We start from the raw sequence: 71703 nt of genomic DNA, 5'->3' as shown, positions 1-71703 counted from the left end.
AGTTTGAGAGATTAGAAAAGCATATTCAGAAATCTCTTATAGAAAATAACACATGGGAATGAAAAAAAACTGATCTATAACTGTCCCCAGCAAAACTGTCCACTGTATTGATGATACACAACCTGTCCTGTTACTGATCTCTCCTTCTGCACATGGTATACAGTCAAAGTAGCAGACTAGCTTTCCTTTCTGCACAGCCTTCCTGGTGCCTGGAGGACAGCTCTCACTGCACACAGATGCACCCCATCCATACTTAAAGAGGCTGAGTAACTGCAGGCCTCATCATCTTCAGTAAATATGAACTATACATCATGAGTCTCAGTTTTCTGTAATTCAGAATTTGAATATTAGCACATTTTATTGGCTGATATCCAGTGCCACCATATCCACAATGCAGTTTGTGTTTGCCTGATGTAAAGTGATAAAAAGCCATTTGAGGCTAACATATAATATTTGGCATCGGTCAGAGGAAAAGTCAGGTGAGGCTGTAATGTCTGCTCAAACATGCTCTTTGTTAAAGGAGCAAGGCAGAAAAGCCACTTGAAAAGCAAATGAAACAGAAGACGTCAATCCTATCCATATGCTCTCTCCTTTATTGTAAACACTAGCCTACACTAACTAACCCCATGCCACAACACAATAAAGCACATAAAACATATAGATACATCTCAACAACAATAATAAGAAGTTGCATGTATATAGTGCATTTCACAATTTGACATTAACTTTACATAACAAAGTACACAAAAAAGGACACACAACAAAGGAAGCTAAGACAGCAGTAAAGAAGGACGAGAAACGTTCATGAAAAAGAAAAGTCTTTAAATCAGATTTGAAAGTTGAAAAAGAGGAGCAGACGCAGAGAGATTGAGAAAGAGAATTCCAGAGTTTGGGGGCCATGGCACTGATGGCCTTACCGCCCAAGGTGGAAAGTCCGGTGCATGGGACAGCAAGTAAGTTATTACAGGAATATTTGAAAGCAGTTCACTGAAGTAGAGGGGAGCAAGGTTATGCAAGACCTTGAAAGTGAAAAGTAAAATTTTAGACTTTACACAGGACAGGGCCTATAGCCAGTGTGGCTGAGAGAGAATGGGAATGATGCAAGCTGAACACTCAGTATAAGTGAGAAATCTAGCTACAGAGTTCTGAATATACTTTAGCTTTTCTATAGACTTTACAGCCACATGCAACATCTCATGGCAGGTACACATCCTGCTAAAAAGGACTGTTTGTTGTTTTGGATATGTGTTGGTTATGTTTTATTGCATGGGGTGTGAGTTGTTTGTGCATGTGAAGGTCACTGTGAGGGTGAAGTCTGTGGCTGGTGGTGACCTCTCCTGTGGTTTGATTATATGTTACATACCTTTCTGCTCTGTTTAGTAAAAAGCACTTCTCATGGTGGAAATCCTGGCCTCCTCTGGGTCTAACTCTATGCCAATGCCACAATATATTCAGCTAAAAAAGCGTATGTAAACAGCCAACCAGATGGCAGGATTCAGACAGCAAAGGATACTGGCCAGACAGTAGGCAAGATAATACCAATCAGACAGCAGAATTAAGTTAGTCAATCAGAGATTTGGTTTCAGTTTGCCAATCAGAATACTGAATAATGAAAATGAAACAGAGAACAATATTCAGCTAGACAATCAGAAAGCAAAATAATGGCAGGCAATAAGAGAACAGGATTCAGCTAGCTAAATCAGGCAGTAGGATTCAGCTAAATAACCAGTGCTGACACTGGTAGTCAAACAAATAAAGGATACTGGCCCTTAATCAGAGAACAGTATTCAGCGAGCCAGTCAAATAGCCAGATACTGACAGCTAATCAGAAAGCAGTACTAGCAGCCAATCAGAAAACAAGATTTGCCAAGCCAGTGAAAGAACACCGACAGCCAATCAGGGAACAGAATTCAGCTAGCCAATCAGAGATCAGAATACTGAAACCAATCAGAAAACATGATTAAGCCAGCCCACCACAGAGCAGGACATTGGCAACCAATCGGGAAGCAGATGCCGGCTCTTCAGGGTGCTGGAGAGGGGACTACTTCTATATTAATGCCCATGGATTTGGAATAAGATGTTCAACAAGCACATGTGGATGCGATTCTCTCCGGGTAGGTCCAGGCAAATTCCCATGCACTTCATAAGGGGTATTTGAAAATAAAAGATTAAGTATAGATGATTAACAAATTAATAAAGTGTTGAAATTCAGTTGATTCTAAACAATATCAGGGTTAGTATTAGCACCAGCTCTAGGTTTAGGACAAGAAGCAGTGTTGGGTTTTTGTTTGAGGTTAAGGTTAGGGTAAGGGTTAGGTAAAAATTGGTAAACTTAATAGATAATTAGTGGAAAAAAGTCAAACGTAAGATAAGTATATATGAAGCATTTACCGTGGGCGTTTTCCAAATTGGTGTTATGCTAGGTGGTCCCCCCTAACATACTTTTTCTGAGATCCATGAAGCCATGTCTTCTTTAAATCCTTCAGCAGACTTCAATATCCTCGTCTTTGACAGTCTGAATGGATGAGAGAAAGTGTTTACAGTTCACTCACTGTACACTGCTGTATTTCACGAAAGAAATAGAAAAGGCCTTTTCCTTTTTGGTTGTCTGGAATTTGAGTGACCTACACATGACTTTAACTTCAACTTCGTCAAACACCTAAGGAAGCCAGACCAGGCCTTATCACCCAACATGTGGCAAACCTCACGGATACTCGGATACCTCAGAACAGAATTAACAGAAATGATCCTAGGGATTCCATTTTGCTATAGAAGCATTAAAAAGAAAGTTTCATAGATAATTCATTTTAATTTGGCATTATTTAAGTGGTATATGAGAAATGCTTACTTATCATTGCTGTCGGAAAAAATAAAATTGTATCTCTACAAGTGTAACATTACAGCAGAAAGAAAATCAATTACACTCTAAAATTGTAATTTAAGTTATGTAGCAATATGGTTTTCCAAATATTTTGGAGAATTTCTATATAGATTTCATATTAAGTAAAAAGATGACAACAAAAATGGGGGCTTTTGTGTGACAGAGACCTTACACATATTTATAAAAATACAACATAAAATACAGTTTAATTAAAAAGATGTATTTGTGAAGCAATTTAGTGCATATAAACTTAACCAGCAATCAGCACATTTTATATAGAGTGCTGAACTACAGTGCTACATATACAGTTTGTGTGAGAGACTCAAAGAGACTTGGAGGGAACTTTACCCATAAGGTGTTTCTTGGTATTCTGCTCTGGTCTAAACATGATTATGAAACACTTGGGAGCAAAAATACAAGTAATCAAACCAAAGCTTGAGGCCAGAATGGCAAATATCTCTACAGCTACAGTGAACTTTCCAGGAGAGCTGACATAAGCTGGGATAAAGGTAACCCACACTGCACAGAATATGAGCATGCTGAATGTGATGAACTTGGCTTCATTAAAGTTATCAGGCAGTTTCCGTGCTAGAAAAGCCAAAATAAAACACAAAAGAGCCAGAAATCCTATATAACCCAGCACAGCCCAGAAACCTATAGCTGAACCTAATGCACATTCCAGTACTATCCTTTCCTTGTAGTGATTTAGATTTTTGAAGGGGAGAGGAGGAGATGTTGTCAACCAAAGCACACAAATAAGGACCTGTATGAGAGTGAAGGTGAGAACACTGAGTCTCTGCTGTGGAGGCCCAAACCATTTCATGGCATTACTGCCTGGAAGTGTAGCTCTGAAGGCCATTAACACCACTATTGTTTTCCCCAGAACACAGGAGATGCAGAGGACGAAGGTGATCCCAAACGCTGTGTGGCGCAGCATACAGGACCATTTAGAGGGCTGACCAATGAAAGTAAGTGTGCAGAGGAAACACAGAGTCAATGAGAAGAGCAGCAGGAAGCTCAGCTCTGAGTTGTTCGCTCGGACGATGGGAGAAGTTCTGTGTTTGAAGAAGACAGCAGTCACACATACAGCTATGAAGGCCCCAGTGATGGAGAACACTGTCAGTATGATGCTCAGCGTGTCATCCCAGGACAAGAACTCCACAGGCTTGGGGAGGCAGCTGTCTCGCTGGGTGTTGGGCCAGAACTCAGGAGGGCAGCGCACACAGTTCAGAGAGTCTGAGAGATTAGAAGACAGTATTCAAAATCTTATATTGGAAAGAACCACAAAAGAAAGAAAGCAACTAAACTGTGACTGTCCCTAACAAAATTGCCCACTGTATTGTGACATCCAACCTGTCTTATTACTGATCTCTCCTTCTGCACATGGTATACAGTCATAGCAGCAGACTGGCTTTCCTTTCTGCACAGTCTTCCTGGTTCCTGGAGGACAGCTCTCACTGCACACAGATATTGGTACCTGAAAGACATTAAACTGACACAATTCATTTATTGTTTGTGAAAAAAAATCACAATGCTATGTACAGATGAATATTTTCCTTGGTCAACACTTTTTACCCCAATTGAGTGAAGAGAATGTGAAATATTTTCAAAATTTCAAATGTTGAAACTGAAATATTGTATTGTTTTTGAAAATACATTGCCAATTTTGAAATTGGTGCCTGAAATACATTCCTAAAAGTTGGAACAAGGGCAACAAAAGACTGATAAAGTTGTGTAGTACCAAAAAAATACCTGGTGGAACATCTCACAACTTATTAGGTTAATTAGCAACAGGTCAGTAACATGACTGGGTATAAAAAGAGCATCCCAGAGAGGCTGAGTCTTTCTTTTGCCTGCTGGCAGTCCAGACCTCCTCACCTAGTTTAGTTTACACTGTGCACCGAGTCCCTTTTTTGGAAATGGGTTTGTACTGAAGTAAACAAATTGAGTGCGATTCATTTTCTTTTCTTTGTTTATTTACATACATTATGTTTATTGTGTCAAGCTCTTTTATATTTCTGTTGGTAACTTTTTACTTGGTAGAACCTTATTTGGCATTTTATGTATAAAAATCTTAGCACTTGAATAATATTTGAAGGAATTTCATTCCTGATGTAGAATCACGTTAATAAGCTTGCTGGTTTCTGTTAGTCCTTATTTTTCAATTTTTTTTCATTTTATAACAGGTTATTTTCATGCTAAAGTTTAGGTTTTAATGTTTATTACATGTAATTACCATAACCATGATAATGTTTTGCGTTGCAGTTTACCAGTCAAGTCTCTGTTACAACTATAAAGGTCAACAATTAGCTGTCACATCTATTTAGACAGCAAAGAAAAGCACAAGAGCAATGAAACCCTCTGTGAACATTGATTGTTTTGTAGTCAAATGCTTGTTATTTATAGTTTATTTATTGTTTGCTACTCTAGAGTTCTTTATATCTATCTCAGTGTCCTGTAGGCCTGGCATTAGCCAACAATGCACAGGAGTTAAAGTAACAGTTATTTATTTATTGTATGTCCATTCATTACATGTTTTTATTTTGAATAAGTAGTACTCAATTTGTTTTGTTTTCAGTTAGTTTATGAATGCCACAAAATATTTGAGTAATCATTTATGAAAGTTTGAGTTTTTAGTTACTGTAAATTATTAATTTAAATCACTGATTTAATTTATTACTGAAAGCAAAAATATTTTAGTTACCTCAGCTTAATGTATTTGTGTCACTTTTCATTGTCCTTTAAGTGTTATGTAAATCAAATATATATGTGTAATTAACATATAACTTGTCATTTTGAAATTTTTTAATTTCTGATTTTATGACCTGGAATTGCTTTTGTGAAAGAAGCCTTTTAACAGACTTTTTAGGCAATAATTAATGTAACTGATTGCCTTAATAATTTTCACTTTTGTGAACTTTTTTGTTAACAGTAAAAGAGTACGGAAAGTGTTGTACTGTACCTCTTTCTGTCCTCCCACCCAGCTGATAGCTCTGCTCATACTGAACTCCTGTCCTCTTGGTCTGGATGAGTCATAGTGGCCCACAGTCACAAAATCCAGCCCACCATCTTCCTTAAATTGCCAGTTTATGAGATCGTAGACGGCCACAGGATCACCATTGGAATCAAATGAGACCTGAAAACCATTCTTTGTAGTGAAGTTCACTCTCTTGAGCTGGTCGAGTATCTGCAGTGACACAGATGTTTTTAAAAACTGTCATTTTGAACCGTGAACTCCGATCATTTTTTTCAGAGCATTAATAAATATATTAATTTTTTATGGACAAATATTGACACTGTGATTTATTGTGAAGGATTGTATGGTTCATACTATCGTGGTGACAAATGTTGTTCCAAAACTTTGAAAGCATGGAAATAATATAAAAATAAGACAGGACAGTGATGTCTGTTTCATTCTGTGCTCTTTTCTTAAATTAACCAGAGAGTCAAACTTTTAAATTTGCTCATGTCCCAGAAATTTTTTGTCAGTTATGGGAAAAAATATTTCGGAGGATGAAATACTAAACCTACGAAGTCTATGGTTAGGGAAATCTGCTTTTATACTTCTGATCATTTTGGCTAAAACACTGTCATTTTATGTATTGCAACATGACTGTGATATCGGTGTTACTCGTGAAGCAACAAGTGAGTTTTAAATTGAAATAAAATAACAACATAGCCCGGTTGTCAAGTCCCAATTAGCAAATTTAATACAAATTAAAATATAATAAAATCATGCTACTTCCAATTAAAAGGTAAGCTGGGATGCTGTTTATAAATGTAATAGTTTTATACCTGCCATGGTGCGAATTTAGCGCTCTTGTCACACTGCGTGTCATTACAGATAACACCGTGGATGGCATGCGCTATGGCATACGTAGCTTTATACGACATGATAGTGATTCGCAGCTGCGACGTGTCTGTATATGGGTTCAGCAGCGCGCGGATATCTTCACTGCCGTCACATTCCCGCGCGCCCTCTGAGGAGCCTTTTAGGCTACAGCTGAACGAGCTCTCCCAAAATTCCGTTAGCAGAGGCGATTTCAGTGCTTGTTCTGGAGAGAGATCCAGAAGAAACTCACGAAGACCTGGAATCACTGAGCGGGGGACCCCAAATCCTATCGCCCCAGCGCACATGTTAAAGCGCAGAAACTCTGTTTCTATGATCCAGGCGTCGGTGCCGATCCACTGAAGGGGAGGCGGCGGCTCTCTCGCCAGTTCCTCTAACAGAAACCTCATTTCACCTGCAGCAAGAAACGCTACTATTACCCGGGCTGTTGATCTGCGGATGACGTTTGCCACTCTCTCCAGTTTACTGCGCGGCTGTGTTCTGTAGTAGGACTCGGAGTACTCCACACAGATGCCCTCCTCCTGCGCAGCCTTTAGAAACGACGCCATTCCATTATTTCCATAGTCTGTGTCGCTGCGCACTGCCCCAATCCATGTCCAGCCAAAATGCTTGACTATTTTTGCTAGCGCAGCCGCTTGGTGGTGGTCACTAGGCACGGTCCTGAAGAAGGCAGGAAACTGATGCTTATCGCTCAGACATGCGCAGGTTGCGTAGGGACTCACCTGATATCCAGTATAGAAAAGTAAAAAGAATGGTTATAATATGATGGTTCACCACTTATTACAAACACAAATAACAGCAAACCTTTTTTGGCAAGAATCGGTGCAGCCTACATTTACCTGTGGAATTCCAAAAAGACCCAGAGTTCTCGCCACACTAATTGATGAAGTGGAAGCAGAATCTCCCACGAGAGCAGGAACAGCGGCGGCTGCAGATTTTGAACAGGAATCAGTATCATTGTAAAATGGTTCCATGCCGTTTACAAACTGAAATGCAACTTTAACAGCCATCGGCACTGCAGAACACGAGTCGTGTATCTGGTATCCTAACGTGATTCCCGGCAGGAGATCTGTTCTGTTGTTGATCTCGTGAATTGCGAACTCCATGGCACGGACGATGCGGAGCTCCCTGAAATTCAAACTGTTCAGAAACATTCATATATTTGAAACATTTATATAGTAAGAACATTTACAGAAAATAAATAAATACATAATAATAATAATAATAATAATAATAATAATAATAATAATAATAATAAAACAATAGGTTTCTCTGTTTTACCAAATATTTTTAGAGGTCACTAACTCAATAAGTAGCGCAGGACTACAATAATTGTCAGTTCAATTAGTATCTTTTGTTTGTAATTCTCCCTACACTCACAGACAGACCTCCCAGAGCACTGTGGCTGCAGTGGCTGTCTGGTGTAGGTGTTCTGCTCTGAACTCGTCGTGAAATGAATAGAAAAAATCCCTCCCATTATAAAGTCTCCATTCATTGACAGACCAGGCATCTGAGGCTCAGCCCACAGCCTACAGCTGACTGGGTCAGTTGTACAAGGTGCTGGACTGAGCCCAATTATCCCCAGCATTGATACAAATGTCATCAGTCCTGATGTGAGCTGCATGACATGCTTCTTAGTTCCACAGCTCTCTGCAGGCCAGGATGACAGCATTTAAATAGCCACCTTGTTGTGATACACTGTGGGTGTGAGCTCAGACTCAGGAGGCCTGATTATATCTTGAATAGTAATTGCAGTTATGGATTTTTTTTTTATTTGTTTGTCTCTGGTGTAATAGTGATATCATCAGAATAATAACGACACTAAGCTAAATTACTGCAAGCCCAATCATCTCCAGGAAATATGCGCTTGAGGCCGTTTGTGCTTAACAGCAGCCGGTCACAGTTATCCACAACTTAAACTTTGAATTTTTGCACATTTTATTTGGTGATATTCCAACTTTATCTGTCTTATCTAAAAGAATGAAACATCATTCAAGATAAACATTAAATATTGTGGCACTGCTTAGAAGAAAAGTCAGGTACAACCAAAATTTCTGCTCAAAAATGATCTTTGCTAAAATAAGCAGGAAAAGCAGGAAAGCCACTTGAAATGTAATTTAAATAGAAAAAAAGTTCACTCCTAGCCAAACGCTTTCTACTTATGGTCAACACTTGCCCACACTAACTATACCCATGCCACAATACACTAAAGCACATAAAACACATAAACATACCTCAATCCCAATAAATAGCAACATTAAACACAACAAATGTCATTTAAAGGGGGACATTTATATGCTACCTATTAGTCTACAAAGTACATGCTACCTATTATATCTATTCTTATGGCCTTTTTCCATGCACTTATACAAGCTCCAATGGCAAGGTGGCCAGAGGCAGAATGCATATCACCTCATTTAAAGGTCACCAATCCCAGTGACACACATTTTTTAATCAATGTCCTTTAAGTGCACAGAAGGGGTTGCCTCCACCACAGTCTCACTGCAGCAGGGCTCTCAGAATGTTTACTGTCCTGGTTGGAATGAGCACTGGGGGCCTCTTCAGGGTGATGCCCCTAATGCCATGGCTCCACCTGGCCCAGCATGGTCACCCATTCATAAGGCCTGTACAAGGCAAGTCAGTTCCTATGAACTTCAACAGTCTGCTGCCACACCCAAACGTGCTACACCACCTCACCCACGCATTCTTTTACCACACAGGGACCCTCCCAGACTACAGCCTAGGGCAAAGCCACTTCCTATGGCATGGGTTGTACAGCCACGCTGGTGCACTAGGCAATGGCAGTTGTCCTTGACAGCGCGAGCCACATGTCCTTTTCTAGTGGGCCCAGGCCTCACCCTGATGGCTCCGAGTAAGCTGATGCATAGCATGGAGAGAGTCGCGGAGCTCCTTGGCATACACCTCTTGTAACTCTGTCCTCCTCCATCCTCGATGGGCTCCCAAAGACCAACTCTGTATGCTTTCTGAGATCAGTCGAATATAAAGAGAGATGAAGTGAACCCAGTTGACTCCGGAACAGCAAGACAGTGAGCAACCAGGACCAGGGGCAAATGTTTGTCCCAGTGACAAAAATCATTTGATGTTTTAAAATTTGAGTCAAGTGTGTGTAATGAGGAAATAATACTATTTCACTGAGCAGTAGAAGAATCACAGAAGGCCATATTTCTTTTTATGGAATGCTCTTTTTATTGAACAAGGCCAAATATGCCACTGAAGTGCTATGGGAATAATGAGGATGGTCACTTCTAGCAGTGTAATTTCATTTAGACACTTAACCCACTATAACTAAACTCACAGCCCAGCATAATAACACAGAATAAATACATTTACAGCCAGGATTGGGGAGGGGCAACATGCATCACAGCTTTGCATACCACACCACTAAAATCCCCTTTTGCAACACAGAACAAGTGGCAGCCACTACATAGAGCAGAGCTTAGGGCAGGGTGCCCTTCTCTGTCACCTGGCTGTACAGCCACACCTGCACCCCAGAGAAAGGGGCTTTCTCTGGTAGTGTGAGTTGTATGCTCGCTTTTGGCGAGCACTGGCCACATCCTAGCATTCTCTGGTGAGCTGATACATGGCTTGGAGTTGGTGACGGAGCACCTCAGTACACCCCTCCCTAGGTGTGCTGTTTTCCTCTGACTCTGGCAGGTGAAAAAAAAAATGGTTCTGTGAGACACTGGGTGGAGGTAGTTGACTCCTGCGTGGTGGAGTGGCATGCCAGCAGGACCAGTGGTAGATTACACGGGCAGCAGAACAGGGAATCAGCATTACCCAGCATGGTACTCACCCTGAGTAATGACAGTACCAGTGTCTTGCATAGCTGGGTGCAAGGCAAAGACTTGCTCCATGTCCTGTTCCAGGTCCAACACCTGTTCTGGCTTACCGTTAAGAGTGCTGTGTCCCATTGGAATGCGGCACTCTTATCAGTGAGCCAGTGCAATGTGAGCTGGGTGTGGCCATATCTGTGAACCCATGAATGAAGTACTGGTAATACGAAGACAGAATGAGGAAGCTTCACAACTCTCTGACACTCTGTGGCATGGGCCACTGCCACACCTTTACCATAAATTGCCATAGCCCAGTTCCCAGTGTGAATGCCGTCTTTTCTCTGGTGTCCTGAGTGAGTGCCACCTGCCAATATGCACTCTGATGGTCAAACAAGCTGAACCATGCTGAGCTGGTGAACTGCTGATTCGCAGGAGAGGATTAAAAATACATTTTGTTTATTCATAATTTTTATTCCAACAACATTCTAATTGCCAACTTAAAAATTCAACAGTTACTTGTGAACCATATCAGGTTTTATAGCCTGAAGTTTCCACAGATATGGATAACCAAGATTTCATTTGCATGTGAGGTACACAACACAATGTTGCAGAAGGATGTCCAATGTGCAGTGTTTGGTACAAGGAACTGTGAACCTCAAACATGCAAAAAGAAGGTAGTAAAACAGACCAATTCCAAAATCTGGAATTCCAAAATTTATGACCCCAACATTTACACGCAACAACAACACAACAACAGGAAAGAAAATGTGCAGAAATGTAATGTTACTGTTCCAGGGGTGTGTTTCTGTAACTGTATTAGCAACGAATATAAATGAAGTTACCCGTATTACATTTTAACACATCCGTGCAGTGAAAACTCCCACATACATACTAGTTTAAGCACCAGCACTAGGGGTCAGTGAGCACACTTGCCCAGAGCGGTGGGCAGCCCCATCCACGGTGCCCGGTGAGCAGTTGGGGGCTAGGTGTCTTGCTCAAAGGCACTTCAATCACATACTGGTGGCTCAGGGGATTGAACTGGCGACCTTCCGGAAGTTTGAATTGAATGACATAAACGCACTGTGAAGTTTGGGCATTTTGTTCACTATAGAAGTCCAGAAAGGCCATAAGGTAGGTATAGTTTTCTGGGTTGTCTCTTAAGATAACAAGTAAATTGTCTTGTTATCCCAAGATAACAAAAGTTGTTATCCTGAGATAGCGAGTTAATTATCTTGTGAAAGTTGTTATCCTGAAATGATGAGTTAGTTATCTTGTTATTAAGAGATAACAAAAGTTATTGTGAGATAATGAGTTATATATTGCTATGTTGAGATAACAAAGTTGTCTTAAAATAATAAGTTAGTTATCTTGTTATCTTAAGATAACAAAGTTGTTATCTTGCAATAACAAATTAATTATCTTGTGATCTCGAGATTTTGAGATGACAAGATAATTTACCCCTTCCTGGATGGGGGCCTTGTTGTGGCGGAAGGGCTTGTGTGGTCTAGGGATCTTCAGAGCTAAGTCGTCGGGAGCAACATGCTCCTGGTAGGGTCTCCCAGGTCTGGAGTGAAGACCCAGACTAACTCAATCCAAAAACCTCCATGATAAACGGAAACAGAACATCGTGTACACTGCCCGGGAGAGGGTCACCGGGACCTACCCCTGGAGCCAGGCCTGGGGGTAGCGTCCCTCGGCGAGCGCCTGGTGGCCAGGCAGCCCACGTAACCCGGCCGGGCTCAGCCCGAAGAGGCAACGTGGGGGGACCATGTGGGCCCACCACCCACAAGGTCCAGCATGGGGGAGTGGTGCAGTGCCATACAGGCAGTGGGAGATTGCAGGGGGGCCCTTGGTGGCCTAGGCCACTGCGGCAGAAACTGGCTCTTGGTATGTGGAATGTAACCTCACTGGGGGGGAAGGAGCCGGAGCTTGTGCGGGAGGTTGAGACGTACCAACTAGATATAGTTGGGCCCACCTCCACCCACAGTATCGGCTCTGGAACCAAACTCCTGGATAGGGGTTGGTCCCTCTCCTACTCCGGGGTTGCACAAGGTGAGAGGCGCCAGGCGGGTGTGGGGATACTCACGAGTCCTCGGCTGGCGGCAGTGCAGTTGGAGTTTGTCCCGGTGGACGAGAGGGTCGCCTCAATGCGTATTAAAATCGCAGAGAGGAAAACTCTGACTGTTATGTGTGCTTATGCACCAAACAACAGGTCGGAGTATTTGGCCTTCTTGGAGCAAGTGGGCGGGGTTCTGGAAAGGGTCCTGACTACAGACTCCATAGTCTTACTGGGAGACTTCAATGCTCATGTTGGCAATGACTGGGAGACCTGGAGAGGCATGATTGGAAAGAACGGCCTGCCCGATCTAAACCCGAATGGTGAATTGTTATTGGACTTCTGTGCCAGGCATGGATTGTCCATAACGAACACCAAGTTCGAACACAAGGATGTTCATAAGTGTACATGGTACCAGAGCTCCTTGGGTCAAAGGTCAAGGATTGACTTTGTTGTTGTTTCATCTGACTTGGGACCATATGTTCTGGACACTCGGGTGAAGAGAGGTGCTAAACTGTCAACTGATCACCATCTGGTGGTGAGTTGGATCAGATGGCAGGGAAGACTGAGGGTTAGACCCGGTAGGCCCAAGCGAATAGTGAGGGTGTGCTGGGAACGACTGTCGGAGGCCCCTGCTCAGAATGATTTTAACTCCCACCTCCGGGAGAGCTTTTCTCATGTCCCGGAGGAGGTAGGGGACATAGAGTCTGAATGGACCCTGTTCACAACCTCCATTGTGGAAGCTGCCAGGCGTAGCTGTGGCCAAAAGCTTGTTGGTGCCTGTCATGGCGGTAACCCAAGAACCCCCTGGTGGACACCAGTGGTGAGGGAGGCTGTCAAGCTGAAGAAAGAAGCCTTTAGGGACTGGATGGCCCAAAGGACTGCCGATTCAGCAGATAGGTACCGACAGGCAAAAAAGGTGGCAGCTGCAACGGTGGCAGAAGCAAAATCCAGGGCGTGGGAGGAGTTTGGTGAGGCCATGGAAAAAGACTTTCGGTCGGCCTCGAGGAGGTTCTGGACAACTGTCTGGCGACTCAGGAGCGGTCGGGGTGGCTGTGCCCAGGCTGTATTCAGCAGGGGTGGAGAAACTCTGACTTCAAATGAGGATATCGTCGGTCGGTGGAAAGAGCACTTTGAGGAACTCCTTAATCCAGGAGACATGCCTCCCTCACGGGAGTCAGGGCCAGAGGCCTCTGGCATGTCAAGCTCCATTTCCCTGGTGGAGGTCACTGAGGTAGTTGGCAAGCTCTTCAGTGGCAAGGCACCGGGGGTGGATGAGATTCGTCCAGAGATGCTTAAGGCTCTGGATATTGTGGGGCTGTTGTGGCTGACATGCCTCTGCAATAGTGCATGGACCTCGGGAACAGTACCCTTGGACTGGCAGACCGGGGTGGTGGTCCCTATTTTCAAGAAAGGGGACCGGAGGGTGTATGCCAACTATCGGGGTATCACACTGCTCAGCCTCCCTGGGAAAGTCTATGCCAAGGTGCTGGAAAGGAGACTTCGACTGATACTTGAACCTCAGATTGAGGAGGAACAGTGCAGATTCCGTCCTGGCTGTGGAACAATGGACCAGCTTTTCACCCTCTCATGGATTGTTGAGGGGGCATGGGAGTTTGCCAACCCAGTCTACATGTGTTTTGTGGATTTGGAGAAGGCTTACGACCGTGTTTCCCGAGATATCTTGTGGGAGGTCCTCCGGGAGTATGGGGTGCCGGGGTTACTACTCCGGGCCATTCAATCTCTGTACGCCCGGAGTGAGAGCTGTGTTCGTATACTCGGCATGAAGTCGGACTCTTTCAGTGTTAGCGTTGGACGCCGCCAGGGTTGTGCCCTGTCTCCACTCCTGTTTGTGATATTCATGGACAGGGTGTCAAGGCGTAGCCGGGGTCCTAGGACCCGCTGGAGGGATTATATCTCCAAGTTGGCCTGGGAGCGGCTTGGGGTCCCCGGGAATGAGCTGGAAGAAGTTGCGGGGGACAGGGTCATCTGGGATTCTCTGCTCTCCCAACTGCTACCGTGACACTATCTGGACTAAGCGGTTAACGATGATGATGATGATGAAGATAATTTACTCGTAATCTCAAGATAACAATCCAGAAAATTATAGCAACAGCTCATGGCCTCTCTGGATTTCTGTAGTTCCCAATCTTGCTATCAAATTAATAGAGTCTTTATTGCTTCTTTGAGTTTGACGATAGTGTTTTTATAACAAGCTGTTCTGTGTCTATACGTGTTGTATTTATGTATTTATGGAAGTAGTGGCTTTTCATTGGACGAATGTAGTTTTTGTTTGCACGGCTAATTGGGAACAATGGTGAGCTTTATTTACAGACTCCAATAGCTCGCCTGGTAAAGTGAGGTCTGAACAACTCTAGAAAAGTGAATTCAGTTCGTGCGAAGGCCATTGACCAAACTGGTAGTGCAAAGTATATGGTTTTTGTGAAAGGTTTTATACATTATATATATATATATATACATATATATATATTTCCAATGTACATATGTACGTGTATATAATATTATCATATAGAAATTATGAACCCAAGTACACTATATTCCCAAAAGTATTTGCTCGTCTACCTTCACACACATATGAACTTGAGTGACATCCCATTCTTAATCCATAGGGTTTAATATGATGTCGGCCCACCTTTTGCAGCTATAACAGCTTCAACTCTTCAGGGAAGGCTTTCCACAAGGTTTAGGAGAGTGTTTATGGGAATTTTTGACCATTCTTCCAGAAGCGCATTTGTGAGGTCAGACACTGATGTTGGACGACAAGGCCTGGCTCGCAGTCTCTGCTCTAATTTGTCCCAAAGGTGTTCTATCGGGCTGAGGTCAGAACTCAGTGCAGGCCAGCCAGGTTCTTCCACACCAAACTCGCTCATCCATGTCTTTATGGACCTTGCTTTGTGCACTGGTGCGCAGTCAGGTTGGAACAGGAAGGGGACATCCCCAAACTGTTCCCACAAAGTTGGGAGCATGATATTGTCCAAAATCTCTTGGTCTGCTGAAGCATTAAGAGTTCCTTTCACTGGAACTAAGAGGCCGAGCCCAACTCCTGAAAAACAACCCCACACCATAATCCCCCCCCACCAAACTTTACACTTGGCACAACGCAGTCAGACAAGTACCGTTCTCATGGCAACCGCCAAACCCAGACTCGTCCATCCAATTGCCAGACGGAGAAGCGTGATTCGTCACTCCAGAGAACACGTCTCCACTGCTCTAGAGTCCAGTGGCGGCGCTTTACACCACTGCATTCAACGCTTTGCATTGCGTTTGGTGATGTAAGGCTTGGATGCAGCTGCTCAACTATGGAAACCCATTCCAAGAAGCTCTCTATGCACTGTTCTTGAGTTATTCTATTTTGGAGGTCTGTAGCGATTGACTCTGCAGAAAGTTGGCGACATTTGTGCACTATGCGCCTCAGCATCTGCTGACCCCGCTCTGTCATTTTATGTGGCCTATCACTTCGTGGCTGAGTTGCTGTTGTTCCCAATCACTTCCACTTTGTTATAATACCACTGACAGTTGACTGTGGAATATTTAGTAGCGAGAAAATTTCATGACTGGACTTGTTGCACAGGTGGCATCCCATACCGGTATGACAGCTGGAATTCACTGAGCTCCTGAGAGATGTTTGTAGAAGCAGTCTGCATGCCTGGGTGCTTGGTTTGAATACCTGTGGCCATTGAAGTGATTGGAACACCTGAATCCAATGATTTGGATGGGTGATTGAATACTTTTGGCAATATAGTGTATATGTATTTGAGAAATTATGTCTTCCATAGTGGGACGTCACATTCACATATCTGTCCCACTAAATCACTAAGGGTCACCGTTTAAAGCGTCGGGCCGGGTATCAATAACTGTTAATAGTGTTCATAGTATTTTATTTATTTTATTGTCAGTTTTCATATTCTTTCCAAGGAGCCAACTTATCAGCAGGCATCGCTGATGTGTATCTTTAAACAAGTCTAAAGATGGCTTTCTATCTAATTTAGAGTTCTATTCCATCTTAAATGCTACAGCTTGTACAGGCACTATGGCACCATTTAAGGTGGGATGGAAAATTTGCAAAAAAAGCTGGTGAATAGGAAGCCAACTTCAGCTCCCTCATGTTTAACAGGTTTCATCACTTTAATTATTTATTTCATTTTTTTTTGTTTTGTTTTGCACATTTCACTCTGGACAGTTTCTCAAACCATGGACAATATTTTATCCAGTACTAGCAAGCTTCAAATAACAAGCATAGATAAATAAATAGTCTGACAACCTAGCTTATTACTCTAAGGTTCATTGTACGTTCCTGCCTGTGTTTATTTCGGAATGTTGCTTCTTTGTGAGCCATCGTGGCACATAGCACACTGTAAAGCCAATCGGAACAGAGCTTTACAGATTATAATGAGCCCACCAAAAAAATGGCGAACAGCTTGTTTCATTCTAGGGCCAAATCACCACAACTGGTTATTTTCACCTTAATGGGTTTGAGTGAACAGTACTCTGTGGGCTAGCCCAACATTGTACTGTTCACTCAAATCCATTAAGGGCCCACAGTGGTCTAAATGATGTGGGCCCATTGTAGAGAGGCTCATGGTGGGCCTATGTTGGGTTATCTATGGGCTAGCCCGTTGGTGTACTGCCCAAACAGAAACCCTTTAGAGCCTGATGTGGGTTCAGAGATGTGGGCCCACTGTGGGCTGACTTACACTCGCCCAATACAGGGTTATCTGTTGGCAAGCCCTAGTTCTCAGATAGCCCTCAGCTGGCCCACATGAGCATATTTGCAGGGTGGAGTTTATCAAGGAGTCATTATGGAGCCACATTCTGATGTCTACTGAAGTTATGTGCTATTTATGTTTGTAGAATTGCAGGCAGTTCTTGCTGTAATTTCATCTTTACTTGGCTGTACTGATAGCTGCAAACGACATGTTGTCCCAAAATGCCATAGAGACATTTAATGGGACAAAGCAATAACTGGAAAATTATCACACTTTCTTTGACTTACTTAAAAATGGTGACAAAAGACGCTTTGGTTTCCTAACCAGATCTTTCAGCCATGATCTTGAAACGCAGTGGTCACATGAAAAATAAGTTGGATAAACATTGGTTTGAAAAAGTACAATGTAAAATTACTTATATATAAATAATGACATTATGATAGGATACAGGTGTAGAATGCCAACAGGGAAGAAGTAGTGCTGTGTTTACTTGATCATGATAGATGGTCGACAACAAACAGGATATTCCTTTTGTTTCTAATGGATCAGTGAACAGCAACATAGCAGAGATAAGCGGAATGGTTTGTTAAGGGTTTAATCTTGCCAACTTTTGTCATCATTGCTGGTAGTGAAAAAAACAAGATTTTTTATGGAGCCACTCAGTGTTATACAACAAAAGCTGCATTGACTTCCCTAGCTTGAATTAACAATCGACGTAATGCTGTTACTATAGCTGCATGCTGCCACTGGTCGCTATGGGAACAATTTTCCTCAACTTCAACATTTAAAGACAACATAAGGCTGAGATTTTAGAAGATTATATAAAATATAAATATTTAGGTTTCAGAGATTCTACATTGGTGTATATTTAAAGTTTATAAAAGTTTTGTAAATAAAGTTTGCTGAAACTATACATATTCACAAATATTAATTTTGCTACTGATTTGAGGGTCTCAAAGAGCCTTAGAAGGCACTTTACCCATAAGGTGTTTTTTGGTATTCTGCTCTGGCCGAAAAACAATTATAAAACATTTAGGAATAAAAATACAAATAATTAGTCCAAAACTTGAAGCCAGAATAGCAAATATCTCTACAGCTACAGTGAGCTTTCCAGGAGAGCTGACATAAGCTGGGATAAAGGTAACCCACACTGCACAGAATATGAGCATGCTGAATGTGATGAACTTGGCTTCATTGAAGTTATCAGGCAGCTTCCGAGCTAGAAAAGCCAAAATAAAACACAAAAGAGCCAGAAATCCTATGTAACCAAGCACAGCCCAGAAACCTACAACTGAACCTAATTCACATTCCAGTATTATCTTTTCCTTGTAGTGCTTTCAATGGGAGAGGAGGAGATGTTGTCACCCAAAGAACACAAATAAGGACCTGTTTGAGAGTGAAGGCAAGAACACTGAGTCTCTGCTGTGGAGGCCCAAACCATTTCATGGCATTACTGCCTGGAAGTGTAGCTCTGAAGGCCATTAACACCACTATTGTTTTCCCCAGAACACAGGAGATGCAGAGGACGAAGGTGATCCCAAACACTGTGTGGCGCAGCGTACAGGACCACTCAGAGGGCTGACCAATGAAAGTAAGTGAGCAGAGGAAACACAGAGTCAGTGAGAAGAGCAGCAGGAAGCTCAGCTCTGAGTTGTTGGCTCGGACAATGGGAGAAGTTCTGTGTTTGTAGAAGACAGCAGCCATACATACAGACATGATGGCCCCAGTGATGGAGAACACTGTCAGGATGATGCTCAGAGTGTCGTCCCAGGACAAGAACTCCACAGGCTTGGGGAGGCAGCTGTCTCGCTGGGTGTTGGGCCAGAACTCAGGAGGGCAGCGCACACAGTTCAAAGAGTTTGAGAGATTAGAAAAGCATATTCAGAAATTTCTTATAGAAAATAACACATGGGAACGCAAAAAACTGATCTATAACTGTCCCCAGCAAAACTGTCCACTGTATTGATGATACACAACCTGTCCTTTTACTGATCTCTCCTTCTGCACATGGTATACAGTCAAAGCAGCAGACTGGCTTTCCTTTCTGCACAGCCTTCCTGGTGCCTGGAGGACAGCTCTCACTGCACACAGATGCACCCCATCCATACTTAAAGAGGCTGAGTAACTGCAGGCCTCATCATCTTCAGTAAATATGAACTATACATCATGAGTCTCAGTTTTCTGTAATTCAGAATTTGAATATTAGCACATTTTATTGGCTGATATCCAGTGCCACCATATCCACAATGCAGTTTGTGTTCACCTGATGTAATGTGATAAAAAGCCATTTGAGGCTAACATATAATATTTGGCATCGGTCAGAGGAAAAGTCAGGTGAGGCTGTAATGTCTTCTCAAACATGCTCTTTGTTAAAGGAGCAAGGCAGAAAAGCCACTTGAAAAGCAAATGAAACAGAAGACGTCACTCCTATCCATATGCTCTCTCCTTTATTGTAAACACTAGCCTACACTAACTAACCCCATGCCACAACACAATAAAGCACATAAAACATATAAATATATCTCAACAACAATAATAAGAAGTTGCATGTATATAGTGCATTTCACAATTTGACATTAACTTTACATAACAAAGTACACAAAAAAGGACACACAACAAAGGAAGCTAAGACAGCAGTAAAGAAGGACAAGAAATGTTCATGAAAAAGAAAAGTCTTTAAATCAGATTTGAAAGTTGAAAAAGAGGAGCAGACGCAGAGAGATTGAAAAAGAGAATTCCAGAGTTTGGAGGCCATGGCACTGATGGGCTTACCGCCCAAGGTGGAAAGTCCGGTGCATGGGACAGCAAGTAAGTTATTACAGGAATATTTGAAAGGAGTTCACTGAGGTAGAGGGGAGCAAGGTTACGCAAGACCTTGAAAGTGAAAAGTAAAATTTTAGACTTTACACAGGACAGGGCCCATAGCCAGTGTGGCTGAGAGAGAATGGGAATGATGCAAGCTGAACACTCAGTATAAGTGAGAAATCTAGCTACAGAGTTCTGAATATACTTTAGCTTTTCTATAGACTTTACAGCCACATGCAACATCTCATGGCAGGTACACATCCTGCTAAAAAGGACTGTTTGTTGTTTTGGATATGTGTTGGTTATGTTTTATTGCATGGGGTGTGAGTTGTTTGTGCATGGGAAGGTCACTGTGAGGGTGAAGCCTGTGGCTGGTGGTGACCTCTCCTGTGGTTTGATTATATGTTACATACCTTTCTGCTCTGTTTAGTAAAAAGCACTTCTCATGGTGGAAATCCTGGCCTCCTCTGGGTCTTACTCTATGCCAATGCCACAATATATTCAGCTAAAAAAGCGTATGTAAACAGCCAACCAGATGGCAGGATTCAGACAGCAAAGGATACTGGCCAGACAGTAGGCAAGATAATGCCAATCAGACAGCAGAATTAAGTTAGTCAATCAGAGATTTGGTTTCAGTTTGCCAATCAGAATACTGAATAATGAAAATGAAACAGAGAACAATATTCAGCTAGACAATCAGAAAGCAAAATAATGGCAGGCAATAAGAGAACAGGATTCAGCTAGCTAAATCAGGCAGTAAGATTCAGCTAAATGACCAGTGCTGACACTGGCAGTCAAACAAATAAAGGATACTGGCCCTTAATCAGAGAACAGTATTCAGCGAGCCAGTCAAATAGCCAGATACTGACAGCTAATCAGAAAGCAGTACTAGCAGCCAATCAGAAAACAAGATTTGCCAAGCCAGTGAAAGAACACCGACAGCCAATCAGGGAACAGAATTCAGCTAGCCAATCAGAGATCAGAATACTGGAAACCAATCAGAAAACATGATTAAGCCAGCCCACCACAGAGCAGGACATTGGCAACCAATCGGGAAGCAGATGCCGGCTCTTCAGGGTGCTGGAGAGGGGACTACTTCTATATTAATGCCCATGGATTTGGAATAAGATGTTCAACAAGCACATGTGGATGCGATTCTCTCCGGGTAGGTCCAGGCAAATTCCCATGCACTTCATAAGGGGTATTTGAAAATAAAAGATTAAGTATAGATGATTAACAAATTAATAAAGTGTTGAAATTCAGTTGATTCTAAACAATATCAGGGTTAGTATTAGCACCAGCTCTAGGTTTAGGACAAGAAGCAGTGTTGGGTTTTTGTTTGAGGTTAAGGTTAGGGTAAGGGTTAGGTAAAAATTGGTAAACTTAATAGATAATTAGTGGAAAAAAGTCAAACGTAAGATAAGTATATATGAAGCATTCATCGTGGGCGTTTTCCGAATGGGTGTTATGCTAGGTGGTCCCCCCTCACATACTTTTTCTGAGATCCATGAAGCCATGTCTTCTTTAAATCCTTCAGCAGACTTCAATATCCTCGTCTTTGACAGTCTGAATGGATGAGAGAAAGTGTTTACAGTTCACTCACTGTACACTGCTGTTTTTCACTAAAGAAATAGAAAAGGCCTTTTCCTTTTTGGTTGTCTGGAATTTGAGTGACCTACACATGACTTTAACTTCAACTTCGTCAAACACCTAAGGAAGCCAGACCAGGCCTTATCACCCAACATGTGGCAAACCTCACGGTTACTCGGATACCTCAGAACAGAATGACAGAAATGATCCTAGGGATTCCATTTTGCTATAGAAGCATTAAAAAGAAAGTTTCATAGATAATTCATTTTAATTTGGCATTATTTAAGTGGTATATGTGAAATGCTTACTTATCATTGCTGTCGGAAAAAATAAAATTGTATCTCTACAAGTGTAACATTACAGCAGAAAGAAAATCAATTACACTCTAAAATTGTAATTTAAGTTATGTAGCAATATGGTTTTCCAAATATTTTGGACAATTTCTATATAGATTTCATATGAAGTAAAAAGATGACAACAAAAATGGGGGCTTTTGTGTGACAGAGACCTTACACATATTTATAAAAATACAACATAAAATACAGTTTAATTAAAAAGATGTATTTGTGAAGCAATTTAGTGCATATAAATTTAACCAGCAATCAGCACATTTCATATAGAGTGCTGAACTACAGTGCTACATATACAGTTTCTGTGAGAGACTCAAAGAGACTTGGAGGGAACTTTACCCATAAGGTGTTTCTTGGTATTCTGCTCTGGCCTAAACATGATTATGAAACACTTGGGAGCAAAAATACAAGTAATCAAACCAAAGCTTGAGGCCAGAATGGCAAATATCTCTACAGCTACAGTGAACTTTCCAGGAGAGCTGACATAAGCTGGGATAAAGGTAACCCACACTGCACAGAATATGAGCATGCTGAATGTGATGAACTTGGCTTCATTAAAGTTATCAGGCAGCTTCCGTGCTAGAAAAGCCAAAATAAAACACAAAAGAGCCAGAAATCCTATATAACCCAGCACAGCCCAGAAACCTATAGCTGAACCTAATGCACATTCCAGTACTATCCTTTCCTTGTAGTGATTTAGATTTTTGAAGGGGAGAGGAGGAGATATTGTCAACCAAAGCACACAAATAAGGACCTGTATGAGAGTGAAGGTGAGAACACTGAGTCTCTGCTGTGGAGGCCCAAACCATTTCATGGCATTACTGCCTGGAAGTGTAGCTCTGAAGGCCATTAACACCACTATTGTTTTCCCCAGAACACAGGAGATGCAGAGGACGAAGGTGATCCCAAACGCTGTGTGGCGCAGCATACAGGACCATTTAGAGGGCTGACCAATGAAAGTAAGTGTGCAGAGGAAACACAGAGTCAATGAGAAGAGCAGCAGGAAGCTCAGCTCTGAGTTGTTCGCTCGGACGATGGGAGACGTTCTGTGTTTGAAGAAGACAGCAGTCACACTAACAGCTATGAAGGCCCCAGTGATGGAGAACACTGTCAGTATGATGCTCAGAGTGTCATCCCAGGACAAGAACTCCACAGGCTTGGGGAGGCAGCTGTCTCGCTGGGTGTTGGGCCAGAACTCAGGAGAGCAGGGCACACAATTCAAAGAGTCTAAGAGATTAGAAGACAGTATTCAAAATCTTATATTGGAAAGAACCACAAAAGAAAGAAAGCAACTAAACTGTGACTGTCCCTAACAAAATTGCCCACTGTATTGTGACATCCAACCTGTCTTATTACTGATCTCTCCTTCTGCACATGGTATACAGTCATAGCAGCAGACTTGCTTTCCTTTCTGCACAGCCTTCCTGGTTCCTGGAGGACAGCTCTCACTGCACACAGATCTTGGTACCTGAAAAACATTAAACTAACACAATTAATTTATTGTTTGTGAAAAAAAAATCACAATGCTATGTACAGATGAATATTTTCCTTGGTCAACACTTTTTACCCCAGTTGAGTGAAGAGAATGTGAAATATTTTCAAAATTTCAAATGTTGAAACTGAAATATTGTATTGTTTTTGAAAATACATTGCCAATTTTGAAATTGGTGCCTGAAATACGTTCCTAAAAGTTGGAACAAGGGCAACAAAAGACTGATAAAGTTGTGTAGTACCAAAAAAATACCTGGTGGAACATCTCACAACTAATGAGTTTAATTAGCAACAGGTCAGTAACATGACTGGGTATAAAAAGAGCATCCCAGAGAGGCTGAGTCTTTCTTTTTGCCTGCTGGCAGTCCAGACCTCCTCACCTAGTTTAGTTTACACTGTGCACCGAGTCCCTTTTTTGGAAATGGGTTTGTACTGAAGTAAACAAATTGAGTGCGATTCATTTTCTTTTCTTTGTTTATTTACATACATTATGTTTATTGTGTCAAGCTCTTTTATATTTCTGTTGGTAACTTTTTACTTGGTAGAACCTTATTTGCCATTTTATGTATAAAAAATCTTAGCACTTGAATAATATTTGAAGGAATTTCATTCCTGATGTAGAATCACGTTAATAAGCTTGCTGGTTTCTGTTAGTCCTTATTTTTCAATTTTTTTCATTTTATAACAGGTTATTTTCATGCTAAAGTTTAGGTTTTAATGTTTATTACATGTAATTACCATAACCATGATAATGTTTTGCGTTGCAGTTTACCAGTCAAGTCTCTGTTACAACTATAAAGGTCAACAATTAGCTGTCACATCTATTTAGACAGCAAAGAAAAGCACAAGAGCAATGAAACCCTCTGTGAACATTGATTGTTTTGTAGTCAAATGCTTGTTATTTATAGTTTATTTATTGTTTGCTACTCTAGAGTTCTTTATATCTATCTCAGTGTCCTGTAGGCCTGGCATTAGCCAACAATGCACAGGAGTTAAAGTAACAGTTATTTATTTATTGTATGTCCATTCATTACATGTTTTTATTTTGAATAAGTAGTACTCAATTTGTTTTGTTTTCAGTTAGTTTATGAATGCCACAAAATATTTGAGTAATCATTTATGAAAGTTTGAGTTTTTAGTTACTGTAAATTATTAATTTAAATCACTGATTTAATTTATTACTGAAAGCAAAAATATTTTAGTTACCTCAGCTTAATGTATTTGTGTCACTTTTCATTGTCCTTTAAGTGTTATGTAAATCAAATATATATGTGTAATTAACATATAACTTGACATTTTGAAATTTTTGAATTTCTGATTTTGTGAAAGAAGCCTTTTAACAGACTTTTTAGGCAATAATTAATGTAACTGATTGTCTTAATAATTTTCACTTTTGTGAACTTTTTTGTTAACAGTAAAAGAGTACGGAAAGTGTTGTACTGTACCTCTGTCTGTCCTCCCAGCCAGCTGATAGCTCTGCTCATACTGAACTCCTGTCCTCTTCGTCTGGATGAGTCATAGTGGCCCACAGTCACAAAATCCAGCCCACCATCTTCCTTAAATTGCCAGTTTATGAGATCGTAGACGGCCGCAGGATCACCACTGGAATCAAATGAGACCTGAAAACCATTCTTTGTAGTGAAGTTCACTCTCTTGAGCTGGTCGAGTATCTGCAGTGACACAGATGTTTTTAAAAACTGTCATTTTGAACCGTGAAGTCCAATCATTTTTTTTAGAGCATTAATAAATATATTAGTTTATTATGGACAAATATTGACACTGTGATTTATTGTGAAGGATTGTATGGTTCATACTATCGTGGTGACAAATGTTGTTCCAAAACTTTGAAAGCATGAAAATAATATAAAAATAAGACAGGACAGTGATGTCTGTTCATTCTGTGCTCTTTTCTTAAATTAACCAGAGAGTCAAACCTTTTAATTTGCTCATGTCCTAGAAATTTTTTGTCAGTTATGGGAAAAAATATTTCGGAGGATGAAATACTAAACCTACGAAGTCTATGGTTAGGGAAATCTGCTTTTATACTTCTGATCATTTTGGCTAAAACACTGTCACTTTTATGTATTGCAACATGACTGTGATATCGGTGTTACTCGTGAAGCAACAAGTGAGTTTTAAATTGAAATAAAATAACAACATAGCCCGGTTGTCAAGTCCCAATTAGCAAATTTAATACAAATTAAAATATAATAAAATCATGTTGATGCCAATTAAAAGGCAAGCTGGGATGCTGTTTATAAATGTAATAGTTTTATACCTGCCATGGTGCGAATTTAGCGCTCTTGTCGCACTGCGTGTCATTACAGATAACACCGTGGATGGCATGCGCTATGGCATACGTAGCTTTATACGACATGATAGTGATTCGCAGCTGCGACGTGTCTGTATATGGGTTCAGCAGCGCGCGGATATCTTCACTGCCGTCACATTCCCGCGCGCCCTCTGAGGAGCCTTTTAGGCTACAGCTGAACGAGCTCTCCCAAAATTCCGTTAGCAGAGGCGATTTCAGTGCTTGTTCTGGAGAGAGATCCAGAAGAAACTCACGAAGACCTGGAATCACTGAGCGGGGGACTCCAAATCCTATCGCCCCAGCGCACATGTTAAAGCGCAGAAACTCTGTTTCTATGATCCAGGCGTCGGTGCCGATCCACTGAAGGGGAGGTGGCGGCTGTCTCGCCAGTTCCTCCAACAGAAACCTCATTTCACCTGCAGCAAGAAACGCTACTATTACCCGGGCTGTTGATCTGCGGATGACGTTTGCCACTCTCTCCAGTTTACTGCGCGGCTGTGTTCTGTAGTAGGACTCGGAGTACTCCACACAGATGCCCTCCTCCTGCGCAGCCTTTAGAAACGACGCCATTCCATTATTTCCATAGTCTGAGTCGCTGCGCACTGCCCCAATCCATGTCCAGCCAAAATGCTTGACTATTTTTGCTAGCGCAGCCGCTTGGTGGTGGTCACTAGGCACGGTCCTGAAGAAGGCAGGAAACTGATGCTTATCGCTCAGACATGCGCAGGTTGCGTAGGGACTCACCTGATATCCAGTATAGAAAAGTAAAAAGAATGGTTATAATATGATGGTTCACCACTTATTACAAACACAAATAACAGCAAACCTGTTTTGGCAAGAATCGGTGCAGCCTACATGTACCTGTGGAATTCCAAAAAGACCCAGAGTTCTCGCCACACTAATTGATGAAGTGGAAGCAGAATCTCCCACGACAGCAGGAACAGCTGCAGCTGCAGATTTTGAACAGGAATCAGTATCATTGAAAAATGGTTCCATGCCGTTTACAAACTGAAATGCAACTTTAACAGCCATCGGCACTGCAGAACACGAGTCGTGTATCTGGTATCCTAACGTGATTCCCGGCAGGAGATCTGTTCTGCTGTTGATCTCGTGAATTGCGAACTCCATGGCACGGACGATGCGGAGCGCCCTGAAATTCAAACTGTTCAGAAACATTCATATATTTGAAACATTTATATAATAAGAACATTTACAGACATACATAATAATAATAATAATAATAATAATAATAATAATAATAATAATAATAATAAAACAATAGGTTTCTCTGTTTTACTAAATATTTTTAGAGGTCACTAACTCAATAAGTAGCGCAGGACTACAATAATTGTCAGTTCAATTAGTATCATTTGTTTGTAATTCTCCCTACACTCACAGACAGACCTCCCAGAGCACTGTGGCTGCAGTGGCTGTCTGGTGTAGGTGTTCTGCTCTGAACTCGTCGTGAAATGAATAGAAAAAATCCCTCCCATTATAAAGTCTCCATTCATTGACAGACCAGGCATCTGAGGCTCAGACCACAGCCTACAGCTGACTGGGTCAGTTGTACAAGGTGCTGGACTGAGCCCAATTATCCCCAGCATTGATACAAATGTCATCAGTCCTGATGTGAGCTGCATGACATGCTTCTTAGTTCCACAGCTCTCTGCAGGCCAGGATGACTGCATTTAAATAGCCACCTTGTTGTGATACACTGTGGGTGTGAGCTCAGACTCAGGAGGCCTGATTATGTCTTGAATAGTAATTGCAGTTATGGAATTTTTTTTTTTATTTGTTTGTCTCTGGTGTAATAGTGATATCATCAAAATAATAACGACACTAAGCTAAATTACTGCAAGCCCAATCATCTCCAGGAAATATGCGCTTGAGGCCATTTGTGCTTAACAGCAGCCGGTCACAGTTATCCACAACTTAAACTTTGAATTTTTGCACATTTTATTTGGTGATATTCAGTGCCAACTTTATCTGTCTTATCTAAAAGAATGAAACATCATTCAAGATAAACATTAAATATTGTGGCACTGCTTAGAAGAAAAGTCAGGTACAACCAAAATGTCTGCTCAAAAATGATCTTTGTAAAAGTAACAAAGCAGGAAAGCCACTTGAAATGTAATTTAAATAGAAAAAAAGTTCACTCCTAGCCAAACGCTTTCTACTTATGGTCAACACTTGCCCACACCAACTATACCCATGCCACAATACACTAAAGCACATAAAACACATAAACACACCTCAATCCCAATAAATAGCAACATTAAACACAACAAATGTCATTTAAAGAGGGACATTTATATGCTACCTATTAGTCTACAAAGCACATGCTACCTATTATATCTATTCTTATGGCCTTTTTCCATGCACTTATACAAGCTCCAATGGCAAGGTGGCCAGAGGCAGAATGCATATCACCTCATTTAATGGTCACCAATCCCAGTGACACACATTTTTTAATCAATGTCCTTTAAGTGCACAGAAGGGGTTGCCTCCACCACAGTCTCACTGCAGCAGGGCTCTCAGAATGTTTACTGTCCTGGTTGGAATGAGCACTGGGGGCCTCTTCAGGGTGATGCCCCTAATGCCATGGCTCCACCTGGCCCAGCATGGTCACCCATTCATAAGGCCTGTACAAGGCAAGTCAGTTCCTATGAACTTCAACAGTCTGCTGCCACACCCAAACGTGCTACACCACCTCACCCAGGCGTTCTTTTACCACACAGGGACCCTCCCAGACTACAGCCTAGGGCAAAGCCACTTCCTATGGCATGGGTTGTACAGCCACGCTGGTGCACTAGGCAATAGCAGTTGTCCTTGACAGCGCGAGCCACAAGTCCTTTTCTAGTGGGCCCAGGCCTCACCCTGATGGCTCCGAGTAAGCTGGTGCATAGCATGGAGAGAGTCGCGGAGCTCCTTGGCATACACCTCTTGTAACTCTGTCCTCCTCCATCCTCGATGGGCTCCCAAAGACCAACTCTGTACGCTTTCTGAGATCAGTCGAATATAAAGAGAGATGAAGTGAACCCCACTGACTCCTGAACAGCAAGACAGTGAGCAACCAGGACCAGGGGCAAATGTTTGTCCCAAAGGCACTGGTGCTGGTTAGTGACGATGGCCTACTGAGTAGTGAGTGTTCAGTTAAAACTCTCCATGAGACCATAACTCTGATGGTGGAGCGGTGCGGTCCGAGTCTTCCGGGTGCACAGCCAGTTGCAAATCTCAGTCATGACTGCTGACTCGAAACTCTGCCCCCCCTCCAGGAACTGCGGAGCTCCGCTGGCATGCTGACCTAACAGAAGATCTCCTCTAAAACTAGCTGCTCCACCATCATGGGCACTCTCTGTTCTGGGACCAGATAAATCCTGGGCCATTTAGTAAAATAATCCAAGGCCATGCACACGTAGCAGGTCCTGGCCTTGGTGGTGGGAAAGGGGACCAGGGCGTACACAACTACTCATTCCATTGGGGCCCTGGAGCAGAAGTAGAGCTCACATAGAGCTCGATGTCCAAGCGGCAGCCAGGCCAGTTAAATTTGCAATGCAGCTGCTTTAAGGTCTCCACACTAGCCCCCTATGAAACATGTCTGTAATCCTCCTCACCACCTGGCCCTCTGGCTTTTTGAACTTCACGAGCCAGGTCAACAAGGTGTGATCAGTGTGCAGCACGAAGGAAGCACTATACAGGTAGAGCTGGAACTGGAGCAGTCACACATAAGCAGCCAGCAATTCCCTCAACGTTATGCAGTAATTTCACTCTTGCTTGCTTTAATTACCCTTCTGTACTTGTAAGGATGGTACTGATGCCCTTGTCACTAGCCTCTGTGTCCATAATCAACTTGCCATCCACTTGCAGAAATCTTAGTTCTGGCACCTCACACAGCTGGGTATGGAGGGTGGAAACCTGCACACAAGCTGCAATCATGGCAGCATTAACCACAAGGTGGGTAGTGAAGAAATGCATGGGACTTAATATAGCATGATGTGGGGAAATCCGCCATGGGAGCTGTGGTTGTAAGGATGTGGCACCAGGCTTCTCTGCATTTCTGCATGCCCATGGACTTGGCTCAAGCTAGTGGGTCCCTTAGACAGTCGATATTTGAAGGGGGGCTGTGGACCAACCACTGGCCAATGATGCCACAGTGAAGCTTAGGAATCACGGCCACGTGAGCGGCCACATGTGAAGGCTTATAGTAGGCATGGGCCCTACTGAAAAATATTGTTCATTTTGTTGTTTGTATGTGTGGGTTAAGTTTTATTTTGTTTGGGGTGCAGGTTGTTTGTGTGTGTAGTTGGGGTCAATGTGAGTGTGAAGCCTGTGGCTGGTGGTGAAACCCTTGCAAGGATGGCTGTATGGATTCAGCTAGCCCATCAGAAAGTAGTATTCAAATCAGGGAGCAGGATACTGCCAGCCAATCAGAAAACAGGATTCAGTTATCCAGTCACAGAGCATGAAACTGGCAACCAATCAGGGAGCGGAATACTGGCAGCTTTTTAGAATGCAGGACACTGGCAGCCCAGCAAGATTCAAGTAGTCAATCAGTGAGCAGTGTCCACATAGCCAGTCAGAGAGCCAGATACTGGCCACTAATCAGAGAGCAGGATAATAGCAGCCAATTAGACAGCAAGATTCAGCCAGCCAATTACAGAGCAGGTCCATATTAATGTCCATGGATTAAGAAAAAGACGTTCACGAAGCACGTATAGATATGATGTCCGAGTGTACCCAGCTTTTCTCCCCAGTTTGGTTGAGGCCAATTCCCATTCATTAGTTATGGGTTCACATTATTTGAAAAGTCACCAATAGATTATGTATCAGAAAACACGGCCATGTGGGTAGCCACATGTGAAGGCTCATAGTAGGCTCATTTGCCTTTAATGTATTAAAGATGTTTAATGCATTAATAAACTATCTGTTGAAATTTAGTTAATTCTCAACAGTATCAGGGTTAGTATTAGTACCAGGTCTAGGTTTAGGACAAGAATGAGTGCTAGGTCTTTGGTTGAGGCTAAGGTTAGGGTAAAGATAAGGTAAAGATTGGTAAAAATAGCTCTGACTTAAACTGTATTTAACACCTTAGGAAGACAGGCCAGGCCTTATGATCTAATGCGCCAAACCTCAGTAATACTCTTGTGACTAAATAGAAATGATCACAATAATTCTATTTTAATATATAAGTGTTATATTTAAGTACAGGAAGACAGTGTAAAATTACAGAAATTTAGTTTAATTTGGTATTATATATAACTGTATTATCATTTCAGTGGTATACGTGAAAAGCTGACTATGGTCTATGAGCTATGGTCTTTGTAGGAAAAAAAAAAAATCTCCAAAACAGCAATATTACAGTAGAGGAACAAGCTTTCTAAAATTTTAATGGGACGTGTTGTTTTCCAAGCCTTTTGGAGCATCTATTTCTGGTTCAAATTATGAAAAAAGATGACAAATGACAAAAACCGGAGGCTGTTGTGTGAGAGTAACATTACACATATAGACGTTACGACATAAAATACAGTTCAATTAAAAAGATTATTTGGTAAAGCTGCTATGTAAACATAAACATAACCATAAATCAGCACATTTTATATAAGGTGCTAAACACAAGTGTTACATATACAATTTGGGAGAGAGTCTCAAAGAGAATTAGAGGGTACTTTACCCATAAGGTGTTTCTTGGTATTTTGCTCTGGTCTAAACATGATTATGAAACACTTGGGTGCAAAAATACAAGTAATCAAACCAAAGCTTGAGGCCAGAATAGCAAATATCTCTACAGCTACAGTGAACTTTCCAGGAGAGCTGACATAAGCTGGGATAAAGGTAACCCACACTGCACAGAATATGAACATGCTGAATGTGATGAACTTGGCTTCATTAAAGTTATCAGGCAGCTTCCGAGCTAGAAAAGCCAAAATAAAACACAAAAGAGCCAGAAATCCTATATAACCCAGCACAGCCCAGAAACCTATAGCTGAACCTAATCCACATTCCAATATTATCCTTTCCTTGTATTGCTCTAGATTTTTGAAGGGGAGAGGAGGAGATATTGTCAACCAAAGAACACAAATAAGGACCTGTATGAGAGTGAAGGTGAGAACACTGAGTCTCTGCTGTGGAGGCCCAAACCATTTCATGGCATTACTGCCTGGAAGTGTAGATCTGAAGGCCATTAACACCACTATTGTTTTCCCCAGAACACAGGAGATGCAGAGGACGAAGGTGATCCCAAACGCTGTGTGACGCAGCATACAGGACCATTTAGAGGGCTGACCAATGAAAGTAAGTGAGCAGAGAAAAGACAGAGTCAGTGAGAAGAGCAGCAGGAAGCTCAGCTCAGAGTTATTGGCTCGGACGATTGGAGAATCTCTGTGTTTGTAGAAGATAGCAGTCACACTAACAGCTATGAAGGCCCCAGAGATGGAGAATGCTGTCAGGATGATGCTCAGGTTGTCATCCCAGGACAGGAACTCCACAGGCTTGGGGAGGCAGCTGTCTTGCTGAGTGTTGGGCCAGAACTCAGGAGGGCAGTGCACACAGTTAAGAGAGTCTGAGAGATTAGAAAAATGTATTTAGAAACTTATATTTGGAAAGAACCACAAGAAAATTGAAACAACTAAACTGTGACTGTCCCCATTAAAGGTTCCCACTATATTGTGATACTCAACCTGTCTTGTTGCTGATCTCTCCTTCTGCACATGATATACAGTCATAGCAGCAGACTGGCTTTCCTTTCTGCACAGCCTTCCTGGTTCCTGGAGGACAGCTCTCACTGCACACAGATCTTGGCACCTGAAAGACATTAAACTAACACAATTAATTTATTGTTTGTGAAAAAAAAAAAATCACAATGCTATGTACAGATAAATATGTAAAATATTTTCAAAATTCATCCAAACATAACAGTATTGAGTATGATTTCTTTTTTTTTTTCAGATGGTAATATTTAATTTGATAGAATCTTATTTTGAGTTTTAAGTTTAAACAAACTTGACACTTCAATGATACTTGAATGGATTTTATGTCTGATGTAGACCTCATAATATTAGACAGAAAGCATTTTAAGCATTCTGCTTGTTCCTACTAATTAGCTCATATTTTCCTAATTTTTCATTTTTCATCAACTTCACTTGAGGTTAGTGCATGTTATCCTCATGCTAATGTTTAGGTGTCGATTTTTATTACAGGTAATTGTTATCAGAACCACGATGTTGTTTTGTGTTGCCCTTTATCAGCCCGTAGTCCGTATTACAACTACAAATGTCAGCAATTAGACGTGGTCTCTATTTAGACAGCTATTAAGCTCACAAGAGTAATGAAACCCTCTGTAATGTCGGGTGTTTTGTAATCAATTGTTTTTTTTTTATTTATTTATTTACTTATTGTTTGATAGTGCAGAGGGCGTTGATGCCAACATTCATGCAGTGCTGCCATCAGCTGATTGTTTACAGTAATGCACAGAATTTAAAGTAACATTTGCTTTCATTTGATGTCCATTAATTACATGTTTTTCGTATGAAAAACATTTATGGCAATCATTGCCACATAAGGTCAATATTCATTTTATAAAATTAAATTGGTTTTATGAACGTTGCCTTTTTAAAACTTGTTAATCCCAGTTTTGTCGACATTTAATGGAACTGACCGCTTTAATTATTTTGAGTTTCTGCAACTTATCTGTGTTTACAGTCAGAGTACTGTAATTCTTCTTCAGTACCTCAGTCTGCCCCCTCATCCACACGACAGGTCTAGTCATACTGAACTCCTGGCCTCTTGGTTTGGATGCGTCATAGTGCCCCACAGTCACAAAATCCAAACCACCATCTTTCTTAACCTGCCAGTTTATGAGATCGTAGACGGCAACAGGATCTCCAGTGGAATCAAATGAGACCTGAAAACCATTCTTTGTAGTGATGTTCACTCTCTTGAGCTGATCAAGTATCTGCAATGGTACATACAATTTTAAAATCTGTAAAGGACGATGAACTTTTCTGACGCATCATATATATATATATATATATATATATATATATATATATATATATATATATATATATATATATATATATATATATTGCCTTAGTGTTTTAGTGATTCTGACGTCTCATAAACTAACTCTCAGAAGTCTACGTCATGTATCGCAACATAACTGTGATATTTATGTTACTCATACTCATTAGCAGTAAGTGAGTTTTAAATTGAAACAAAAGGTACTCTGATTGTCATCGCAATAGTAGAATGACACGGGTAGCAAACGTTATATATTAACATTTACAATTCCAATACAATAAAATCAGGATCATTTCAATTATGAAGTATGCTGGGAGCTGTTTAAAATGTATGAGTTTTATACCTGCCATGGTGTGAATTTAGCGTTCTTGTCACACTGCGTGTCATTACAGATAACACCGTGGATGGCATGCGCTATGGCATACGTAGCTTTGTAGGTCATTATCGTGATTCGCAGCTGCGACGTGTCTGTATATGGGTTCTGCAGCGCGCGGATATCCTCGCTGCCGTCACATTCCCGCGCGCCCTCTGAGGAGCCTTTTAGGCTACAGCTGAACGAGCTCTCCCAAAATTCCCTCAGCAGATGCGATTTCAGTGCTTGTGCTGGAGAGAGATCCAGAAGAAACTCACGAAGACCTGGAATCACTGAGCGGGGGACTCCAAATCCTATCGCCCCAGCGCACATGTTAAAGCGCAGAAACTCTGGCTCTATGATCCAGGTTTCGCTGCCGATCCACTGAAGGGGAGGCGGCGGCTGTTTTGCCAGTTCTTCCATCAGAAACCTCATTTCACCTGAGTTAACAAACGCTACTATTACCCGGGCTGTTGATCTGCGGATGACGTTCGCCACTCTCTCCAGTTTACTGCGCGGTTCTGTTCTGTAGTAGGACTCGGAGTACTCCACACAGATGCCCTCCTCCTGCGCAGCCTTTAGAAACAACCCCATTCCATAATTTCCATAGTCTGTATCGCTGCGCACTGCCCCAATCCATGTCCAGCCGAAATGTTTGACTATTTTTGCTAATGCGGCCGCTTGGTGGTGGTCACTCGGCACGGTTCTGAAGAAGGCAGGATACTGACGCTTATCACTCAGACATGCGCAGGTTGCGTAGGGACTCACCTGTTATTCAGTGTAGAAAAGGAAAAGCGTTACTTGAAAAGCATGTTTGAACTCCAGCGCTCATTGAGAGGACATTGTGTAGTTGTTCAGTTAGGACTAAACAGAAATAAATGCATCCTATTTTTTTTTCCTCACGATTTGTTGCAGAAAATAGTTACCTGTGGAATTCCAAAAAGACCCAGCATTCTAGCCATACTCATTGATGTGGTGGAAACAGAATCTCCCACGAGAGCAGGAACAGCGGAGGCAGCAGATTTTGAACAGGAATCAGTATCACTGAAAAATGGTTCCATGCCGTTTGCAAACTGAAATGCAACTTTGATTGCCATCGGCACTGCACCGCACGAATCGTGTATCTGGTATCCTAATGTGATTCCCGGCAGGAGATCTGTTCTGTTGTTGATCTCGTGGATGGCGAACTCCATGGCTCGGGCGAAGCGCAGCTGCCTGAAATTCATACTGTCAAAACATTTACACAAAATTAGAGTTTCTATATATTACCAAATACTTTCAAACGTCACTCACGCAATAAGTAGCGCATAACTACAAAAAACTGACAATTTCATTAGTATAATTTCTCTGTAATTCTCCATGCACTGTTCACTCCACACTCACAGACAGACCTCCCAGAGCACTGTGGCTGTAGTGGTTGTCTGGTGTAGGTGTTCTGCTCTGAACTGATGTAGAAATGAATAGAAAAAATGCCTCCGATTATAAAATCTCCATTCATAGAAAGACCAGGCATCTGAGGATCAACCCACAGCCTGCAGCTGACCGGGTCAGCTTCACAAGCTGCTGGACTGAGACCAGTTATCAACAGCATTGACACAAATGTCATCAAACTTGAAGTGAGCTGCATGGCATGCTCAGTAGTTCTCAGCCCTCTGAAGACCAAGGTGACTGCATTTAAATAGACACTTGGTTATGATGATCTGTGGGTGTGATCTCGGACTCAGGAGGCGTGGTTATGTCTTGAATAGTAATTACAGTCATGAACATCACTTCTGTATTTATTTGTCTCTGGCGTACTGAATGATATTTTCAAAAAACCTCATCATCTTCTAGAGGAAATATGCTCTCAAGGCCGTTTGCTCTCAACAGGTCCTTGTCTCAGTCATCCGCAGTTCTTTGAATTTTAGCACTTGCGCCATTGCAAACACAGCACATTTTGTCCAATGTAAAAGGATGAAAGGATGAACTACAATTTTTGATTAATTATATACTCTATACTCTTTACACTTATTTATTAATATATTGAATTATATTGAAACATATATATATATATATACACACACACACACACACACACACACACACACACACACACACACCAGTGTGTGCTTGGAAGTTTGTGAACCTTTTAGATTTTTCCACATCATTTATTTATTGCGGAAAATCATCGAATATTACATTTTACATATATAAGAGCAAAAATATGTAAACCTTTATGATTAGCAGATTATTTGAAGTTGACATTAGAGTCAGATGTTTTCATTCAATGGAATTGCAATTTAAAGAACAGGGATCTTTCTCAGTCTGCTCATCACAAAATATTTTTGTGAAAGTGTACCATGGCATGATCCAATAAGATTTTTGAGGACCTCAGAAGAAGAGTTGTTGATGCTCCTCATGCTGGAGAAGGTTTCAAAACCATCTCTAAAAGTTTGGACTCCACCAATCCACAGTTAGACAGATTGTTTAATAATAGAAGAAATAATACACCATTGTTACGCTCCCCAGGAGGGGTCGACCAACATCACACTATCGCCAAGATCATACCAAGAGCAAGGCATGTAATAGTCTAGTCAAGTCAAGTCAACGTTTATTTATATAGCACGTTTTACAACAGGCATTGTCACAAAGCAGCTTTTCAGAAAAGTTTGAGTCCAAGCCCCCATAAGCAAGCCAATGGCAATAGTGGCAAGGAAAAACTCCCTAAGAGCAAGACGAAGAAACCAAGAGAGGAAACAAGACTCAAAAGTGGATCCCATCCTGCTCTTGTCGACAGCAAACAATAACAGCAGAGAATGAGATTCGATCATTAGTATAACAGTATATAGTAGTACATAATATAATATAATATAGTATAATATAGTATAATATAATATAATATAATATAATATAATAGTCTGTGAGGTCACAAAGGAATCCAGGGTAACTTCTCAGTAACTAAAGGCCTGTCTCACAGTGGCTAATGTCAACAGAACATGGGTCGTGCAGCAAGAAAATGACTCTAAGCATACAAGTCATTCTATGAAAGAATGGTTAAGAAGAATAAAGTTAATGTTTTTGAATGGCCAAGTCAAAGTCCTGGCCTTAATCCTATAGAAATATTGTGGAAGGACCTGAAACAAGCAGCTTTAGAGAGGAAACCCACCAACATAATAGAGTTGAAGCTGTTTTGTACAGCAAAATGGGCTAAAATTCCACCAAGCCAATGTGCAGGATTAACAAACAGTTATCGGAAATGTTTAGTTGCAGTTATTGCTACACAAGGGAGTCACAGAAGATACTGAAAACAAAGGTTCACATACTTTTTTCACTCACACATATGTAATATTGGGTGATTTCTTTAATAAATAAATGATCAAGTGTAATATTTTTGTCTTAATTGTTTAGTTTGGTTCTCTTTATCTACTATCAGGACTTTTTCTACACTGGACTCCAGAGCCGTGGAAATGTATTTTGTGGAGTGACGAATCACACTTTTCTATCTGGCAGTGTGATGGACGAGTCTGGGTTCGGCAAATGCCAGGAGAATGTTACTTGACTGACTGCATTGTGCCAACTGTAAAGCTTGGTGGAGGATGGATAATGTTATGGGGTTGTTTTGCAGGGGTTGGCCTAGGCCCCTTTTTTCCAAGGAAGGGAAATCTTAATGCTTCAGCATAGCAATACAGTTGTATGCTTCCAACTTTGTGGGAACAGTTTGGGGAAGGCCTTTTCTGTTCCAGCATGAGTGTGCCCCAGTGCACAAGGCAAGGTCCATAAAGGCATGGTTTGGTGAGTTTGGCATGGAAGAACTTGACTGGCCCATTCAACCTCATCAAACACCTTTGGGATGAGCTACAACGGGTATTGTAAGAATGGGATGTCATAAAAGCACATGTAGGTGTGATATGTGGATGTTTTTATAGCCTTTTAATTTTTTAATTTAGCAATATATAATATGTAATTTGGTCACTGTACCTGTATTTCATAAGGAAGAACCAACAGCCAGAATAAGGAAATCCACTGACTCTGAAGTTACTTCATACTGGATCAAGCCTGCCAATCAGAGACTTAGATACAGCTTGCCAATAACAACGCAAGATATTGGCAGCTAATCAGATAACAGGATTCAGCTAGCCAATCAGAGCCCTGGATACTGGCAACCAATTGGAAATCAGGACATTAGCCACTAATCAGGGAGCAGTATTCAGCTTGCCAATTAGATAGCAGGATACTGACAGCCAATAAGAGAGCAGGATTCAGCTTTTCAATCAAAGTGCAGCAGAAGCAGTCAATCAGGGAGCAGGATTCAGCTAGCCAATCATGGAGCAGGACACTGCCAGCCATTCAGAAAACAGGATTCAACTTGCCTATGAGACAGAAGAGTACTGGCAGCCAATCAGAGAGCAGGATTCAGCTAGCCCCTCAGAGAGCAAGATACTGGCAGCTAATCAGAATGCAAGATAATAGTCATCAATCAGAGAACAGGATAATGGCAGCCCCTCAGAGAACAGGATACTGCTTCTCCAGGGTGCTGGAGAGGGGATCTGAAATTGCACCCGGGTAACTGCGGAGCTCCTCTGGCATGCTGACCTGGCAGATCTCCTGAACCACTAGCCGCGTCGCCATTGTGGGTACTCTCTGCTCTATCTTAATTAATATTTTTGTACTACAGTACATCATCTTTTTATTTCTAATGTAGTTCACTTTATAATACTGTTCCTGATCACAATTAACTCCTAGTTCATTAAAAGTGAGTTACCATGTGTTTTACTTTATAATACTGTTCCTGATCATCAATAACTCCTAGTTCATTAATATTGAATTAACATGCATTTCACTTTATACTACTGTTCAAGATTATCATTAACTCCTAGTTCAGTAATGATGATTTACAATGTTTTACTTCATAATACTGTTCAAGATCATGATTAACTCCTGGTTCATTAGTAATGAGTTACCATCTGTTTCATTTTATAATAATATTCCAGATCATCATTAACTTCTAGTTCATTAATAATGAGTTATGTGTTTCACTTCATACTGTTCCTGATCATCAATAACTCCTAGTTCATTAATAGTGTGTTACCATGTGTTTCATTTTATAATGTTCAGATCATCATTAACTCCTAGTTTATTAATAGTGAGTTACCATGTGTTTCACTTTATACTGTTCCTGATCATGATTCACTCCGTGTTCTTTAATAGTGAGTTATCATGCATTTCACTTTATAATACTGTTCCTGATCACCATTAACTCCTAGTTCATTAGTAATGAGTTACCATGTATTGCACTTTATAATACTGTTCCAGATCATCATTAACTCCTAGTTCATTAATGATGAATTACCATGTGTTTCACTTTATAATACTGTTCCAGATCATCATTAACTCCAAGTTTATTAATAGTGAGTTACCATGTGTTTCACTTTATAATACTTTTCCTGATCATCATTAACTCCTAATTCATTAACAATGAGTTACCACGGTTTCATTATATATTGTTGCTGATCATCATTAGCTCCAAATGAAGAACAGCAACACTTCATTCATTATCTACCAGACAGTAATTACATAATCACTTGGTAATATGTAGAACCAAGTCATTTTGAAGGCAGGACACATACACATTCAAACATTTCTGTGAGCCCTCTCTTTAACTGACCCTGCCCTCAAGAGTACTTTAAAAGAGAACTCCTTTTCAGAAGACACATGCTCCTGGAGAAAAGAATGCTGTTTTCTTTTCTAAAGATGAGAGGTATGCAGACTGGTCTACTGAACACTATAGTATTTTAGCAGCTGTCCCCTTTGTATGGCAATGTGCAAATTGTTTCACACTGCCAAATATGAAGATGTATATTAGCCTTTTAAGGTTTCGGATCAAAACAAACACACAAGGGACACCAGTCAGCACAGCGTGGTGTGATGCCCCCAGCCCTCTCTGAGGATACCTGTTCCTGTGAATAGAAATTCAGGGTATAATCCATTATATTGAAGAGACTGCACACTGTGCAGTGTATTTCACTACTGTTAGAAGTGTTGGAATACACTATATCAATTGATCGTTCAGCAGGAACCTTGAGTAATTAATGCTGAATTGACCAGTAATTTATGAGTATTTATTCTAAGAAACCATAGTTATGAAGTAATTCTCTGTGACACTCAGTAGTTATTGTTTAGTTAATAGTGAACTACCCTAATCATTAGTTTACTATTACCTACTGAGTAGTTAACTAGTAGTCCTTGGTAGTTAAGAGTAGTTACTCAATTGTTAATGCAAAACTACTCATTCCTGATAGTTCCTGATTAGTTACTTTTTAACTATGAAACAGTATTGTAAAGTGTTACCAGATGTTCAATCAGCACATATAGATGTGATGTCTGGGTGTACCCAGTTTTTCTCCCCAGTTTGGTTGAGGCCAATTCCCATCCTTTAGTAATTGGCTTACTTTATTTGAACAGTCCCCAATAAAATATCTATATACGTTTAAGGTATCAATAAACTATCTGTTGAAATTCAGTTAACTCTCAACAGTATCAGAGGTTAATGTTATGGTAAGGGTAGGTTTAAAACTGGTAAATTAATATATAATTAGTAGAAGGAAAGTCAAATGCAAGATATATATAGGCATATATGAAGCATTTACAGTGGGATATCCAAGTATTTGTTACTCCTCACACATTCTTCTTATACTATATTATAAGCCTATATTATAATGTTCAATTAAATTCAATCAGTGTACACTGCTGGATCTTACGGAAGAGATAGGAAAGGCCTTTTCCTATATCAGTATGACAATAGCCCAGTATAAAACAAGAGATACATAAAGTAAGGGTTTTCTGAAATTGGTGTGAAAAAAAATTGAGGGACCTGCATATAGCTCTATAACTTATAACTTAAACTCTGTTAAACACCTTAGGATGACAGGCCAGGGCTTAACATCCAACAGGTGCAAAACATCATTAAAACTCTTGTGACTAAATAGAAATGATCTTAAAAATTCTATTTTAATAAAGAAGTATTATCTTGGCATGCTGAAGTCAGTTTAAAATAATACCATTTCAGTTTAATTTGGTATTATATGTTATTACCTGTTATCATTTGGTGGTATATGTGAAAAAAAAATTACTTATTGTCACTGTCGGAACTATTCATTGTATCTCTAAAATAATAACTCCACAGTAAAAGGAAAAAGCCTTCTAAAATTTTAATGTGACTGATGTAGATTGTTTATGTTTCATTTCTGTCATTTCTGTTTCAGTTTCAAATTGTGTTAAAAGGATAACAAATCACAATAATGGATGACATTGTGTGACAGCAACATTAAACATATTTAAACATTATGTCATGGAATACAGTTTAATTAAAAAGATGATTTGGTAAAGCTGCAATGTGAATATAAACCTAACCATGTATGAGCACATTTAATACAAGGAACTAAACTCAAGTGTTACATTTACAACTTTGAGTGAGAGACTCAAAGAGAATGAGAGGGTACTTTACCCATCAGGTGTTTCTTGGTATTCTGCTCTGGTCTAAACAAGACTATGAAACACTTTGGAGCAAAAATACAAATGAGTAAACTAAAGCTTGAGGCCAGAATAGCAAATATTTCTACAGCTACAGTGAACTTTCCAGGAGAGCTGACATAAGCTGGGATAAATGTAATCCAAACTGCACAGAATATGAGCATGCTGAATGTGATGAACTTGGCTTCATTAAAGTTATCAGGCAGCTTCCGTGCTAGAAAAGCCAAAATAAAACACAAAAGAGCCAGAAATCCTATATAACCCAGCACAGCCCAGAAACCTATAGCTGAACCTAATCGACATTCCAGTATTATCCTTTCCTTGTATTGCTGTAGATTTTTGAAGGGGAGAGGAGGAGATATTGTCAACCAAATAACACAAATTAGGACCTGTATGAGAGTGAAGGTGAGAACACTGAGTCTCTGCTGTGGAGGCCCAAACCATTTCATGACATTACTGCCTGGAAGTGTAGCTCTGAAGGCCATTAACACCACTATTGTTTTCCCCAGAACACAGGAGATGCAGAGGACGAAGGTGATCCCAAAGGCTATGTGGCGCAGCATACAGGACCACTCAGAGGGCCGACCAATGAAAGTAAGTGAGCAGAGGAAACACAGAGTCAGTGAGAAGAGCAGCAGGAAGCTCAGCTCAGAGTTGTTGGCTCGGACGATGGGAGAAGTTCTGTGTTTGTAGAAGACAGCAGCCATATATACAGCTATGAAGGCCCCGGCTATGGTGAAAACTGTCAGGATGATGCTCAGAGTGTCGTCCCAGGACAGGAACTCTACAGGCTTGGGAAGGCAGCTGTCTTGCTGAGTGTTGGGCCAGAACTCAGGAGGGCAGCGCACACAGTTTAGAGAGTCTAAAAGACAAGAAAACCGTATGTAGAACCTTAAATTTGGAAGAACCGCTAGAAAATAAAAAGAACTATACCATGTATGTCCCCAGTAAAAGCTCCCACTGTACTGTGATACACAACCTGTCTTGTTACTGATCTCTCCTTCTGCACATGGTATACAGTCATAGCAGCAGGCAGGCTTTCCTTTCTGCACAGCCTTCCTGGTTCCTGGAGGACAGCTCTCACTGCACACAGATCTTGGTACCTGAAAGAAATTAGACAAATAGAAATCATTCATTGCTTGCCAAAAATGTGTCTGAATTGAATGAAGAATATGTAAAATGTTTTCGACATTTATAATAATCATACTGAGTATGATTTTTTCTTGACATGAAATTCTGATGTAGACTTCATATTAGTAGACAAGTAAAATATTTTCAGTGTTTTGCTCATTTCTATAAATTGTATATTAGCATATATATTAGCAAATTAAGTTTATCTGAGGTTAGAACATGTTATCTTCATGCTATAAGTTATATTTTATTACAGGTAATTGTTTTCACAACCATGATGATGTTTTGTGTTGCTTTTTATCAGTTAAGTCTGTATTGCAACTACAAAGGTCAGCAATTCGCTTTAGCCTCTATTTAGATAGCCAATAAGCTCTGAAGAGCTATTAACCTCTCTTTGGTGTTGGGTATTTTGTAATCAATTATTTGTTATTTCGTTTGTTATTTGTTTTTTGTTTTTTTTTGTTGTATTTTTTATTGAGAGTTCTTTGATGCCACTGTTTATATAGTGCTGCCATTAAAGTGTTTACAGTAATGAAAAAAAGTTTTAGTAACAGTTATTTTCACTGGATGTCCACTAATTACATGTTTTTGTTTGTTGCCATAGAATATTTGAGTAATCACCTTCGGAATTTTGAGTTATAGTTATTATAAAGGATTTAATACACTGATTTCAATAAATAGAAAGAAAAATACTTTGAGTTGCCTCAACATAATAAATTACTACTAATTTTCACAGTCCCTTGAGTATTATGGAAATAAAATCTATATGTGTACGTAACCCATAATCTGTATTTCTAACAAATTTTGAACTGTTCATTTTATGAATTTAAATTGCTTTTATGACAGATGCCTTTTGAAAAAACTTTCTAAAGCCAGATTAGTTTACTATTAGCAACTGACTTAATTATTTTGAGTTTCTGCTAACTTATCTGTGTTTACAGTCAAAGAGTACTGCAATTCTCATACTGTACCTCAGTCTGCCCCCTCATCCAGATGACAGGTCTGCCTATACTGAACTCCTGGCCTCTTGATTTGGATGAATCATAAAGACCCACAGTCACAAAATCCAAACCACCATCTTTCTTAACCTGCCAGTTTATGAGCTCGTAGACGGCCACAGGATCTCCACTGGAATCAAACGAGACCTGAAAACCGTTCTTTGTAGTGATATTCACTCTCCTGATCTGGTCAAGTATCTGCAATGACACATAATATTTGGAAATCTGTGAATGAAGCTGTTATTTCTGACTGTGAACGTCGATGAACATTTACAATGCATGACTAAAAAAAAGACGAACGTATTATTAATGAATATTGACAAAGTGATTAACTGTGAAGGATTTTGTGGGCCATTCTACCATTAAGGTGACAAATGTTGTCTCACAATTTTGAACGCCTGAAAATGAGCTGCTATATAAACCAAAACAAAAACATCTTCTTTTTTCAATATTGATTTTAGTGATTTTGATTTATGTTGTCCGTGAAAAACTGAACACCATACCTATTTTTTCTCTGTTTAAATTATTTTAAATATGTACAATAATTTCTGAGAATAAGTCTTGTCTGATAATTTGGAGCAAGATTTATTCTAAGAAACGTGCGTCAGTTGTTAAACAAAACATAAAATATCAAAACAGGAAAGAGGAAAAAAGGAAGATTTTTTTTTAATGACGTCGTAGGGATATATCAAAGAAAGAAAGAGTCTGAGAAGTCTACGTTTAGTATGATCTGTTTTTATACACGGACGTCATGTATCGCAACAGGAGTGTGGTATTGGTGTTACTTATAAAAAATAGTGAGGTTTAATTTGAAATAAAAAAACGTCAGTGCAATTGTAGAATAACAAATAGCAAATTTCATATATATATATATATATATATATATATATATATATATATATATATAGATATATAGATATATATATAGATTATAATTTAACAAGATCAAGCTAATTCCACATATAAGGTAAGCTGGGGGCTGCTTTTAAATATATATTTCATATTTAATGTTTTATACCTGCCATGGTGTGAATTTAGCGCTCTTGTCACACTGCGTGTCATTACAGATAACACCGTGGATGGCATGCGCTATGGCATACGTAGCTTTGTACGCCATGATAGTGAATCGCAACTGCGACGTATCTGTATATGGGTTCTGCAGCGCGCGGATGTCCTCACTGCCGTCACATTCTCGCGCGCCTTTTGAGGAGCCTTTCAGGCTACAGCTGAACGAGCTCTCCCAAAATTCCCTCAGCAGATGCGATTTCAGTGCGTGTGCTGGAGAGAGATCCAGAAGAAACTCACGAAGACCTGGAATCACTGAGCGGGGGACCCCAAATCCTATCGCCCCAGCGCACATGTTAAAGCGCAGAAACTCTGGTTCTGTAATCCACGTCTCGCTGCCGATCCACTGAAGGGGAGGCGGCGGCTGTCTTGCTAGTTCCTCCAACAGAAACCTCATTTCACCTGAGTTAACAAACGCTACTATTACCCGGGCTGTTGATCTGCGGATGACGTTTGCCACTCTCTCCAGTTTACTGCGCGAATCTGTTCTGTAGAAGGCCTCGGAGTACTCCACACAGATGCCCTCTTTTTGTGCGGCCTCCAGAAACGACGCCATTCCATAATTTCCATAGTCTGAGTCGCTGCGCACTGCCCCAATCCATGTCCAGCCAAAATGCTTGACCATTTTTGCTAGTGCGGCCGCTTGGTGGTGGTCACTAGGCACGGTCCTGAAGAAGGCAGGATACTGACGCTTATCGCTCAGACATGCGCAGGTTGCGTAGTGACTCACCTGTTATTTAATGTAGAAAAGGATAAAGAAACGTTACTTGAAAAGCCTGTTTGAACTTTAGCATTTATTTATGGTACGTTAAATCGTTTGTCAGTTATGAAAAAACACAAATAAATGTAAACTCGTTTTTGTTGCACGATTTGGCGCATAAAAATGCAGTTACCTGTGGAATTCCAAATAGACCCAGCATTCTGGCCATGCTCATTGATGGGGTGGAAACAGAATCTCCCACGAGAGCAGGAACAGCGGCGGCTGCAGATTTTGAACAGGAATCAGTATCATTGAAAAATGGTTCCATGCCGTTAGTAAACTGAAATGCAGCTTTAACAGCCATCGGTACTTCAGCGCACGAGTCGTGTATCTGGTATCCTAATGTGATTCCCGGTAGGAGATCTGTTCTGTTGTTGATTTCGTGGATGGCGAACTCCATGGCACGGGCGATGCGCAGCTCCCTGAAATTCATACTGTCAAAACATTTACACAAAATTAGTTTCTTTATTTACCAAATAAACTCAGACGCCACTAACCCAATGATTGGCGCATAATTACAACTGACAATTTAAATAGTATAATTTCTCTGTAATTCTTCATGCACTGTTCACTCCACACTCACAGACAGACCTCCCAGAGCACTGTGGCTGCAGTGGCTGTCTGGTGTAGGTGTTCTGTTCTGAACTCGTGTAGAAATGAATAGAAAAAATGCCTCCGATTATAAAATCTCCATTCATAGAAAGACCAGGCATCTGAGGCTCAGCCCACAGCCTGCAGCTGACCGGGTCAGCTTTACAAGCTGCTAGACTGACAGCAGTTGTCAACAGCGTTGATACAAATGTCATCAAACTTGAAGTGAGCTGCATGACATGCTCGGTATTTCCCAGCCCTCTGAAGACCAGGGTGACTGCATTTAAATAGACACTTTTTTATGCTGCCCTGGGGGTGTGATCTCGGACTCAGGAGGCGTCGTTATGTCTTCAACAGTAATTGCAGTAATGGACATCACTGTTGTGTTTGTGTGCCTCTGGTGTACTGAGTTGTGTCATTAAAATACATAAAATAGCTGAGTTACTGTAAGTGCAAACCTCATCATCATCTCCAGGAATTATGCACTCAAGGCCGTTTGCCCTTAACAGGTCCTTGTCTCAGTTATGCGCAGCTCAGATTTTGAATTTTAGCACATTCAATTTGGTGACATCCAGCGCCACTTTAACCACAGTACATTTTGTCTAATGTTAACCGGATGAACTAACATTTTAGACTAATTTAAAATATATACAATTGGCATTATGAAGTACGTAATCATCGACATGTTTCAATGTTAAGTGAAGTTCACATAACAAAAGAGCTAATACTGATATTGCGCATATTTGTATTCAGTCCGTTGTGGGAGTGGGGATCAGTTTGCGCAAAACAAGGGCGAGCCTTATCCGCGATTCAGTCATTGAACCTAAAACCCTCTAATGAAGAGTTATATTAAGTCCAGCGCCACGTTTTAATTATTTCTTTTAACCGCAATATATTTTTTTTTGTTTTTTTGTTTTTTTTTGTGTTTGTGTGTTTTTACTATGTAAAATGCAATATATAAAAATAAATAAACAAACAAATAAATAAATAATACAATGTACTATGAGACCAGTTTTAAATACACAGTTTCCAATGTACATTTTCAGAACATTTAAATATTTAAATGTTTAATGAAATATCTTTTTCAGCGTTTTTTAAGAACAATGATTTCAGAACGGTAAAGTTCATCTATGTGTGTACATCGCCGATTGCCGAGGCATAGCCCATTGAAGTCGCCAACGCCCTGCTGACTCAATGACAACAGAATTCCAAAAGTTCTCTGTCATTAACATCATAACAAAAACTGTGGTTTCAATGGCTGAGGAGCTAAAAGCCTTCACTAAGCACAATGCCAGGCATGGATGGAGTGAAGCACACTGCCACTGCACTCTGGAGCAGTGGAAATTTGATCTTTGAAGTTAGGAATCACATTTCTGTATCAGGCAGTGTAAAGGATGAGTCTGGTTGAAGTGAATGTCAGGAGAATGTTACATGACTCACTGCATTGTGCGAACTATTTGGTGGAAGAGGGATAATGCTATAGTGTTGTTTTTCAGGGGTTGGCCTAGGCCCCTTAATTCCAATGAAGGGACATTTTAATGCTTCATCATACCAAGACATTTTGTGCTTCCACCTTTGTGGGAAACAGCTGCCTGTTTATACAGTGTTTGTTAACAGCCAATGAGAATGCTGGAATCAGACAGCAAAAGATACTGGCCAGTCAGTAGGCAAGATAATAGCAGCCAATCAGAGAGTAGGATTTAACCAGCCAATTAGATTCAGTTTGCCAATACCAATGCAGAGTACTGGCAGCCAATTAGAATGCAGGATACTGGCAGCCAATCAGAAAACAGGATTCCTTTAGCCAATCGGAGCATGAGATAGTGACAACCAATTTAGATTGGAGAGCAGAATTCAGCTAGCTAATCATGGAACAGGACACCGCTCAGTTTAAAATAATAACAATTCAGTTTAATTTGTCATTATGTGTAATTAAGTTGGCAAGAAAAAGTCATCTTACTGTTCATCATGATCTTTTATCTTATTATTATTTTACACTCAAAATATAAAATGTTTCTCATCCCGCAGTTTTCAAGCGTTAACCACGAAACTGCAGGGAATGCCACAAGTGATGTCACAATGCACATCTCTCACGCAGACATGCAGACACAGTACACAAAGACACAAACTCTTATAACCTAATGCCCATCAATAATAGCATAAACAATGGATTTAAGGTGGCAGTCAATTCAAGATGGCAGTGCATTTAAAGAAAACCGGGAATTTGACTTATCTGGAAATTTAAAGTGGCAGTCAATTTAAGGTGGAAGTGGATTTAAGGACCAGGAAAGATAAGGTTGCATTTAATTTAAACTGGCAGTAAATTGTGGTTGCAGTGAATTTCAGGTGGCTCTGGATTTATTGTATCAATAATTTTAAGGTGGCAGTGAATTTAAGGTGGCTGTGAATTTAAAGTAGCTTTGAATGTCATGTAGGAATGGATTTATGGTGGTATTGAATTTACGGTGGTAATAGATTTAAGTTAACAATAGATTTAAGGTTGTAGGAGATTTAAGTGGCAGTTAACTTAAGGAAGCAGTGCATTTAAGGTATCAGTATATTTACTGAGGTAGCAACAACACCTTGGCCACAACCTAGGACACCATAGCAAGCACCTAGCAACACCTTGCCAAGCACCTTGGATACCATAGCAACCACAGAGCAAATCTGAGCAACACATTAGCAGCCATCAACAGTTTTCCAAATTTTTTAAGTTTTAGTGTGATTAGCTGACATTTTCCAAGCCAATGTAAACTTTGTTCATGAGTTTTCCCTTTCTAGTTGCTTTGGAAAAGCAAACTTTTTGTTCTTCATAATATTCTTCTTCTTCTTCATATTATTATTATTATTATTATTATTATTATTATTATTATTATTATTATATGCTCCAACAATAAAATGGTTCTCGTCCCATAGTTTTCAAGCTAAAACCATGAAACTTGGAAGGATCATAGGAACTATACCCAATTATGTTGCTTGTGTAATTCTAAGCAAGCTGATGCAAAACGTTTTTTTAAAAATAATCATTCAAAGATTATATTTTATCTCATAAGACAAGAATGGTGGAATGTTCAGGACATTTAAGTCTAAATACCACAAATGATGTCACAATGCACATATCTCAAAGAGACACTAATACACAGTACATACATAATTGCATACATACAGCAAAATGCAGAGCAATAACAGCACAAATAATAGATGTAAGGTGGTAGTGAGTTTAAAGTTTGAGTAAATTTTAGAGAACAGTGGATTTAAGGTATCACTAAACTTAAAATGGCAGTGAATTTATTATGACAGCAAATATAAGATATCAGTAAAATTTAATGTGGCAGTGAATTTGCAGGGCAGTGAATTTAAAGTATCAATACATTAATAGTGCCAGTTAGTGGATTTAAGGTATCAGTGAGTTTAAAGTGGCAGGAAATTTGAAGTGGTAGTAAATTTAAGGTGGATGGGAATTTAAGGTGGCAGGAAATTCTAGAGGGTAGGGGTTGGAATCTCTAGGCACCTCACAATTCGATTTGATTACGATTCAGAGGCTGCGATGTGATTATAAAATGATTATCAATGCATCTCGATGCATCTTTTTTTTCTATACATGATTTCTATTTTCTTACTGTCTGAGGACTTGGTACTTTTAAAGCTAAGTATTTGTAATGATCCATAATGCATTTATGTCCAATATCTTTTATTAATAAGTCAAATGGAAGTGATGTAGCAAGTGACCTGGAAGGCTCTCATTTACTGCTCTTGTTTGGAGACGCTGCTGCCACTCATCTGCGATAAAATGCGTAGTTACGGTGAAATAAGATCCAGTGGTAATGGATGTCCATGCAGCACATTATAGCCAAAAGTTTTCTGGCGGAGATGAAAGAAAAGCGGCTGTAGCTAAACCTTAAAGCAGAGTAGAGTAAGTCCGCATTTTCGTTTACATTGTTTAGTCTATACTAGGACATTAACACATACTGAGACATACTGGACATTAAATGTTGTGGCTCCCAAGGTGGTTTGATTTTTGTTGAAAGGACAAAATGGCTCTTCCTATCATTTGTGTTGTGACTCCTGTCCTGGCTTTAACGCAGAGACTGCCTGTCAGATTTCTCACTCCTCCAGTTGTGTTTTTGTTATGTGCCGCCACAGACTGTCCGGGCGCTGCACTTACCCACTTCCAAGTTCCACCCTTTGCGTTCCATCAACATTGCATTATAAATTAAATATTTAGAAAATCAATTTTTGACGTTGAATGAATCAATTCAGAATCGTCCACGTCCGCCTCGCGATGCATCTAAGAATCGATTTTTACCCCCCACCCCTAGTAGAGGGTTTAAATTGGCAGTGAATTTAGGTGGCAGTGAATTGAAGGTGGCAGTGAATTTAATGTGGCAGTGGATTTAAGGTCATAGTAAATTTAAGGTGGCAATGAATTTAAGAGGGAAGTGGATTTTAAGCATCAGTAAATTAATGGTGGCAGGGAATTTAAGGTAGCAGTGGATTTAAGGTGTCAGTAAATTTAAGGTGGCATTGAGTTTAAGGTGGCAGTGAATTTAAGGTCATAGTAAATTTAAGGTGGCACTGAATTCAACATATCTGCTTAAATTTTCTTCTTCTTCTTTTTCTTCTTCTTTTTCTCCCTTATCTTTATTTGTCTTCTCCTTATAATAATAATAATAATAATAATAATAATAATAATAATTATTATTATTATTATTATTATTATTATTATTATTATTAGTAGTAGTAGTAGTAGTATTCAGTTGGCTTGAAAAAAGCCAACTTATTCTTCTTTGTAATTTTTTTCTTTTCATTATTCTCTGCTCAAAAAATAAAACATTTTTCATCCCCCAGTTTTTGAGCTAGAACCACAAAGCTTTGCAGGATCGTAGGAACTATACTCATTGAGGTTGCTTTTGCAGTTCTAAATGATCCAACATATGTTTTTTTTGTAAAATGGTAGATCAAAGATGATTTTTTCCCCATAGAAAATGAGTTTTGAAGTGTTCAAGACATTCAAACTAACTGACACATGATATCACAATGCACATCTCTCACACAGACACTCATGCACAGTACACAGACTCACACACTTAAAGCCTAATGCACATTCAAAATAGCAGTGAATTTAATGTACCAGTAAATTTAAGGTGGCAGTGAATTTAAGGTGGCAGAATATATAATGTAACACTAAATTTAAGGCAGCAATAAATTTAAGGTATCAGTAAATTTAAGGTGCCAGTGAATTTAGAATATGATTAAATTTAAGGTGGCAGAAAATTTAAGGTTTCACTGAATTTAAGGTGGCAGTAAATTTAAGGAAGTGCTGAATTTAAGGTGGCAATGAATTTAAGGTATCAGTGAACTTAAGACGGCAGTAGTTTTCAGGTGGCAGTGGATTTTATGTGGAAGTAAATTTAAGGTGGCAGTGAATTTAAGGTAGAAATGAAGTTAAGGTATCAGTGAATGTAACAAGGCAGTAAATTTAAGGTTGCAGCAAATTTAAGCTGACAAGCAATTTAAGGTTGCCCTGTTTTTAATGTATCATTTAGCTTACTATTCTTCGTAATGTTTTTCCTCTTTATGTTATCTTCTTTTTCTGGTTCTTCTACACATTCTTCTTCTTCTTCTTCTTCTTCTTATTATTATTATTATTATTATTATTATTATTATTATTATTATCATTATTATTTGTTTTTTGTTTTTTTGGTTTGAAAAAGCCCACTTACCGTTCTTCGTAATTTTCTTATTATTATACAGCGCTCAAAACATAAAATGTTTCTCATCCCACAGTTTTTGAGCTAGAACGACAGAACTTATTAAGAATGTAGGACCTGTACCCATTTAGGTTGCTTTTGCATTTCTAAGCAATAACACACATGGCTTTTGTAAAACAATTTTTCAAAGACGATTTCTTTTCCCCAGGAAATGAATGATGAAATGACATTTAAATCAACTGACACATGTGATGTCACAAGGCACATTTATCACACAGACACTTACTTATACACAGTACCAACAACACAAATAATGGACTTAAGATGGCACTGTTTTTTAGGTAGCACTGAATTTAGGGCGACATTGCATTTAAGGTTCCACTGAATTTAAGGTGGCACTGCATTTAAGGTAGCACTGAATTCGAAGTGGCAGTGAATTCAATGTATCAGAAAATTTAAGGAGGCAGCAAGTTTAAGGAGGCAGAACATTTAAGGTAGCATTAAATTTAAGGTGGCAATGAATGTAATGTATCAGTAAATGTAAGGTGGCAGTGAACTAAACACATGAGTAAATTTAAGGTGACAGGAAAATTAAGGTAGCACTGAACTTAAAGTGGCAATAGATTAAAGCTAGCACTGAATTGAAGGTGGCAATAAATTTAAGCTATCAGTAGATTTTAGCTGACAATGAATTTAACATGACAGTACACTTAAGGTGGGATTAAATTTAGGGTGGCAGTGAATTAAATGTGGCATTAAATTTAAGGTGGCAGTGAATTTAAGGAAGCACTGAAATTAAGGTGGAAATGAATTTAGGGTAGCACTGAATTTAAGGTGTCAGTGAATTTAAGGAAGCACAGAACTTAAGGTGGAAATGAGTTTAAGGTAGCACTGAATTTAAAGTGGCAGTGTATTTATGGTATCAGTAAATTAGAGGTGGCATTGAACTTAAGTTATGATTACAGTTAAGGTGTCATTGACTTTAAGGTGGTAGTAATAATTACTCCCACCCTAAATGCTCAACAAAAGTGTTTCTTGTCCCACAGTTTTTGAGCTAAAAACACAAAACTTTGCAGGATTGTTGGACCTTTACTTTACTACATTGCTAACTGTCTAACTGTCTGTCACAAGTGATTTCACAATGCGTCTCTCACACAGATGCTAATACATGGTACACACAGTTTTACAGGTACACAGCCTAATTCACAGCAGTAGCATCACAAATAATGGATTTAAGGTGGCAGTGAATTTATGGTGGTAGTAGATTCAAGGTACAGTGAATTTAAGGTGACAATGAATTTACGGTACAGTGAATCTAAGGTGACAATGAATTTAAGGTATCAGTAAATTTAAGGTGGCAGTGAATTTAAGGCCTGAGTATATTTAAGGAGGCAGTACATTTTAAATGATAGAAAATCCAAGAGGGCAGTGGATTTAAGTTGGCAGTGAATTTAGGTGACAGTGGAATTTAGGTGCCAGTTAATTGAAGATGGCAGTGAATTGAATGTGGCAGTGGATTTAACATATTAGTAATTTCAAGGTGGCAGTGAATTTACAGTGCCGGTGGATTTCAAGCATCAGTAAATTAATGGTGCCAGTGACTTTAAGGTGTCAATGGATTTAAGGAATTTGTAAATTTAAGGTAACAGTGAATTTAATGTGGCAGCAAATTTGTCACTGAATTTAAGGTGTCAATGAATTTAATGTGGCAGTGGATTTAAGATATAAGTAAATTTAAGGTAGCAATGAATTTACAGTGGCAGTGGATTTCAAGCATAAGTAAATTAATGGTGGCAGAAAATTGAAGGTAGCATTGGATTTAAGGTGGCAGTGAATTTAAGACTGTACTTTATTGTACAGTCAAACAATAAAGCGTTTCTTGTCCCACAGTTTTCAAGCTGCAACCACAAGCAGCATCGTAGTAACTATACCTGATTACATTGCTTGTGTGTTTCTAAGCATCTGATGTACAGATTTCACAAAACGATTGTTCAAAGATTATATGTTGTCACATAGGAAATGAACAGTGGAATATTTGGGACATTCATGTCTAATTGCCACAAGTGATGGCACAATGCACATCTCACACAAATGCTAATAAACTGTACACACAGACTTACAGGCATATAGCCTAATGCACAGCAGTAACAGCACAAACAATGGATTTACGGTGGCAGTGAATTTAAGGTGGCAATCAATTTAAGGTGACAGTCAAATTAAAGTGACAGGGAATTTATGGTGGCAGTAAATTTAAAATGACAGTAATTTGAAGAGGGCAGTGGAATTAAGCTGGCAGTGAATTCAGGTGGCAATGAATTTAAGGTGGCAGTGAATTCCAGGAGGTATTGGATTAAAGGTGTCAGTGTGTTCAAGGTAGTAGTGAATTTAAAATAGCAGAAAGTTTAAGGTGGCAGTGAAAATAAGGCGGCAGTGGAATTTGACATACCAGTGTATTTTATAGCATAGCTGTGACCTACCAACCACCTTGGATACCATGGCAACTACCTAACAACAGCTAAGAAAAACCTTTAGCAACCAACAGCAGTCTTCCACCATTTTAAAGTTATAACATAATTAGCTGGCTTTATCAAGATAACTTAAAATGTGTTCACAATTATTATTATTATTATTATTATTATTATTATTATTATTATTATTATTCTATGGTCAAAACATTAAATGCTTCTCATCCAACAGTTTTCGAGCTAGAACCACAAAACTTTGCTGGATCGTAGGAACTATTTTACTACTTAATATAAATAAATACTACTTACATTGTATTTTTGTAAAATGATTGTCCAAAGATTATATTTTTTTTTCCCCACAGGAAATGAATAGCAGAATGTTAGAGACAGTCAATTCTAACTGCCACAATTGATGTCACAATGCACATCTCACACAGATGCTATTAAACAGTACACACAGACTTACAGGCATGTAGCCTAATGCACAGCAATAACAGCACAAACAACATATTTAAGGTGGCAGTATATTTAGTGTGGCAGTGAATTTAAGGTGGCAGTAGATTTTAGATGGCAGTGAATTTAATGTGGCAGTGAATGTAAAGTGACAGTGTATTTAAGGTGGCAGAGAATTTAAGGGGACAGTAAATTTAAGATGGCAGTGAATTTAACATGGCACTTGATGTATCAGAAAATTTGATTTGGCAGTGAATTTAAGGTGTCACTGGATTTAAAGTATCAGTAAAATTTAAGGTGGCAGCAAATTGAGGGTGGCATTGAATTTAAGGTGGCAGTGAATTTATGGTGACAATACATTTAAAGTGGCACTGGATTTAATGTATCAGTACATTTGAGGTGGGAGTGGATTTGAGGGGCCAGTGGATTTAAGGTGGAAATAAATTTAAGGTGGCAGTGAATTTTAGGTGACAGTACATTTAATGTGGCATTGGATTTAATGTGGCAGTGATTTTTAGGCGGCAGTAAATTAAAGATGGCAGTGGATTTCAGGTGGCAGTAAATTTGAGGTATCAGTAAATTTTAAGGTGGTAATGGATTTAAAGTAGCAGTGGCATTAAGGTATTAATGGATTTAAGGTGGTAGTGAATGTAAGTAAGCAGCAATTTAAGATGGTGTACAATATCTGTTAATTTAAGATTGTATAATATCTGTTAATTTAAGATGGTAATGATTTCAAGGAGGTAGTGGATTTTATGGGTAAAATTAAGGTGGCACTAGGTTTCAGCTATCAATAAATTTAAGGTGGAAGTGAATTTAAGTTGGTGCTGGATTCAACGTATTATGAAATTTAAGGTGACAGAAAAATTAAGTTAGCAGTCCATTTAAGGTATCAGTAAATTTAAAGTGGCAGTGAATTTAATGTGGCAGTGAAATCAATGTATCATTAAATTGAAAGTGGCAGTGAATTTAACATTTTGCCAAGACCATTAACTAACGTCAGATCTCATTCACACATCACCAAGGATCCACCACCACCCACATTTCATCTGTTAATATCTCCATCAAGGACCATGGACAGCCAGAACCTATACAGTGCAATTCTTCCCATCTCTGACACCGACTCCTGGAAAGCACATGGAGTGTACTGGAGATACAGTTTGAGAGGGGATTACTGACACTCACCAAACCAGTTATCATGTATACTAGTGCTCTTCTTAGAGAGGAGTTTAGCTTTTTTGTTTTAAACTCTTCTTCTTCAGTGGACTTAAGTTAGCAATTAATTTAAGGTAGCCTAAGATTCATTGTGGTAGTGGGTTTAATGTATCAGTAAATTTAAGGTGGCTCTGAAATTGAGGTAGCAGTGGAATTAAGGAGGCATGGAATTTAAGGGAAATTGGATTTAAGGTAGCAATGAATTTGAAGTAGTACCAAATTCCACTGAATTTAAAGTGGCATTGAATTTAAGGTAGTAATAGATTCATGACAGCAATTGATTTAATGTTGCAGGAGATTTAGGTGGCAGTGAATTTAAGAAAGCAGTGAATTTAAGGTACCAGTGTATTTATTAGCATAGCACCCACCTAGCAACACCGTAGCATCTACTTGGGACACCATACCAAGCATTTAGCAACACCTTACCAAGCACCTTGCATACAACAGCAACAACTAAACAACAGTTCAGGAACTACTAACACTCTTCCGAAATTCTGAGGTTTTCACGTAATTAACTGGCTTTTCAAAGTGAACTTTAAAGTCATTCATGAACTTTCCCTTTCTAGCTATCTATTATCATTTCAGTGGTATATGTAAAAAGCTTACTTATGGTCACTGTAGAACCAAAACGTTGTGTGCCCAAAATGGTAACTTTACAGGAGAAGGAAAAAGCTTTCTAATATTGTAATGGGACTTGTTTTCCAAGTGTTTTAAATCATTTAATTTTTTGTTTCAAATTATGTAAAAAGTTGACACATGACAAAAATGGAGGCGTTTGTGTGACAGCAATATTACACATATTTACAAACTACAAAATAAAATACACTTTAATAAAAAAAAAAAAGATTTAGTAAAGTTGCTATGTAAATGTAAACCTAATCATGAATCAGCACGTTATATACAAGGTGATAAACTGAAGAGTTGCATATACAAATTGCGCGAGATTCTCAAAAAGGAATCAGAGGGCACTTTACCCATAAGGTGTTTCTTGGTATTCTGCTCTGGACGAAACATGATGATGAAACACTTGGGAGCAAAAATACAAAGAAGCAAACCAAAGCTTGAGGCCAGAATAGCAAATATCTCTACAGCTACAGTGAACTTTCCTGGAGAGCTGACATAAGCTGGGAATAAAGGTGATCCAGACTGCACAGAATATGAGCATGCTGAATGTGATGAACTTGGCTTCATTAAAGTTATCAGGCAGCTTTCGTGCTAGAAAAGCCAAAATAAAACACAAAAGAGCCAGAAATCCTATATAACCCAGCACAGCCCAGAAACCTATAGCTGAACCTAATTCACATTCCAGTATTATCCTTTCCTTGTATTGCTTTAGATTTTTCAGTGGAAAAGGAGGAGATATTGTCAACCAAAGAACACAAATAAGGACCTGTATGAGAGTGAAGGTGAGAACACTGAGTCTCTGCTGTGGAGGCCCAAACCATTTCATGGCATTACTGCCTGGAAGTGTAGCTCTGAAGGCCATTAACACCACTATTGTTTTACCCAGAACACAGGAGATGCAGAGGACGAAGGTGATCCCAAACGCTGTGTGGCGCAGCATACAGGACCACTCAGAGGGCCGACCAATGAAAGTAAGTGAACAGAGAAAAGACAGAGTCAGTGAAAAGAGCAGCAGGAAGCTCAGCTCTGAGTTGTTGGCTCGGACGATGGGAGACGTTCTGTGTTTGTAGAAGACAGCAGTCACACATACAGCTATGAAGGCCCCAGTGATGGAGAACACTGTCAGGATGATGCTCAGAGTGTCGTCCCAGGACAAAAACTCCACAGGCTTGGGGAGGCAGCTGTTTTGCTGGGTGTTGGGCCAGAACTCAGAAGGGCAGCGCACACAGTTAAGAGAGTCTAAGAGACAAAATAACCTTAATTTCAAACTTATATTTGGAAAAAGCCATCTGAGAATTAAAAAAAAAAAATGAACTACCTGTCTTGTTGCTGATCTCTCCTTCTGCACATGGTAAACAGTCATAGCAGCAGACTGGCTTTCCTTTCTGCACAGCCTTCCTGGTCCCTGGAGAACAGCTCTCACTGCACACAGATTTTGGTACCTGAAAGACATTAGACAAACACAAATCATTCATTGCTTGCCAAAAAATAAAATAATAATAATAATAATAATAATAATAATAATAATAATAATAATAATAAATGTCTGAATTAAATGAAAAAAAATGTAATATATTTTCAACATTTATACTAAAGTAACCATATTGCATGTGATTTCTTTTACATATGTTCATTAAGTTTTGTCAGTAGGTAATATTTAACTTGTTAGAATTGTATTTTGAGTTTAAAGTATGAACAAACTTGACAAATAAAAGATACCTGAAAGAATTTCATGTCTGACGTAGACATCATATTATTAAACAGAAAGCATTTTAAGTGTTTTGCTCATTTCTGTTAATGAGGTCATATAGCCCTATTTTTCTTCAGGTATTATAAAATAAAGTTCAACTGAGGTTAGAACATGTTGTCTTTGTGCTTTTCACAGTCCCTTGAATATTATGCAAATAAAATATATATTTGTAAGTAACATTAACCTGTATTTCTTAAAAGTTTTTAACTTTTGACCTTATGAACTTAAAATTACTTATATGAAAGTTGCCTTTTTAAAAACTTATTAAAGCCAATTTAGTCAACATGTAATGCAACTGAGTGCCTTATTCATGTTGAATTCAACTTATCTGAGTTTACAGTCAGAGTACTGTAATGTTCATAGTGTACCTCAGTCTGTCTCCCCACCCAGCTGATAGCTCTGCTCATACTGAACTCCTCGCCTCTTGGTTTGGATGCGTCATAGTGGCCCACAGTCACAAAATCCAAACCACCATCTTTGTTAACCTGCCAGTTTATGAGCTCATAAATGGCCACAGGATCACCAGTGGAATCAAATGAGACCTGAAAACCATTCTTTGTAGTGATGTTCACTCTCTTGAGCTGGTCAAGTATCTGCAATGGCACATAAAATTTGAAAATCTGTGAACTCCGATTATCTTTTTCTAATGCGTTACTAAAGAAAAGGAATGTAGTATTGATGAATACTGGCATGGTGACTCATGTGGACCATTTTACCATTACGGTAACAAATGTCCCACAACTTTGAATAATTCTCAGAGGTCTACGTTTAGTGAAATCTGTTTTATACTCGGATGCCACGTATCGCAACAAAACTGTAATATTGCTGTTACTCAAAAGCAATAAGTGAGTTTTAAATTCATGTAAAATAACAGCGTATTCTGATCTGACCTGACCTAAATAGCAACGTTTATATTTATATATGTACACATGTACCATTCTAGTACAATAAGATTCAGCTAATTCCACACAAATGGTAAGCTAAGAACCGTTTTAAATGTATACATACATTTAAAAGATGTTTTACATTTGTTTTACAAGATGTTTTATACCTGCCATGGTGTGAATTTAGCGCTCTTGTCGCACTGCGTGTCATTACAGATAACACCGTGGATGGCATGCGCTATGGCATACGTAGCTTTGTACGCCATGATAGTGAATCGCAGCTGCGACGTGTCTGTATATGAGTTCTGCAGCGCGCGGATATCTTCACTGCCGTCACATTCCCGCGTGCCCCCTGAGGAGCCTTTTAGGCTACAGCTGAACGAGCTCTCCCAAAGCTCCGTTAGCAGAGGCGATTTCAGTGCTTGTTCTGGAGAGAGATCCAGAAGAAACTCACGAAGACCTGGAATCACTGAGCGGGGGACCCCAAATCCTATCGCCCCAGCGCACATGTTAAAGCGCAGAAACTCTGGTTCTATGATCCACGTTTCGCTGCCGATCCACTGAAGGGGAGGCGGCGGCTGTCTTACAAGTTCCTCCAACAGAAACCTCATTTCCCCTGATTGAACAAACGCTACTATTACCCGGGCTGTTGATCTGCGGATGACGTTTGCCACTCTCTCCAGTTTACTGCGCGGATCTGTTCTGTAGTAGGACTCGGAGTACTCCACACAGATGCCCTCCTCCTGCGCAGCCTTTAGAAACGACGCCATTCCATAATTTCCATAGTCTGTGTCGCTGCGCACTGCCCCAATCCATGTCCAGCCAAAGTGCTTGACTATTTTTGCAAGTGCGGCCGCTTGGTGGTGGTCACTAGGCACGGTCCTGACGAAGGCAGGATACTGACGCTTATCGCTCAGACATGCGCAGGTTGCGTAGTGACTCACCTGTTATTCAGTGCAAGAAAAGGAAAAAGAAGCCTTACTTGAAAAGCATGTTTGAACTCCAGCGCTTATGTATAGGTCCAGCATTATATGGTCCTTCAGTTATGACTAAACACAAATGAAAACAAACTACTTTTTTTTGCACGATTTGGTGCAGAAAACAGTTACCTGTGGAATTCCAAAAAGACCCAGCATTCTGGCCATACTCATTGATGTGGTGGAAACAGAATCTCCCACGAGAGCAGGAACAGCGCCTGGAGATTTTGAACAGGAGCCAGTATCGTTGTAAAATGGTTCCATGCCGTTAGTAAACTGAAATGCAACTTTGACGGCCATCGGTACAGCAGCGCACGAGTCGTGTATCTGGTATCCTAACGTGATTCCCGGCAGGAGATCTGTTCTGTTGTTGATCTCGTGGATGGCGAACTCCATGGCACGGGCGATGCGCAGCTCCCTGAAATTCATACTGTCAAAACATTTACACAAAATTAGAGTTTATTTTACCAAATATTTTGATACACCACTAACTCAATAAGTAGCGCATAACTACAAAAAATGACAATTTAATTTCTCTGTAATTCTCCCTACACTGCTCACTCCACACTCACAGACAGACCTCCCAGAGCACTGTGGCTGCAGTGGCTGTCTGGTGTAGCTGTTCTGATCTGAACTCATGTAGAAATGAATAGAAAAAATTCCTCCGATTATAAAGTCTCCATTCATAGACAGACCAGGCATCTGAGGCTCAGCCCACAGCCTGCAGCTGACTGGGTCAGCTTCACAAGCTGCTGGACTGAGACCAGTTATCAACAGCAAAGACACAAATGTCATCAAACTTGAAGTGAGCTGCATGACATGCTTGGTAGTTCCCAGCCCTCTAAAGACCAGGGTGACTGCATTTAAATACACACCTTGTAATGCTGCCCTGTGGGTGTGATCTCGGACTCAGGAGGCGTCGTCATGTCTTTGATACTATTTACAATCATGGACATCACTATTGTATTTGTGTGTCTCTGGTGTACTGAATGATGTCATTAAAAATGCATAAAGAAGTTGAGCTGACATAACTGCAGACCTCATCATCATCTCCAGGAAATATGCTCTCAAGTCCGTTTGCTCTGAACAAATCCTTGTGTCAGTTATCTGTGTTTCACACTTTGAATTGTACCACATTTCATTTGGTGATATCCAGCGCCACAATAACCACAGTACGGTTTGTCTAATTTAATTTATAATTTATAAATGAATACAGAAATGTCACTAATTATTTATATAAATACTGTGCACAAATAATTCTTTAAAATATCTAAATATTTAAAAGTTTAGTGAAATATCTTTTTCACAAAATACTGTTTGTGGGTAGGGGTGTGTGCTGGTGACCTAAACCAGAGAAAACAAATCGACAGCAAGAGTAAAACATCCATAATGAGTAACCAACCAGCTACCTGATGCCAGGGAGATCTGTGTGCACTTTTCCAGAACCTGTTCCAGCCTGTCATGTTCTCACTCACTATTCATGGTAGGATGTCAGATACCCGACATTTCATACTATACTCTTCAGAAGAAAACCATAAACAATATACCTTGTGAATATAGTGTGCTTTGTGTAATATAGTGTGAAAGAAACATTCATTGTGTAATAGTTTATATAGTGTTCTTCATGTGAATTTAGTTTACCATAAATATAGTGCACTTTGTGTGAATATGTAGTCTGAATATAGTCTGCTCCTGTGGATAGAGTCTGCTGGTGCTATTTTAGTTCTGTGCTTAAACACTGCTGACTGTTCAGCAATGTTTTAAACAAATCAGATAATGAAAGCAGGCTATTAGTGAGATTTGTCTGTACACATAAACATGAGGAGTAAGAACTGGAAAATTACTTTCGCCGTTTTACATATTAGCCAAACACAAACAATACAAATGACCCGATTGTGTATTTTTCTCGAATTTAAAAATTCATTGAGTGATAAACATGATATGCAAGTTCGAATTTGGTGTATGAAAGTGAGGCCATCTGACTGTAAATTCCCAGGCTGCTTTTTGTTGCCAGTCTGCGCCTGGGCTAAACAGCAATAATCATAATGATGGCAGTTTGATATAGAACTATTATCTTAAAGTGCTGAAAGGAAATTTTAGGGAAAATTCAGTTTAATTTATTCATTAAAATCTATTATCATTTAAATGGTATGTGTGAAAAGCTTGCTAATCGTCACTGACATAAAGAAACGTTGTATCTCCAAAATGGTGATTTTGCAGGAGAAGGAAATAAGCATTCAAAAATTGTAGTGGAAGTTATGTAGCATTTCTTTCCAAGGAACATTAGATCATTTCTATTTCAGTGTCAAAGTATGTAAAAAGGTGACAAATAACAAAAGAGGGACATACAAGGGTTTCGTGAGACATCAACATTACTTATATTAACATATTACACCACAAAATACAGATTAATTAAATATATATGTTGGTAAAGTTGCTATATAAATATAAAACTAACCATAAATTAGCAGGTTTTATATAGGCGCCAATCCATAATGATACATATGCAATCTGTGTGAGAGTCTCAAAGAGACTTAGAGGGCACTTTACCCATGAGGTGTTTCTTGGTATTCTGCTCTGGCCTAAACATGATTATGAAACACTTGGGAGCAAAAATACAAGTGATCAAACCAAAGCTTGAGGCCAGAATAGCAAATATCTCTACAGCTACAGTGAACCTTCCAGGAGAGCTGACATACGCTGGGATAAAGGTAATCCAGACTGCACAGAATATGAGCATGCTGAATGTGATGAACTTGGCTTCATTAAAGTTATCAGGCAGCTTCCGTGCTAGAAAAGCCAAAATAAAACACAAAAGAGCCAGAAATCCTATATAACCCAGCACAGCCCAAAAACCTACAGCTGATCCTAATGCACATTCCAGTATTATTTTTTCCTTGTATTGATTTAGATTTTTGAAGGGGAGAGGAGGAGATATTGTCAACCAAAGAACACAAATAAGGACCTGTATGAGGGTGAAGGCGAGAACACTGAGTCTCTGCTGTGGAGGCCCAAACCATTTCATGACATCACTGCCTGGAAGTGTAGCTCTGAAGGCCATTAACACCACTATTGTTTTCCCCAGAACACAGGAGATACAGAGGACGAAGGTGATCCCAAACGCTGTATGGCGCAGCATACAGGACCACTCAGAGGGCCGACCAATGAAAGTAAGTGAGCAGAGGAAACACAGAGTCAGTGAGAAGAGCAGCAGGAAGCTCAGCTCTGAGTTGTTGGCTCGGACGATGGGAGAAGTTCTGTGTTTGTAGAAAACAGCAGTCACACATACAGCTATGAAGGCCCCAGTGATGGAGAACACTGTCAGGATGATGCTCAGAGTGTCGTACCAGGACAGGAACTCCACAGGCTTGGGGAGGCAGCTGCCTCGATGGATGTTGGGCCAGAACTCAGGAGGACAGCGCATACAGTCCAAAGAGTCTAAGATATTAAAAAGCATATTCAGAATCTTTTATTTGAAAGAAACACAAGGGAATGGAAACTACAAAACTATGACTGTTCCCAGCAAAACTGCCCACTGCATTGTGAAACACAACCTGTCCTGTTACTGATCTCTCCTTCTGCACATGGTATACAGTCATAGCAGCAGACTGGCTTTCCTTTCTGCACAGCCTTCCTGGTTCCTGGAGGACAGCTCTCACTGCACACAGATCTTGGCACCTGAAAGACATTAGACAAGCACAAATCATTTATAGTTAATAAATAAAAAAAAAATATCTGAGTGTCATAATGTTTTGCACAGCTGAAAGTTTGGGTCAAAACTTTTAACCTATTTGAATTTTATTGGACTGAGTGATGACAATGTAAAATATATTCAAGAGTTTAGCTAAAATAAACATACAGTGTGTTTACTTTTTCTTTTTTTATAATTGTGAAATTGGCATATTTTGATTTAGAAAAGTTGTATTTGGAGTCTTATTAAATAAAATAATTAATTGACATTTGAAAGCATGTTAAGCAGTTGCTCATTTCTTTTAATTAGCTCTAACTTTCGAATGTCTCTTCAAGTATTGTCAAATAAAGTAGAGGTTATTCCCTATTTTCCTCAGGATAAAGTTTAGGTTTGGAGGTGTATTACTGGTATCTATTGTTTGTTATGTAAGTAGCATCTCACAGTTCTTTGTTTCCACAGTTCCTGTTTTTTAGTGTTTCCATTAGTTACATTTACAAAATAGCACAGAATTTAATTTAACATTAGTAACTTAATGTATTGTTTTCCCTTGTTTCTCCATTGTTAAAATGTTTTTTTCTTATGAGTTGGTGGTAATAGACTCATTTAATTTCTCTAAGGTTTAAACTATAATGACTTATTTGGTGCAGTGAAAAAATGAAAGATGCCTTTTTATAAACCTTCTTGAAGCTAGTCAAGTCAAACAATTAACAATTGCCTTAATTATTTTGAGTTTTACTTACTTTTCCAGGTTTACAATGAAGGTCAAATACTACTGAAAGTGTTATACTGTACCTCAGTCTGTCCCCCCATCCAGCTGATAGCTCTGGTCATAATGAACTCCTGGCCCCTTGGTTTGGAGGCGTCATACTGGCCCACCATCACGAAATCCAAACCACCGTCTTTCTTAACCTGCCAGTTTATGAGCTCATAAATGGCCACAGGATCACCACTGGAATCAAATGAGACCTGATAGCCATTCTTTGTAATGAAGTTCACTCTCTTGAGCTGGTTGAGTATCTGCAGTGGCACATATATTTAAAAAAAAAAACAAAAAAAAACTTTGAACCGAACTGGGATTTTAAAATATGAACTCTGATCAACTGTCTCAATGCATTATTAAAGACATTAACTCATTATTGTGGAATACTGACATGGTGACACACTCCGAATGATTATATGGGCCATTCTACCATTGTGATGAAAAGTGGTGTCATACAATTTTGAAATCATGAAAATAATGTCAAAATAAGAATAAAGCACAGATTTTTAAAAGTATATTCATAAATTTATGTGAAAGAGTCTATGATCAATTTTCTTTTTGAATGTTTATGGAAGTGATTTTAGTCATTTTTTAGATAAAAAATAATATCATTACAGTGGCTTCACAGATACTGAAGAATTATTTTTTTTATGAGTAGTCACAGTTTGTTTCTTTTCTGTTTAAACTGTATGTATCAAATGCAACAACTTGTTTTCTAGTATAGTCTGTCAAAGTCATTGTGAAAATATAAACGATTTGTCATAAAAATAAATTATTATTTAAATTTTATCCCAGCATTTTGTTAGTGGTGAAACAGAAATATAAAACGTCAGTAAGGGAAAAATAAGGAAGAAACACTAACTCTAAGAAATCAACTGCTAGTGATTTAAATAAATAAATAAATAAATAAATAAATAAAGATGTATTAACATGAATAATGCATACAGTAAAATAATGTTCATTCCAATTACTAGGGGGCTGTTTTAAATGTAGCAGTTTTATACCTGCCATGGTGTGAATTTAGCGCTCTTGTCACACTGCGTGTCGTTACAGATAACACCGTGGATGGCATGCGCTATGGCATACGTAGCTTTGTACACCAAATTAGTGATGCGCAGCTGAGACGTGTCTGTATATGGGTTCTGCAGCGCGCGGATATCCTCGCTGCCGTCACATTCCCGCGCGCCCCCTGAGGAGCCTTTTAGGCTACAACTGAACGAGCGCTCCCAAAACTCCGTCAGCAGAGGTGATTTCAGTGCTTGTTCTGGAGAGAGATCCAGAAGAAACTCACGAAGACCTGGAATCACTGAGTTGGGGACCCCAAATCCTATCGCCCCAGCGCACATGTTAAAGCGCAGAAATTCGGGTTCTATGATCCACGTCTCGCTGCCGATCCACTGAAGGGGAGGCGGCGGCTGTCTCGCCAGTTCCTCCAACAGTAACCTCGTTTCAGTTGTGGCAAGAAACGCTACTATTACCCGGGCTGTTGATCTGCGGATGACGTTCGCCACTCTCTCCAGTTTACTGCGCGAATCTGTCCTGTAGAAGGCCTCGGAGTACTCCACACAGATGCCCTCCTCCTGCGCAGCCTTTAAAAACGACGCCATTCCATTATTTCCATAGTCGGAGTCGCTGCGCACTGCCCCAATCCATGTCCAGCCAAAATATTTGACCATTCTTGCTAGTGCGGCCGCTTGGTGGTGGTCACTTGGTATGGTCCTGAAGAAGACAGGATACTGACGCTTATCGCTCAGACATGCGCAAGTTGCGTAGTGACTCACCTGATATTACGTAAAGAAAAAAAGAAAGACACGTTGTTTGAAACATCCTGAGTAAATTCTAGTGCTTATTTATGTGGCATGAAATAATTACTAAACCCATATAGCAAACTGTCCTTTTTTTTTAATTTTGCACCATTTGATGCAGTTCATAATCACCTGTGGAATTCCCAAAAGTCCCATCATCCTGGCTATGCTAATCGAGAGAGTGGAAGCAGAGTCTCCTATGAGAGCAGGAACAGCGGCGGATGCAGATTTTGAGCAGGAATCAGTATCATTGAAAAATGGTTCCATGCCATTGGCCAACTGAAAAGCAGCTTTGATTGTCATCGGTATTGCAGTGCACGAGTCGTGTATCTGGTATCCTAACGTGATTCCCGGCAGGAGATCTGTTCTGTTGTTGATCTCGTGGATGGTGAACTCCATGGCACGAGCAGAGCGCAACTCACTGAAATTAATACTGTTCAGAAACATAATAAACAGACATTTACACAAAATTAGTGATTTCTAAAAATTTTTTTCAGACATCGGTAGCTCAATAAGTAGCGCATGACTGACAAAAATAGTGACAATTTAATTGTTATTATTTCTCTGTGACGCTCCCTACACTGTTCATTCCACACTCACAGACAGACCTCCCAGAGCACTGTGGCTGCAGTGGCTGTCTGGTGTAGGTGTTCTGCTCTGAACTCGTATAGAAATGAATAGAAATAATCCCTCCGATTATAAAATCTCCATTCATAGAAAAAACAGGCATCTGAGGCTCAGCCCACAGCCTGCAGCTGACCGCTTTACCAGCTGCTGGACTGAGCCCAGCTATCCACAGCATTGACACAAATGTCGTCAGCCTGAAAGTGAGCTGCATGGTATGCTCGACAGCTCCACAGCCCTCTGAAGGTCAGGGTGTCTGACTTTAAATAGCCACCTTCTTAAGATGCCCTGTGGGTTTAAGCTTGGATTCAGGGGGCGTGGTTATGTCTTCAATAGTAATTAGAATGCTGGACATTGCTTTTGCGTTTGTGTATTAAGCTGAGCTAAAACACTTTCACGCCTCATCATCTTCAGAAAATAAGCACACAAGGTTTGCTCTTAACAGGGGCGTCTCAGTCATTAGCAATTCAGACTTTGGGTTTTTTGCACAAGTCTTTTGTTGTGATCCAGCGCCACTGTAACCACAACATTTCACACTAAACATTGTTTTTGCCCACTACAAACCTATGAAAAGCCGTTTGAGACGAACATGAAATATTTCAGTAAATAAAACATTATGAAACTAGAAAGGGAAAGTTTGTGAATGAGCTTGAAGATGGCTTGAGAAAGCCAGCTAATTATGTTAATACGTTAAAATGGTGGTAGACTGCTGATGGTTGCTAAAGTTTTGCTTAGATGATGCTGTCGTTGCTATTGTATCCGAGGTGATTGGAAAAGTATTGCTAGGTGGTTGCTGTGCTATTAAACTCATTTTTACCTTAAATCCACTGATACCTTAAAACCAGTGCTAACTTAAATTCACTGGTACCTTTAATCCACTGCTACCATAAATACACTAATACCTTAAATCCAGCAGTATCTTAAATACAGTGGTACCTTAAAATCCACTGCACCCTTAAATTCAATGGTACCTTAAATCCACTGCCACCCTAAATTCAATGACACATTAAATACCCTGTCACCTTAAACTGACACCTTAAATTTACCGATACCCTAAAGCCACAGCCATCTCAAATTCAATGCTACCTTAAATCCATTGTACCTTAAATTCATTACCATCTTAAATTTACTGATATCTTAAATGCACTGATACCTTAAATTCATTGCTACCTTAAAATGCAATTTTACTTTAAATTCAGTGCCACCTTAAATGTATTGCTACTTTAAATGCAGTTCTCCCTGAAATTCTCTGTCACATTTCCACTTTAAATCTCAGGCTAAAAAAATTCATTGCTACCTTAATTCCACTGCTCCCTTAAAAACCAATGCTACCTCAATTCTACTGCTACCTTAAACCCAGTGCCATTGTAAATTTAATGCTACTTTAAATCCACTAACACCCTAAATTCACTGTCACTTTAAATTTACGTATACCTTAAATTCACTGCCACCTTAAAATTACTGCCACTTTAAATCCAGTGCCACCTTAAATACATTATTTGTGCTGTTATTGCTGTGCATTAGGCTGTACATGTGTCTACGATGTATCAATGTCTATGTGAGAGATTTGCATTGTGACATCACTTGAGGAAGTTAGACTGAATAACTCAAACATTCCACTATTCATTTCCTATGTGAAAAAAAAAAAATGTTTTTGAATGACTGTTTTACAAAAACTGTAAAGCGGATGCAAAGTTTCGATGTTCTACCTCAAAAACTGCAGGATGAGGAACATTTTATATTTTGAGTATAGAACAATAACTAGAAAGGGAAAGTTTGTGCGCAAACTTTAAGTTGGCTTAAAAAAGCCATCTAATTATTTTAAAACATTAAACTGGTAGAACACTTTTGATGGTTGCTAAAGTGTTGTTAGATTCTGTTAGTCAGTTGGTATGATGTCCCAGGTTGTTACTAATGTGTTGTAAGGTGGTTGCTATGCTACTAAATGCACTGATCCCTTAGATCAACTGATATCTTACATCAACAGCAACTTTAAAGCCATTGTTACCTTAAATTCGCCACCATCTTAAATTTACTGCCATCTATCACCTTCAGTTTACAGACACCTTCAATTCACTGCCACTGTAAACTTACTGATTCCTTAAATTTATTCATACCTTAAATTCAATGCCACTTTAAATACACTGCTACCTTGAAACCACTGCTCCTTTAATGCCACTGATACCTTAAATTCAATGCCACCTTACATTTATTGAGACCATAAATTCACTGCTACCTTAAATTCATTGGTACTTTAAATGCAGTGCCACCTTGAACTCAGTGCTACTTTAAAAGCAATGCCACCTTATATTCCTTATTAGTGCTGATACTGCCTTAGGCTGTAAGTGTGAGTCTGAGTGTACTGTGTATGAGTATTATTTTAAGAGATGTGCATTTTGACATCACTTAGCCTTGAATGCCCCAAACATTCCACCATATTCCATTCATATCCTTTTGGAAAAAATACTATCTTTGAATGATCATTTTTGGAAAACCGTATGTCAGATCACTTACAAAAGCAAAAGCAACCTAATCAGGCGTAGGTCATATGATCCTGCAAAGTGGCTCTAGCTTAAAAACTGTGTGATGAGAAACATTTTAATTTTTGAATGTAGAATAGTACTAATAACTTTGTAAAGTGGAGTTAAGGTGTTGTAAGGTGCTACCTTAAACTGGGACTTCTACTGCCACCCCTAAATTTAATGCCACCTGAACTGTAATCATAACTAAAATAAAACTGATACATTAAATACACTGTCACTTTAAACTAATGGATACCTTAAATACACTGCCACCTTACAATCAGTGCCAACTTAAATTTACTGATACCATAAATACACTGCCACCGCAAATCCAGTGATACCTTAAATTCACTGCCACCTTTAATTTGCTGATAACTTAAGTGCACAACTTAAAATTTTGTGCTACCTTAAATGCAGTTCCAATTTAAATTCAGTGTCACTTTAAATTCATTGCTACCCTAAATGCAGTTTCCCCTCAAATTATGTCACCTTAAATTTACTGATACCTTACATTAACTGCCACTTTCAATTCAGTGCTACCTTAAATGCAATCCCACCTTAAATGCAGTGCTATCTTAAATTCAGTGCTACCTTATATTCAGTGGCATGTGAAATTGCTGTTATTGCTGTTCATTAGGCTGTGTGTGAGTCTGTGTGTACTGTGTATGATTGTAGATTGTGATATCACTTGGGTCAGTTAGACTTGAATGTCCTGAACATTACACCATTCATTTTGCATGGGAAATAATATTGTCTTTGAACGATTGTTTTACAAAAATCATATGTCCAATCACTCAGAAAAGTAAAAGAAACTTAATTGGAAATAGTTGCTACAATCCTGCAAAGTATCATGGCTGTAGCTTGAAAACTGCAGAAGAAACATTTTATTTTTTGAGCATAGAATAAAAATACTAACTACAAAGGGAAAGTTTAATTTACATTAACTTGTTAAAATTTTGGAAGACTTTTGATGCTTGCTAAAGTGTTGTTCAGATATTGCTATGCATTTGCTCCCTGCGATGGACTGGCAACCTGTCCAGGGTGTCTCCTGCATTCCACTCAAAGACTGCTAGGATAGGCTATAGCCCCCACAACCACCCCATGGCCCAGAAGGAATAGCGGCTTTGAAAGTGTGTGTGTGTGCGTGTGTATGCTATGGTATCCAATGTGGTTGGTAATGTGTTGTTAGATGCTACTTTAAACTGCCATCTTTAAATCACTACCACCTTCAATTTAATGCCTTATTAAATTTAGTGCCACCTTAAATTCACTTCCACCTTAAATTTATTACCAACTAAGCTTCGCTGCAACCTTTAATTTAATGTCACCTTAAGTTTCTTGCCACCATAAATTCAGGGCTACCTTCAATCTCCTGACACTTTAAATTCCCTGCCACCTTAAATATAGTCCTACATTAAATGGAATTCCACCTTAAATTCAGTGCCACCTTAAATTCAGCGCTATATTAAATTTACTACCACCTAAAATTCGGTCATCATACATTCAGCAACACCTTAAATTTACTGATATCATAAATTCACTACCACCTTAAATTCAGTGCTACCTTAAATGCAGTTCCATCTTAAATTCAGTACCATTTTAAATTCATTACCACCATAAATTAATTTCTACCTTGAATTTACTGTTACCTTAAATTTACTGTCACCATAAATTAACTGCAACCTTACACTCATTGCTACCTTAAATTTAGTGCCACATTAAATTTACTGGCATCTTAAATTCAGTGCTACCATAAATCTACTACCACTTTAAATTCACCACCTTAAATTTACTGAAAACTTAAATTCACTGCCACTGCAAGACCAGTGCTACTTTGAATTCAGTGCTACCTTAATGCAATGCTACCTTAAATGCAGTGCCACCTTAAATTCAGTCCTACCTTAAATTTACTGCCACCATAAATTTACTGAAACCTTGAACT

The 71703-nt window shown here is 39.6% G+C and overlaps 6 protein-coding genes across 6 annotated transcripts; all 6 read right to left on the bottom strand.

Moving 5' to 3' along the window:
- Positions 1–3203: 3203 nt before the first annotated feature.
- LOC118818209 (extracellular calcium-sensing receptor-like) lies at positions 3204–8355 on the bottom strand. The gene is made up of 6 exons (XM_036585405.1): positions 8120–8355; positions 7571–7871; positions 6677–7453; positions 5844–6068; positions 4235–4358; positions 3204–4117 (listed from the first exon to the last, which is right to left on the bottom strand). The coding sequence occupies exons 1-6, from the start codon at positions 8353–8355 to the stop codon at positions 3204–3206; spliced, it is 2577 nt and encodes an 858-aa protein (XP_036441298.1).
- A 14011-nt stretch (positions 8356–22366) lies between these two features.
- LOC118818281 (extracellular calcium-sensing receptor-like) lies at positions 22367–27495 on the bottom strand. The gene is made up of 6 exons (XM_036585500.1): positions 27260–27495; positions 26717–27017; positions 25823–26599; positions 24990–25214; positions 23398–23521; positions 22367–23280 (listed from the first exon to the last, which is right to left on the bottom strand). The coding sequence occupies exons 1-6, from the start codon at positions 27493–27495 to the stop codon at positions 22367–22369; spliced, it is 2577 nt and encodes an 858-aa protein (XP_036441393.1).
- Positions 27496–31500: 4005 nt separating this feature from the next.
- Positions 31501–38834, bottom strand: LOC118818527 (extracellular calcium-sensing receptor-like). Its single transcript, XM_036585774.1, has 6 exons — positions 38725–38834; positions 35153–35441; positions 34218–34994; positions 33582–33806; positions 32533–32656; positions 31501–32414 (listed from the first exon to the last, which is right to left on the bottom strand). Exons 1-6 carry the CDS (start codon positions 38832–38834, stop codon positions 31501–31503), a joined length of 2439 nt encoding a protein of 812 aa, XP_036441667.1.
- A 2849-nt stretch (positions 38835–41683) lies between these two features.
- LOC118818191 (extracellular calcium-sensing receptor-like) lies at positions 41684–46516 on the bottom strand. The gene is made up of 6 exons (XM_036585383.1): positions 46281–46516; positions 45823–46123; positions 44883–45659; positions 43838–44062; positions 42715–42838; positions 41684–42597 (listed from the first exon to the last, which is right to left on the bottom strand). Exons 1-6 carry the CDS (start codon positions 46514–46516, stop codon positions 41684–41686), a joined length of 2577 nt encoding a protein of 858 aa, XP_036441276.1.
- Positions 46517–57018: 10502 nt separating this feature from the next.
- LOC118818526 (extracellular calcium-sensing receptor-like) lies at positions 57019–61285 on the bottom strand. Its single transcript, XM_036585773.1, is given in 8 exon segments — positions 57019–57252; positions 57254–57987; positions 58067–58190; positions 58867–59091; positions 59550–60326; positions 60492–60789; positions 60940–61116; positions 61248–61285. Coding segments are annotated over 8 exon segments (2607 nt in total).
- A 1598-nt stretch (positions 61286–62883) lies between these two features.
- On the bottom strand, positions 62884–67429 carry LOC118818384 (extracellular calcium-sensing receptor-like). The gene is made up of 6 exons (XM_036585637.1): positions 67224–67429; positions 66748–67048; positions 65815–66591; positions 64843–65067; positions 63914–64037; positions 62884–63797 (listed from the first exon to the last, which is right to left on the bottom strand). The coding sequence occupies exons 1-6, from the start codon at positions 67415–67417 to the stop codon at positions 62884–62886; spliced, it is 2535 nt and encodes an 844-aa protein (XP_036441530.1). The 5' UTR covers positions 67418–67429.
- Between the last annotated feature and the right edge of the window lie 4274 nt (positions 67430–71703).

This window comes from Colossoma macropomum, unplaced genomic scaffold (assembly GCF_904425465.1).
Source record: "Colossoma macropomum unplaced genomic scaffold, Colossoma_macropomum, whole genome shotgun sequence".
Classification (NCBI taxonomy): Eukaryota; Metazoa; Chordata; class Actinopteri; order Characiformes; family Serrasalmidae; genus Colossoma; species Colossoma macropomum.
This window is presented reverse-complemented; position numbering and strand designations above follow the sequence as displayed.

Coding starts and splice junctions, on each gene's coding strand:
- LOC118818527 (XM_036585774.1), bottom strand. CDS start 38,834: ATGGCGACGCGGCTAGTGGTTCAGGAGATCTGCCAGGTCAGCATGCCA. Junction 33,807..34,217: donor CTAAATTCACACCATGGCAG/GTATAAAACTCA, acceptor GTACCATTGCAG/ATACTTGATCAGCTCAAGAG. Junction 32,657..33,581: donor GGATGAGGGGGCAGACTGAG/GTACTGAAGAAG, acceptor AATGTCTTTCAG/GTGCCAAGATCTGTGTGCAG.
- LOC118818384 (XM_036585637.1), bottom strand. CDS start 67,417: ATGCTGTGGATAGCTGGGCTCAGTCCAGCAGCTGGTAAAGCGGTCAGC. Junction 67,049..67,223: donor CAGCCACAGTGCTCTGGGAG/GTCTGTCTGTGA, acceptor GTTTCTGAACAG/TATTAATTTCAGTGAGTTGC. Junction 64,038..64,842: donor GGATGGGGGGACAGACTGAG/GTACAGTATAAC, acceptor AATGTCTTTCAG/GTGCCAAGATCTGTGTGCAG.
- LOC118818191 (XM_036585383.1), bottom strand. CDS start 46,516: ATGCAGCTCACTTCAAGTTTGATGACATTTGTATCAACGCTGTTGACA. Junction 45,660..45,822: donor GTCTATTTGGAATTCCACAG/GTAACTGCATTT, acceptor ATTAAATAACAG/GTGAGTCACTACGCAACCTG. Junction 44,063..44,882: donor CTAAATTCACACCATGGCAG/GTATAAAACATT, acceptor GTGTCATTGCAG/ATACTTGACCAGATCAGGAG.
- LOC118818209 (XM_036585405.1), bottom strand. CDS start 8,355: ATGCAGCTCACATCAGGACTGATGACATTTGTATCAATGCTGGGGATA. Junction 4,359..5,843: donor GGGTGGGAGGACAGAAAGAG/GTACAGTACAAC, acceptor AATGTCTTTCAG/GTACCAATATCTGTGTGCAG. Junction 4,118..4,234: donor AGAGATCAGTAATAAGACAG/GTTGGATGTCAC, acceptor CTAATCTCTCAG/ACTCTCTGAACTGTGTGCGC.
- LOC118818281 (XM_036585500.1), bottom strand. CDS start 27,495: ATGCAGCTCACATCAGGACTGATGACATTTGTATCAATGCTGGGGATA. Junction 25,215..25,822: donor CTAAATTCGCACCATGGCAG/GTATAAAACTAT, acceptor GTGTCACTGCAG/ATACTCGACCAGCTCAAGAG. Junction 23,522..24,989: donor GGCTGGGAGGACAGACAGAG/GTACAGTACAAC, acceptor AATGTTTTTCAG/GTACCAAGATCTGTGTGCAG.